The 72,089-nt window shown below is 39.6% G+C and overlaps 1 protein-coding gene across 1 annotated transcript; it reads right to left on the reverse strand.

The window, feature by feature from the left end:
* Nucleotides 1–5,124: 5,124 nt before the first annotated feature.
* Nucleotides 5,125–34,660, reverse strand: LOC101156930 (serine palmitoyltransferase 2-like). The gene is made up of 12 exons (XM_011490615.3): nt 34,267–34,660; nt 31,070–31,258; nt 26,813–26,967; nt 20,188–20,336; nt 17,757–17,881; nt 16,509–16,602; nt 15,107–15,212; nt 14,392–14,611; nt 13,983–14,109; nt 12,328–12,463; nt 12,065–12,194; nt 5,125–7,800 (listed from the first exon to the last, which is right to left on the reverse strand). The coding sequence occupies exons 1-12, from the start codon at nt 34,435–34,437 to the stop codon at nt 7,678–7,680; spliced, it is 1,725 nt and encodes a 574-aa protein (XP_011488917.2). The 5' UTR covers nt 34,438–34,660; the 3' UTR covers nt 5,125–7,677.
* Nucleotides 34,661–72,089: the final 37,429 nt, after the last annotated feature.

A 72,089-nucleotide genomic window follows, 5' to 3' on the forward strand; every position in this document is an offset into this window, starting at 1 on the left:
TTGAAACAAAGTCAAGCATTAAGGGGAATGAATATGTGATTGTTTTTTTTTTCTCTAACAGATGTATGTAAAGTATAGTAAGGGGGACATGGACATTCTCATGGATCACTGTGGTGTTGAGTTTCTAGTGTGATGGGAATAGATGTGACCCCCCAGGCATGGGCCAAGGCTTACAGGGTTATGGTTTGCCCCTGTGTATAAGAGACAATTCCTAATATACTTTTTACAGTCATTTAAACACCTGTAAACACTTTTCACAGCTTAGTGTGAATACCTTTCAATTTAAAAAAAAGTTCAAAACTTGTCTTCCAGCTTTGCTTTGCTTGGAGTAAGTAAAAGCTATGGCTAATTTTAGACTTTATTTCTTTCAGTTTGATAACAGCTAATGAAAACCCAAACTTCAAATCTGACCAAAATTTGTGCTAAAAGGATGTAAAGCACTCAGTACGTATCTGGTTACAGAGTACTCAGATACTTGTCTTTTTGCATGATTTACTGCAATAATAAAGTGTTTTCTCATCTGTGGTGTCCCCCCCCCCTTCATAGATTGTCTGTGAAGAGTTTCGTTTTACTTGGCCAACCAATCATACATACCATGGTTCTTTAGTCAGGAACCTAAACTTTTGCAAGTCAAAGGGGGTCAAGTCCTGCAGGAAAATTAAATTAACATTTCAGTTACTCTATATCTGGCCCTTTAAGGACAGCCGCTATGCTGATGTGGCCCTCGGTGAAAAAGAGTTTGATACCCCTGTTCTATAGTATACTAATGCTCAAGTATGTTGAAAGTCCCCCTCTGATAAAAATCATTTTTTTTGTTTTTGATATCTACTGGTATGTGTCATTTCTTGTAATGAAGAAGAACAAATGTACTAAATTGTTTCATTTTTGCATTTTAGTATTTGTCCTTTTAAATTGCTGTCAATTCAACTGTCGCAAAGACGCTCTGAATTATAGGGCTGTTGTGATGTCAGAACAGGACATCCTGCAGTCTCCCTGATCTGCTCCCTGATAACTTGTTCTGGGCTGACTTTGGCTCATGTGATGCTTTTAACCCTTGTGCTATCCCAGATGACCCCACCCTTACATTGACGTGTTCTCCCTACCATGACAAAGGTGGATAAAGGTGGAAAGATTTCATGTAATCCATGGACACCAGTGAAGATCATAAATCATTGAAGAAAAGGTTCAGAGCACTGTCTAGTGGGTCTAGATGACCCAACTCCCAATGTTAAAGTGCCTAGGATAGCACAAGGGTTACAGTGAATTGTCCCAGAGAAATAAAGAACATTTAAATTGAAGTTAACTTTTCAAGGCAACAATAAAATACATGACTACAGATGATGTGTAACGTCTTTACTTATGAGTTCCCTTTGTTGCATGAATGCAAATGTCTGTCTGATGTAGCAGTAAAATCAAAAATGATTACAGTGGGGCAAAAAAGTATTCATTTAGCCACCAGTTGTGCAAGTTCTCAAACATAAAAAGATGGAGAGGTCTGTAATTTTCATTATAGTTATACATCAACTCTGAGAATCAAAATGAGAAAAAAATCCAGAAAATCACATTGTCTGATTTAAAAAAAAAAAGATTGCAAATTACGGTGGAAAATAAGTATTTGGTCACCTACAAACAAGCAAGAGTTTGGTTTTCATGGACCTGTAACTTCTTCTGTAAGAGGATCCTCTTCCTAAACTCGTTACCTGTATTAATGGAACCTGTTTGAACTTGTTATCTATATGAAAGACACCGTTCCACAACCTCAAACAGTCACACTCCAAACTCCACCATGGCCAAGACCAAACAGCTGTCTAAAGACACCAAAAACACATTTGTTGACCTGCACCAGACTGGGAAGCCTGAATCTCCAATGTGTAAGTAGCTTGATGTTAAGAAATCAACTGTGGGAGCAATTACTAGTAAATGTAAGACATGCAAGACCACTGATAATCTGCCTCCATCTGGAGCTCCCTGCAACATCTCACCCTGTGTTTGTCTAGGTAGGCGCCTTGCACCCACCCCTTTCTTGTGATATTTTTATGATGATTGACAGGTGATGTCGGATCAAAAAACTAAGCAGCATACAACCCGCACCAGGCAATCTGTGCAGCGCTGCCTCCACCTGGGTCATTTAAAACACCCTCAATTGACTTAACATGCATGTAATGTTATTCTACTCCTCAAGGAAAATACACATAAGGGGTGTAACAATTCATTTTAACAACAATTTGTTTTGATATTTGTGGTTGCTGATTGGATTGACTTTCAATTTTGGTTATTTTTGAATGATCCAATTTGATTTGATTCACTGAAATTATATAGATCCAGGAAATTTTTGCCAGAAGTTTGTGGAACAAGCAGAGGTGCCTGAAACCTGAAAGAAATGGTATCAGGTACAAATAATTTTTGGAATTAACCATTATAAAAGTGTAACTTCACAAGTTATTTCCTTTTAACGTCTATTTTTGTATTTTTAAACTTTGAATTTGATGGTTTTATTACAGTAAATCATTATGAATGAAAATCCAATTCCTAACTTTTAAATCAGCCTCTGTTGTAATAAATCCACATGAGCATAATATCCACTTTTTTGACCAAAATACTGTAGTAATAACAAAAGCATTAGATCAATTTGAAACTTAACAACAAAGCCAGTAAATTACAACACATTTAAATAAGATAATTAGATTGAATCTGTTTTGGCAGCTCAACAAGACAAAATTTGCATTTGCTCCTCAATGCTTTTATAAAGACGTAATTTATTGTAATAAAGAAATGTTAAATGTTGTTAAAAGTCTGAATGATGCCTTTAAAAGTCTCTTTTCTGATGCGTTTTAGTCTAAATAAATCTTAAAATAAAATGAATTTCAAAAAAATGGCAGCCACATTCATGCACCGGCTAAAAACAGAAAGTGCTGACTCCTTCAAACTTTCTTGGACTGTGCTTATGAAGCCTTGCTTTCATCACCTTACATAATATTATTTAGAGCTTCTGGAGACAGCGCCAGCAGAGACGATGGGGACTTGGCTTTTCTTTTCCAGCAAATAAAACCCACAGACATTTATTTCAATCACTTTGAGATTTGAACTCTTTTATTACAACTTGTTTAGATGACAGCATACCAGAGCTCCTCAGGTCGGGCTTAGCCATGAGGCACCGGCTCCACTATATTTGGCCCAAAACTCAGCTGCTTGACTTGTAGCACCTTGACGCCAGAATTTATTTTCTCGCTATGAAAAAAAAGAAAAAAATTACTTGTGTTTTTGCTTTCAAGTAGATGCTAAATTAAGGTAATTTCAGTGGTTAGATGTGCATTTGCATCAATATGGGGCCACCGGGTTCACTTCTTCAAACAGCAGAAACATATTGCCCCTGTAGTTTGCCTTATTTATTGCCCCTGTAGTTTGCCTTATTTGTCAGTTTCAATGCTCTTTTTGAATTTCTGATGGTCTTAATTTCCTTTCTCCAGAGTTTCTGATGACCTCCTGCCTTCCAATTCTTTCCTGCTCTTTGAAATAAGGGGAATCAATCACCTTAAAGTTCCAAAAAAAAAGCCTTTTTAAAACCGTTGTTTTAAACAGATTTGCTATTTTTTAGCTTTTAACTTATTTATTATATATTTTCTTGTGTGATATTTAGAAATTATAATTTGATATTCTTTGTCCCTCATATCCTATCCCTGTAAAGCCCCTTACATCAAAGAATTGACAGAAAATTCTCATTTTTTGGCCCAGGAGTGAACACAATGGCGAGAAGTTGTTATCGTTTCATTTATTGATTGGTGGCTTGCAGGATCTCTGCAGCCTATTGATTAAGCCATCGGTATCCCTGCAGCTGTCTACTTCAATCCTGTCTTCCTCCACCATAGACAAGATCTCCAAGTCTGTGTGATGCTTCCATCTGAAGAGGGCCAGTTTTTGGCATTTTCAACATTCTTGTGCGAATATAACAGACTATTTTCATTTAACTTTGTTGTTTTGTATTAAAACGAGACTTTTTTATCTGAAGGAGGGGTAACACCATTTTCCTTCTGCTTTGGTGTGTCTTATATGCATGACACTTACATGACTTAATGTGACGAATGGACTTCTGGGTATGTGAATGAAAAGGAAAATAAAGTGGCTTTAATCTACACCCAAACGTGTCTCTGAGCTCCTTATTTTAAATATAAAATACAGCTTTACAGACACTGAACACCGGAAAGCCGGCTAAACTAACAATTTGATTTTGAGTCGCTAAAAGATTTGTTTTTTAAACCTAATAATAATCACAAAACCTTACACACCTTTCATCTTGAGCAAGGCTCATACTCATAAATTTACTTTCCTAAGTCGTAGATTTATTACTTTACTTCACTAAATGCTTAAATTTATAAGAGAAAAGTCCGAAACTTAACCGACTTTTAAAGTCATAAATACACGACTTGATTCTCATAATTTAACAGCTTTGACTTTTTTTCTCGAAATTCTTTTTTTCTCTCTCGAAATTCTTCATTAAAAAAAGTTTATGTACTGGCCCTAATACTCTGTAGTAATTTTACCATAAAGTTATGAAATTAGCAAAAGGTTTCCTGCCAAAGGGGTTTACGATTTTATGTAAGAAGCCATTAAAAAAAAGCACTTTTACTGCCTCTAGTGGAATGATGATGAGCCACAAGGCAGATAAAAAAATGGACCAGTTTGAAAAACAATGGGTTTTTAAGGAAACTTTGGATCATGCTGATGACCTCAGTGATCTCAGAATTTAGTTTTTTTCTTTTCAAATATACTATCGGCTCGATCTATGTCAATGCATAGCCCTTAAAACAATTGTTTTTTGTGCTTAATGAAGCAGATTTGAACCAGCATCAAAACATGATTTAAGGACAAAGCGGTGTTACGAATAAAAAAATGTTTATTAAAAATGAGTCAAATCATTTTGAAAAGCAACAAGAGTGTCGCTATGATTTGGGATGGAAGAAATAATCACAGCTTGGTTTGAATTGTCATCAAAGCTGAGATAAACAAAAAAAAACTTTAAGTGGGCTGTGATTTCTTCTACCTTGGCAGTGTTTTTTTCTTCTTTAAATCAGTTTCATTTATTTTTCAAAAAAAAAAGGTATAGCTCAACAAAATAGCAATAAACACTTTTGCTTGAATGGTTTTATTAACATGAATCCAGCTGACATTGCACAACAGTGTCTGCAAATAGTGCACTTTGTATGATGAAATGCGTGGCAACAAAACAACACAGACACTCGGCGTTAGGTATGTGTACTAATGACAAATAAATGGATCTAAATGTGGCGCTCTAGAAAATCTTTAGCTTAAAAAAGGCACTACTATGCAGACTTTTGTCTGTAACATGTCGCCCCCCCCCAATGTGGGCAGTAAAAACAAAAAAAAAAAGGAAAAACAGAAAGTACTTCATTAATTAAAAGCCACATTCTGCATCTTTTTAGGGAACAAGTGAGAATTTAATGGCTAACAAAGATTAACTTGTTTATTGTCACGCATCAAATCTGAGGATCAATTTAAAGCTTAAAAACTGAACATAAAGATTTCTTCAGATTATTTTCAGTGACACAAATAAAACTAAACAAACACGAAACAAATCTGTGGAATTCCTATATAAAAATAAACGTTAGGAGAACATATGTTTGAGACGCAGAATCTGTGGAAAGCAGCATCAGTGATGAATCCTCACAGTGTACATGGAGTATTTTCCGCCTGGAGTGTCAGAATGCACACATGCAAGTGTGCTCCTATCTTCTTCCTACAGTCATCGTCAGTGAGGAGGATCCTTCCAAAAGCTCAGCAGCACAAATTACACATAAAGCCCGATTTGAATGGACATCAACACCATGACGTGCAGCGATGTCAACATTTCCAGCAGAAAGCGTGCAGCAGAGCCCTCGCCCTCATTTGCACCACAAAATAGTAAGTCACGAATGCCGTGGCACAAAGATGGCGCTCTGTCCTACAAGGTATTAAAACAGTTATCAGATGCAGGTGACTAACGTGCTGCACGTCCCCCCCAACGTATGGTTGCATGTGCAACCGACATGGTAATGTAAGAAGGTGTTGAAGAAGAATACAGAGGAATAATGGGTTTAAAGTGACGGCAAAATACTGGTTCTCCGTTTGTGTACCCGTAAAACTCCGAGAGGCGATCTGACAAAAACGTCCGTCCAATGAGGTCGACTGAAACTTTACTAAATCCTTTTTCTTTTTTTTTTTTCTCAACGTCACTGGATTTCATTGAGCTACACTTACTGCTACTGCTGTTTCACATCTAAAAACAAACAGGAAGCAGCGCAGTGGTTACAATGTGTGCAATTAAAAGCCTCTGAGTTGAAATGACGGCGAATGTTTAACTCAAACAGCGTTTTTGTCATTTGGCTGAATGTCGGAGATCCATTTCTGCTTTGGCACTTTGTTGTACTGACCCACAAGCAGTGACAAAACCAGACAAAACAACAAGTTACACCAAACGCTTCTGCAGATCATTTTGCTTCTGGTATAACACTAAGAAAAAAAAAGACACAAGTTAAATCATAAATAAGAAAAAGTTTCAACTTTGGAAACAAAACCCCAAAAGTTGCAGTTTTATCAATTGCTTTTCTCTCTAAAATCAAGCTTAAGCTGTTGACAGTGCAAACAGACGCCATGTGCTCATAATGAGACATGAGAGGTGTGTGTGGCTGTGTGTGTGTGTGTGGCTGTGTGTGTGTGTGTGTGGGGGGTGGGGTGGGGGGGTAGGTTATCAGGTGTGATTTATCATTACCTGGAAGCAGCTGTTAAAGCGTGCGGCACTCACACCTGCCAGCTTCCTCCCCGTCTTGAGCGGAAATTCAGCTGACAGTTTGGCGGAAAGCATCCACTTCTTAAAATACCGACGTCATCGGCTCCGGGTTTTGGGAGAGCCGAGTGAATTATGTGGAACTGACATGTCAGAATGTGATTTTACACTAAATCAGTCCCGTTTTTCTAAAGAACATTTTAAAGCTCTGAAGACTCTCAAAAAAGTCAACACAGTCAAAAAAACTGGGGGGTGTATTTGTGATTAGATTCTTAAAGAACACAAATCCTAAAATCTACTGAACTGTTCTTAAAAAAGAAAAAAAGAAAAATCACCTTTACATTAGGTTTAAGCTTCATCTGGCAAACAGAAAATAGGGGAGTAACTTTATGCAGCTTAACAGTAAGTGATATATAAATATAAATCAAGAGACAGGAGTAATGTTGGTAAAAATGTGCATTAGCATCATTATGGATTTAAAGAAGAGACCTTCGGTAGTGAAAAGTGTAACGTTGACTCAGTAAATGGGACTTTACACTCGTAGCAGCTCAAACTTCCAGTAAGATTTGGGAAAGTGGTGTCCACTTCACACGTGTAACAAAGGCACACAGCATACAAATGCGTATTTAAAAAAATCAAACCATATGGTAAGACAGTTTTTTGTTCCTTTTTTGACAGATTAGTTAGAAAAGAAAAAACAGAAGACAGGACGAGCGTTCGTGCTGCTTTCTGCGGTTTACTATATAAGGCAAAGTAGAATCTGGTGATGTTTTCCGGCTGCGTTTCCAGAGGCGAGGTGCGAGCACCATTGGCTCTTCATGGAAGACGCATCATGGAGACTCACCTGCATTTTTCTGTTTGTTTTTTTTCTGTTCCAAAGCACTTGAACAAAAAGTTCTTCAGTCGTCAATGTCCTCAAACATGTTTTCTGCAAACAGATGAGCTGAAGGTGCGTTCTGTGTTAGGCGACGAGAGTACTTGAGCTGGAGAACGTCTCCTACTTCACTGATAGCACTCAGCGCCTGTGCGAAGATTCAGGAAAAGAAAGAAAAGGTTAAAAAGAAAGAGCTTCATTAGAAAATCATCAGGCCAGGATAATTTAGGATGTATTCAGACTGGAGGAATCCTTTGTTTCCGTTAGAGTCCCGAACCTTGCATTTGGTCTGTATTCAGACCGGCATCCAGCGGCCCATTCTGTAAGGGACCAAAGCTTGAAAAAGAAACCAAAAGATCTCTTCAGTCATTGGCCAGGAACTACGAGGGCGGGCCAAAACAATAAAAGAAAGACGGACGTGCTGCACTTTGCAATCCTTATTGTGACAGCCACCCTCATAGCTATGATGCTCCAAAGCAGGGGTGCTCATTACGTCGATCGTGATCGACCAGTCGATCTTCAAAGACATAAGGGTAGCAAAGATAAATAACCATAAAAATATTTTTCTGAAAAATCTGTCGGCGAATCAAAATCCTCACAGAGGAGTATGTGACTTGATTGACATGCAGAACGGCCTATCGAATATCCTCTGATACATCCGTCACTGTCTGTCATCAGAAAGTCGCTACCTGCCCCACGGCACGTCAAGTCCCTGGGAGAAGACCACTCCGGCCCACTGGAGTGTTTATTGAGGCCCGGATTGCTCCTCGAGCGCTGCCCACAGAGCCAGCAGCACTTTAGAATTGCCATGCTCCCTCCATTGCACGGTTTACAGCAGAGCATGAAATATGATGGTCACCGTTTTCTGTTTTTGTAATGAAACGCCTCATCTGTTAATACTAAAGTTTCTCCTCACCTAGATTTGTGTACTCTTACTGTGTAGTTTTTGAATTATCAGTACATTAACAATTTTATGAACTAATAGTTCATTTTTATATCAAAAGTAGCTGACATACCAAAAAAGTGTGGGCACCCCTGCTCTAAAGGGTTGAGGTCAGCCAATGAAGCAGAGGTACAGTTGCAAGAAAAAGTATGTGAAGCCTATGGGATGACTTGGATTTCTGCACGAACTTATCATAAAATCCAAATGACGTCACCAGATAAACACAGTCTGGTGAAGAAGAAGTTTCAGCTAAAGACTTGCAGAAATCTCCGGCATAGTCTAATATTTTTGTAGACAAATCTACAATAAGAAAAACATGAAGCAAGAATAGAGTTCATGGAAGGACGCCAAGGAGGAAGCCATTGCTTTCCAAAAAAAACCATTGCTGCATGATTGAAATTTGCAAAAGAATACCTGGATGTTCCTCAGCACTCCTGGCAAAATATTCTGTGGAGGGATTAAACTAAACTTGAGTTGTTTAGAGGGAACACACAACGTTACGGGGCATTGGGGGCTCTTTGCTGCCTCAGGGCCTGCAGTCATCCATGGAAAAATGTAGTCCCAAGTTTATCAAATCATTTTGCAGGGGAACTTAAGGTCATCTCTTCACCAACTGAAGCTCAACAAAGGATGGGTGATGCAACAGCACAACGACCCCAAGCATAGAAGTAAATCAACAACAGAATGGCTTAAACAGCAGAGAATACGACTTTGGGAGTCGCCCAAGCAAAGTCCTGACCTCAACCTGATTGAGATGCCGTGGCGTGACCTCAAGAGGCCAATTCACACCAGACATCCTAAAAAATATCACTGAAGTGAAACTGTTCTGTTCAGAGGAATGGTCAAAATGTCCTCCTGATTATTGTCTAGGTCTGATCTCCAACTTCTGCTGCCCGGGGGTGGGGGACCACTGATCTAGAGTGACTGTATATGACAACTGGACTGAGGGCGACGGTGTCCGTAGAAAATGGCTCCAATCGAAAGAGGGCAATTGAGTTGCCATTTTTTCACAATGTGAGCGACCTTGGGAGCATTTCAGGCAGACCACTCTAGCAGTGTTTTACTCGGTTCCTCCCCTAGGGCGGTTCAGTTATTCAACTCACCTGTTCAGCGTCCTATTTAAGTCCAGGTTTGTAAGTTGTTCATTCTCTTCCTTTACCGCAGCGCTACGTTCATCGCCCCACCCTCCTCCTCAGCTTCCACCTGTGAGCTCTGTTAGGGGTAGTTATTACCCTAAGGTTTTATGGAAAATTTGTTTTATGGAATTGTATGGAGCCTTATGCCAAACTAAAAGAATGTGAAATGCCAAGCTAAAGAATGTGAAAATAAATATCTTTTACTGCATGAGTTGTCTGACTGAAATGGATGTTTGTACAGAAAAAGTATGAAAATGATTAGAAATGGTAAGACCATATTCAAAAGAGGTAGCAGAACGGTGAATCTGACAAATTCTTATATACAGTCAATGTTGGCAACATGGCGTCAAAAAGATGACATCTGTAAAAAGAACCACGCACATTTTAACATCATTACTTCAACAAAGTGACAGAACTTAAACCTAACTTCTCCTGAACGTGGTTTAAGATTGGAGCAGCACATTGGACTGGCAGTGGAGCTTCAATGGTTCATTATTCATAGCATGAATAGCTGATAAAATATATGGTTTGGTTCACATAGAGCAGAACTTTAGAAAGCCTGAAACTGCAGACTGTGATCTGTCTCCCACTTCCGTGGACAGGATTGCTCAGTTTGCTTATGAACATCCAAAGAACAGATTTTTTTCCCCATTGCAGAACCTCATTCTTTTTAAATTCTTGCTTTTCTGACAGAGCTTGAGCGATTCATGAAGATCCTTTAAAGCTTTTTTTTTTTTTTTTTTTAAAGGTTTGGCTACTTGAAAAACGGACAAAAGAGCGCCAAAAATGAAAGGCTTAGGGTTATTGTGTTTGTGTCGATGAGAATAAGAGTCAAGCTCACAGCTGGATGAAAGAAACGACAAAGGTAAGAGGACACTTCAAAGGGGGAGCGAGCCATGCCGAGAGGAGGGCTAACACAGACGTTCCGCCGCCGTGACAGATGAAAGCGTACAGCAACGGAACACGCCACGGCGTCTTGTGAGGAAGAAAATGAAGACGAGTGGAGGACGCCTTCAGATGTTGCAGCTCTCGTCGACCCCGTCTGAGCCCACCCCCCTAGCCCGAGGTGGGGAGACCTGACAAAGCCGACGTTTTCATTTGGACGGCCGAAAGAACGGTTTCATTTACGCAGCCAGCAAGCGGGAAAGAAGTAATCAGTCCAAACATAATTAGGGTGACACGCGTTTGACTGTAAACAAAGACGCAGTTCAAAATGAGGAGCTCTTTGAAGAACTTCAAAGCCAGACGACAATAAAAGCAGGGTCTATAAACCTCTGGGTGATGGGTTTCGACAGCCCTGCCAGACAACCCAGCCGTCCTTAAACCTTAACGGCCAGTCGGGATTTACAACAATTCAATCTGAAGCTGAACTAACTCCGATGATCCTGAAGAATCAAAGTCTGAAACATAAAAACTGGAAAACCAGGAAGGTCTGCAACAAAGGAGGCGGTGGAGACTTTGTCTGAATTGATGTGTGGCCAAGCTGTCCGCCCAGCACACCCTGAGGAGATCCCAATGACACGCTCGGCTTTACTGTGGGCGCAACGCTCTTGATTTAGTGCACAGTAAGCCGCAGAGGCTTGGTTGGTTAAACATTTCCAGAACATAATGCAGGATCTGAGGCAAAGGATGTGTTCAGACTGGACACATTTGGTTCGTATTCAAGGCAACATTGGGAGTGGGGTCATCTGGACCCCACAAGACAGTGCACTGAACAAGCAGATACCTGTCCTGTGGGGCCCACATGACCCAACGTCAACGTGCCTCCAAGGCACTGAACCTTTTTTCTTCAATGATTTGTGATCTTCACTGGTGTCCATAGATTGCATGAAATCTTTCCACCTTTATCCACCTTTGTCATGGTAGGGAGAACATGTCAATGTAAGAGTGGGGTCATCTAGACCCCATAAGATAGCACAAATGTTTTTGAAGTGAACCAGAGTTCGTTTCCCCTGATAATCTGGAGGAAATTTTCAGTCTTAATACGCCCAACCAGACCCTGGTCCCAGACCAGTATCTGCTCTCTGACCCATCTTTGGAGGTGGTCTCGCTTCGTTTCCACTCGGACTGAGCTTCGGTTCGCTCTGAGATTCCTCAGTCTGAAAACGTCCTCGGAGCGGAACAAGTGGACCAAAACAGCCACTGTAGCCGAGTGTCACCCGATCTAAACATGTGTTTGTATGCTTTTCCGTGTAACGTTACGCAGCACGCGCTGCTGTGAGGGTTGAATTCAAGGGCCACATTTCATCACAGTCATCACAATAGTGGGAGTTTGATGTTCAAGTCGTCTTTCCCCCTCAGGACTCGGCCCGTCTGTGGAAGTATCTGCTCACCGTGTCCAGGATTTCTTTCGAGTGAGCAGCGGAAATGCAGAAGCGTGCCCGCGACTCGACGAGGCTGGTGGCAGGAAAGCCCACGACCACCACGCCGATGTTCTTCTTCAGCATCTCCCTGCCAAAGGCACTGATGGAGACAGCAAGGAGGAAACATGACATCAGGCTGGTTTCCAGCAAAACAAGTTGGTTTGTTGAGTTGTTAGGCTGGCCTTTGACAAACGGAGATGAAGGATCTTACAGTGGAGCACATTCAGACTCACCCTATCTTGGCGGGCATATAGAGCATCATGGGAATGACGGGAGAGTCATCGTTGCCGTAGATGATGAAGCCCATTTCTCGGAGCCTCCTGCGGAAGTAGGTGGTGTTCTCTGCCAGCTGCTGCAGACGTTTGCAGCCTGTGCAGCAAATGTTCAGTCAGATGAACTCAATTACTGCACCATTCATACGAAGAAACTGTTGTTGTTTTCTTTTAACCAATTCACATTGACCTTCTTAAGTGTCCATGTTGGTTTATCTCTGAGAATCACTGCTGGTTATAGTGAATCAAAACCAATTATGGTCGACAACATTTTTTTTCACAAAACATAGTTTCAAACAAGTGGAAGTTCCTTTTTGATTGCATGGACAAAAGAAATACTAATAAAAGAAACTCCATCAATTGATTTTTATGAGTTGATACAGAATCTTGTGATCAAATGAACTCAAAAGACTTAAAAAAACATGAGTGAAGGGGTATTCATTATCACACTGGACAACATTTTTGCATTAACTCCAAGTAATTTTGGATAAAAGTGTTGATAATTCTGTCATGTAAAGATTAAAATCCAGTATGCTTCCTATGAATGTTTTTGCATTTGTTATTTTTTGAAGGAAAAACAATTTCGAGGTCGATTTCTCAGATGAAAGAGGAAGCAGGTGAAGATTTCTGTGGGAAAATGTGTGAGGGTTTCAGCATTAAGACACCTGGGGGATCTCTAGTTTAGTTCATCTGAAATGCAATTTCCTTCTCCCACGGGAGAGCGGGAGATCGACTGCGTTTCTCTGAAAGGCGCCGTTCACATCAAACGAGGCGCAACACGCTGTGAGTGAGCTCACAAAATGCTGCTCACCGCCACAGAAAGAAACGCTGCACAAGGAGGAAAAGCCGGGCAAAAAAAGGCATTCAATTTAAAAATGTAAAATTTAATTGCATGACATTTGTTTTAAAGAGAAAAAAAATCATTAAAAAGGAAGGAAAACTGTAAATGAAGCCGTTTCAATTAACTAGAATATTTAAATTAATACTGTTTAAACTTTATAAAAGCTTTTCAATTATAGATGATATCTTTTTTATATTTATATTTGTTTAATGAAAGATCTACGGTTTAAATGGCATCTCTAGACAAGCCATGATTTTAGTAGTTTGCACTGCCCCCTGGTGTCCAATGATGACAATTACAGCATATGTAATTAAGCTGTTTAACAATTTTTTTAAATTCGTTTTTAGGTAAAAGAAAAGTTTCTCTCAAGAGATGAGGTCAGAAAAACCTATATGGCATTTTAAGAAATAGGAATGTGTTATTTCATATAAATTGTTGAATTTATACATCTATTGTTCAGACTTTCTTGATTTTTGATCAAAGGTTGTTCTATGTTTGTAATTTTATGTCTCCATAAGGAATGTGTTAAACCTTTGGGAGCTTTAAGTGCTGCGCTACCATGTTTCCATGGATACCAAGACCAGAAAACCACAAGGACTTGCGTATTTAAAAATAGGGCCACTCTGGGGGCTCCATCACTCTGGGTTTGCTAAAACAGTCGGCATCAATGCCGGTTCTTAAAAAGTGTGTTCTGGGAAAGCAGACAAGACATAGAACCAAAAAATTCCTCAAATGTTTCAACAAAGATTTGGAAGAATGCTCAATCTGAACTTGCCTATGGATGTTCCATCATCTCCCATAATGCACTTCATAGAAGTGATGATTTGCTCCACCACAGGAGGAGACATGGAGGCAGCGTAAACGGCGCTGTGGGAGTGGGACCGCAGGTACTCGATGAGCTCCTGCAGACACAACGGAGATGTGACTAAATGAAATAAAAAACAGATTTAATAACAGAAAACAGGAAAAAAAAGAAGCACTGCTGTGACAGATTCTGACGAATTGTCAATCAAAGCGGATACCCTGAGAACACAGAGCAGACCGGCCTACTTTTGATTAAATTCTGCTTTTGAGACTCCGCACGGGAGCTTTTCGGAAAAATATGAGCAACACATCTCACTCTGCTGGGAAAATCTGCACATAAATGATCTGTAAACCCATCCACTTTTTTTTTTTTTTTGTACCCTTTTCCCAGCGATGTAACCCCCAGCAGCCCCAAAGCTCTTGGTGAAGGTGCCCATCAACACATCCACATCACGGGGGTCAAGGTCAAAGTAATCCACCACGCCTCTGCCCCTGTGACCCAGGGCGCCGATGCTGTGGGCCTCGTCCAGGTAAAGGTAGGCTTTGTACCGCTTCTTCAGAGTGATGACCTCGGGCAGGCGCACTATACTGCCCTCCATGCTGCAGACAGAAGAACACAACAAAGTTCTGACTACTTAGGTTCTTCTATTATCAGACACGGTTGTGCTTTTTTACATACCTGGGGGCTCGTCCGGGATCCCGGACGAGCCCCCAGGTATGTGAAAAAGCACAACCGTGTCTGATAATAGAAGAACATAAGAAGTCAGTTAACATATACAGACACTATGAACTTTATTGAACAAAGTTCTGTTCAACCTGAAACCAGGAAACTCAATACACGCGTAAAAATTCTTCAGATATTAAGAGTCCTCATTTTCAGTTATGCGACTTTTGCAGGTCATTCATTCCTTCAATCCTAAACTGATTCAAATAAAATAAGAGTTACTTGTGTCATATTTGAATACTCAGCTAAACCTCATAGGAAGTTTATCAAATATTTCACAACTATTTTAGCTGTGAAACAAGATTGTTGAACGATTTTAAAGCAGGCAGACCTAAACAGCAAAAATCTAAGGGCAAATGTTGAAACAACACCTGTAGATGCCCTCCACCACGATCAGGATCTTCTTCCACGGCCTGTGGGTTCGGGGCTGACCATAGATGATGGCTTCACTCAGCAACTTTTCAAGGCACTGCATATCTGAGGGCAGGAACCATCACATGGAAAAGTCAGGGGTGGAGCAGATAATAAAGGCAAAATGTATGTTGTTTTTGTTTGTGCTAGAGCAACTGAATGAATACATAATCACAAAATAGTTTCATCTTTAGAAGTTTTGTAACTACACAGAAAAAGTGAACACACTAAAGTTTTATCCGTTTTTCTTTTGTCTAAATCAAAAATGCTCCTTTAACAAAAATGTTTGATGTATTTTTGGGTCATTAAATTGTTTCATTTTAGTTAAAAATGTCTGTTGGACAATTGACCTTAATGCTGGTTCTTTCATTTTGTTATTACTTTTATTTAAACCTAAATTCTAATTTTCCTAAGTTGCTTGAAGTCTGAAATTGAATTTGTTCTTCATTCAGACATTATTAGAAAAACAGCTGTTGGAGTTAGAAAGACGACTCAAACTGGAATCTTTGGAATCATTTATGACTCCTTTGATCAACACAAACCTTGAAGGACAACTAAACTGTTACATGAAGAACAACTTTAAGAACAGAGACTGTTCGATTTCACGAAGTTAAAATCCAATTAAAATTAGCGTTTTGCAACAATTCTTTATGAGTCGACTGTCTTCTGAAGATAAAAACGTTGATGGTTTGTCAAAAAAAAAAAAAAAATTTAAATACATTTTTCTGATGTTCCGACGCAATGCATTGTGGTCTATATTCGCAGATCTTGTGAGCATCGATGCACACTGGTTTTTCGCAGAGACTTCTGATAAATTTCCAGGGCACTTGATTTTGTAATTGTAGATTCAAACAGCACTACAAAATGGCGAAGGCACAATATAGTGCACTATATAGGGGTGAGGGTTGTTCCATCTTTGCGTTTGTTGTGCCTTATGACAGCAGCGCAGTAAAAGATGTGGTCACATTAACCCAATGCATCATGGGAGATGTAGTACAAAAATAATGGCACTGACTCATGTCTTTAAGTATCGATTTTTTATGCAGTTCTGACAGCGGATCCTACTGGAAGATGAATCCTTCAATAAGCCGCAGGGTTGAAAGCGTGTGACAAAAGTAGCGGCTTATAACCTGGAAATTATGGTAGGTAAGAAAACACTGCTCTAACAAAAGCAGATTGTTTTTGTCAAAATCGTGCCAAAATTGTGCATACATCCATAGAAAAATATGAAAAAAACAATATGAAATATATTTGGATTTGAACAGATGCATGATTTAAAAGCAGCATTCGTTTAAAAAAAACAACAACAAAAAAACAAAAGAACTCAGAAGTAATAGTAGGAGAGACATTTTTGTGACTCACTGTTGTGCTTAAAGACTCTGATGGTGGCCCCAGAGAGTCGGGCTCCCAGGACCAGGGAAGTATGGTTCAGTTCATCACTCAGAATGAGACATCCCTGCAAAGAACGGACCATGGAAGTGACCGACAGGATGATTGTTTCTTTTTTTTAATCCATCTCCATCCACAGATTACATGCTAAAAATGTAGTTTTGGAGAATTACTCGTCTCCTGACTTTATGGTTGAAATTGTGTCACATTTCAGAAACAAAATTCAAAAAAAACCTTTTGCTTTCAACAGCTGAACCCAAAACATACAGAAATATTGTTATCATTGCAGACTTATTGCAGCTCTTTGTTTTCTATCCCCAAACTTGTGGAAGCTGCTTCCTGCTGATATGACTTTTTCCATCTGTGGGTTTGGTGAGGCTGCAGAGTCCTGATAACAGCGGGCTCTGCTGTGTTTTTCTAACTACCTGCTTTTATGTTATCTAGATGAAAAACAAAAAGGTCTACTCCATTCTTTGTTTTATCTAATACTACATCCACACCGGATACGATTTGCGCGTCAAATTAACTGCTAGACGCTTTGACGGCCCGGCCACGGAGCAACCGCCACTGTTTTTCTGGACATCATAGAAATCATGGATGATGTTGAGCAAGTAGCTTGGGTTTATGTGCGTCGGAAAGCTCATGGAGCTGGAGCCATCGCAGCCGATATGACGGCACTGCTCTCCGTCTGCCGGGCCAGTATAGGGGTGCTTGATCCTCTTCTTCTGCTCGCTCGCTCACTTTGCTGAGTTGCCAGAGGCTGTCCAGGTTACTGTTGGCTGAAAGCGGGACAGGTCCCCAGCTTGTCAAAGAGTCCATGGAGCTGAAGCTGGCAAATGTCGCCGCCCAGAGTCTGCCCGGATCATGGGTGGCGCCATAGCGGGCTCGATTGCTGGCGACCTGTCCAGGACGCATCCCACCTTTGCCCAACAGTAGCCGGGACAGCCTCCGGCAACCCCGCATCCCCTGCGGGTTAAGAAACTGGATGGATGTTCAAGATGAAAATCCTTGCATCGAGCAGCTAATTTGGATTTACTTTTCTTCCCTTTGATCGAGTCACTGACAACGTTATCTGCCCAAAGTTCAATCCCTGATTGGTTGACACGCTCGCCGCGCCACGCCTAAATCAGATCACGACTGTACTTTGACTTAACATTTTAAGGAAGACAATATGTATCTCTCTACAACGTAAAGGAAAACACTTGATGGAAGATTCCGGACCTTTCCAACCAGTGCTGGTATGTTCATGGAGTTGGTGGCAAAGCCCATTCCGAACGCCATGGCCGACTCCACCCCCAGAAACTTGGCCACCTGTTTCTCCATCTCCTCATGCTTGTCCAGGTTTCCTAAAATCATAGAGTGCATCTCAATAACCAAGACTTTCAAAGTATAACATGGATTCCATGAAATATTAGAGGAGTTCATAAAAGGTTTTAAAGTTAAAAATATTTCTGTTCAAGTTCTTATTTTTAAATCGTACAAAACGTTTATTGATAGCTGAGCCTCAACTCAGGCACAGATTAATGGTAAAGTAACCTTTTCATTCAGACCACGCCCCTTCATGGTTCAATCAACAGCAAATAGGGGATATCTTAACCTAAAAAAAAAAGCAATTTCGAAAAAATGCATTTCATTTTTCTTTAGTTTATTTTTTTGTTTAAAACATTTTTTAAGAAGTAATTTTCTTTTAAAACAAAATTAAATTAAAGCTAAACCAAACAGCAGCCGATTTCTGCGAGAGTTTTGGGGGCTTGGATTAAAACACCTTAGGGTTATTTAATTCAATTACTTATTTCTAGTATTATAATTTACGTCACTAAAAATTATTAAAACCTCAAAGGTTTTTTTCCACAGTAAACCTAAAGGCCTGTACACTTTCTTAACTCTCATTGAATAACCAAGTCTTTTATTTTTATTAAATCCCAAAATAATACAGCAAACAGAAAAAAAATACAACATAAACACTGTTTCCATAGGGATTTACAATTTGGGCCATTAGAAAACTTTCGCAGTTCATAAAATGAAATTTAAGATTCTACTGTGCCATTTTTATTTATTTAGCAAAAATGTGTTATAATTATGAATATCATGTTTAAATGCTGTCCATTAATATTTTAATCTTAAAGCAAAAAAAAATTATTCTGCAATTCTCTAGTTCCAATTTTTAAGTAAAACTCAATTCTCAATGTTCTAATTTCAAATTATTATTACTTTTTGTTCAAACTGCATGCATTTGTGACTATGATATTGTAATAACTAGTTACTCCCTTTAAAAACAGTCTACGGTGTCTGATTTAAAGTGAAAGAACTCCATCACAAATTATTTTTGTTAGAAAAAACAACTTGTTGAATCTAAATGTGTTTTAAGCATTAGAATTCAGGTCTTTTATTTCATGCAGATAAAGCTGCTTGCAGTTGCGTAAACCATATTTATTTCCACATCTCACTAGAGGGAGCCTGTAGACCTTTAAGACCCACTCTGATGAAAGTTGTCCGTTTGGTGTTTTTAACATGTTCTTAAAGCATTTCTGAGTATTTCTTTATTCAAATTGTGGAGAATCAGAAGTAGCTTTGAAAAAGCTGTTGGAAAAAGACGCGGGAACAGCAATGGGCGGGCCAAAGTCTCCCCACTCCGCTCCGTTCTGATGCATCCGCTTGCAGGTAATTAGAGCCATGCATGTCTTTGTTTTCCTCAATGGATTCCTCCAACATTGCTCAATATTTTTGATGCACCACTAATGTTAGCGCGGGGTTTAAGGGGCTGAAAGCTAGCAGGAGAGAGTGTAAACAGATAGATGATGGGATATCAGCGGAGGCTTACTTCCGTGCACACAGTCCTGCCCACAACTCAGGAGAGTTTCTGATGAACTCCTGCTGCTCTGCAGAAACTTATTAAAACAAAGTCACATGTGCATTTTTTCAGGATAAATGCACATTTTTAAAAGGATTTGATCATTTTTAAATGATTGATGGATTGATTGGGTTTATTTTAAGCATTAACTGTGACGGTATAAGAAAAAATAAATAAATACGTAAAACATTTTTTTAAAAATCAGGGATTTATGAAACTCATTACAGAAATACTGAAATGGATTCATTAAATAAAGAAAAACAAACGGAAACAAAGACACTTAAGTCAGATTTGATTCATTCAATATAGCCATTTTTAAATAGGGTCAAGTAGAGCTTGATTTATTGCTGGAAAAGTAGTGGAAAGAAGCAAATTGATATAATCCCACCCCTACTGAGTTATTTAATTTTATAGCTTTCATAATCTGTTTCTGATCTGATAAAGTGCTGATTTTTTCCAAGTAACAAAATCGAGTGTTTGTGGATTATCCTCTGAAAGAATTTGTACATCTTTTCAGTAAGCATTAATGATTCACACTTTAGGTAACTGATATGTAATAATCTTTGATTATCCTTAGAACACAATAATCACTGTTACACATTAAGCTCAATAATACTTTACCAAAAGAAGTACTTAATGATTTTACTGGCAGAGCTACTGGGGCAGCTGTAATTAAAACTAGAAGTGTGGCCTTTTACAACACACTTGTGGTTTGTTTTAGCAGAATTCCCATTTAGAGTTGTTTAAATTCCACAGTGTCTGCACACAGACGATGCGAGTGTGTGTTTGTGCGCCTTATACCAATTTCCTGCCTGGTGCTGGCGACTCCGATGCCGTATGTCCGGACGACCTGGGCTGCAGAGTCAGCACACGGTCCAGTATTCTCAGCGAAGCCCAAGTAATTATAGGAGCCCAAGTTAATCACATCCTTCATTGTGCGACCGTTGTACCTGAGAGACATAGAGGAGGCGGTATAAAAGACATGATGACTGACAGCAAGGTGATGGGATCATTATTAGTGTTGACTGATAAATTTTCAAAAATAAACTTGGAACCCGAGGTGCACGGTTTAGTTGGGTTACCGTATTTTTCAAAGTATAAGTCGCAGGTGTATTTTGCATAGTTTGGCCGAGGTGTCAACTATACTCAGGTGTGACTTCGTGTGAGTTTTTAAAAAGTAAATATCAGGGTGGGGGCCACTGCAGGTGTGTGTATCAGTTTTTGCTCCTAACAGCAATGCAAAAGAAGAAGAAGCACCACTCAGTCTCACTCCGGGCTTGGCAGAATTGTTCAGAAGCGACAGAGACAATAAAAAATTCAGCGGTTTTTGCGATTTAAAGTGATACAAAGTTTAGTGGACTTGTCAGCATGTTCTTCCTAATAATCGTTTACACGTTGAGCTAATTACTGATTTTTTATGATTGGACTTTCAAGTTGAATTGTCCGTTCTTGTTCCAGCCTTTTGTTAAAGTTCTCCCAAAAGTGCGACTTATACATGATTATTTTTTTCTTCTTTAATTTGAACAGTAAATCCTTATTGTTTTTTGTCATTTTTCCCTGTTCACCACCTTAGTTTGATAGTTTTTAATCAGACTACTGATGCTTACGTACCAAAGACACCAAGGTGAGCTTCAGCATTCAGAGACAGTGTAAAGACATGCGGGAATTTCACCGCTGTTATTAGTCAGCTTTGTTGGAACAAAATTAAAGGAACGCCCTTCCATGCAGGCATGGTGATGATCTGCACTTAACATCTCTTTTGCTGTTTTAGCCACTCCCAGTATTTTTAGGAGAAACTGTACGTGTGACCAAATCTGTTGTCAACACCAAACTGAGAAAGGTAGGTTAAGGCCAAATCCGAATTCTTCCCCTTTTCCTCCAATTTAAGCAATTTGAATCGATACTTGAAAAAGTTAAGGACCCATTCTGATGAAAATGGGGATTCTAACTCGTTTTTTTTTGGCATTTTTCTGATGATGGAGGACATATACAAAGAAAATTAAGCTTAAAATGTCATATCTGATTAATTCTTTATTCAAGCTGTTGTGAATCAGGGGCAGACGAAAAAATGCTGCTGGAAAAACAGTCAATTTGTGACGTAGGAAATCCGCCGAGCGGGTCGCAAGCTACCTGCTCTGAACATTCAGCAACGGGGGAAGAATTACTCTGTGCCAACCATACTGCCCACAATTCTGAGCTGAATTTCTAGTGAACTAGTGCTGCTCTGCAGAAACTATGTCCATGAAAAACGACAGTTTTTTTGATTTTGACTAAAAATGGCAAAATCATAATTAAAAGACCTCTTTGAAAATAGATCAAAAGATGATCTGAGTGGGTAAGCAATCACTCAAGAAAAGCCTAAACTACCATTTAAATCAGAAAAACAAAGAATGAATAAATGGAGCTGATGTAACTGATGTGGTGGAATCCGCAGCATCCGACCTGCTCATCAGAACAGTGGAGTTTTTAGTCTTTACAGAAAGAAAACATCCAGTGAGGAGCAGTTTAGAAGAACAGCCTCTGAATCCAAGAGTGAAACTCCTGAAAGGCGTGGTGCATGGAGCCCAGCAGCACAAAGCCCCCTCTGCATTCAATATGAAGCACTCCCATTTGCAGGAATGTTGCAGAGAGTCAAATGTTTACTGCACTTTCAACTGAGCAGACGGAAGAGTTGACAGTAACTGCAGCGTGGATGTAAACACAGACCCACAGGAATTCCCAGAAAGTTCCTCATCATCTCATCTGTCACCTAAATTCTTAGATACAATTTAAATAAAAAAGCTGAAATGATCAAGTCAGGACCACCTACAGAGAACCGTTTTTTTGTTTGGGGCCTGTTAAACCGTTTAGATCTTAATCTGGGAGCAGTTCAGATGTTGAATCCCAGATGCTCTTTGTCATTACACAGTTTTTCTTAATGCTGTCACCAATGTTATCAACAAAGGATCATGAGAACCCTAAACATTTATTTTAAAGACTGCAAGTTCATCGGAACAGGAAAGGAAAGTCATTTGGATCTCTGTGGCATCCCAACTTTTAAACTATTTAGTCTTTTTTTTTTTTTTACCCAAATCGATGAGATATTTTCCATTTCAAGTGTAGGATTTGAGGAATCAGAATTCGCGTAGTGTAAACTCCATCTTTTGAACCTCTTAAATTACAGGAGCAGCTAGAAAAACTGCACTGGTCGGTGAAAAAAGATGTAATATCACTTCCGGTCACACCCAACGCGATTTGAGTGTTAAATTCACGTCTGCCACTTTTTTTTCAATGTGCGTCGAATTCCCTGCTCGACGTTTGTCCAACAATGTGATCATAAACGTGATGTTCCAGACGTGTGTGGGAGGAGCTACCATTTCAAGTGTTTAGCCTGATAGGGACATGGAAACATTGTCTTTATTATCTCGTTTACATGGAAGACACAGATGATGTAGAGCAGGGGTTCTCCAAGTTTTTGTAGCGGAGGGCCAAATTAGGAACTCCATATTAGACTGGGGGCCAATTTTGGTGAAAAAAAATGGACAAACAGAAAAAGTTGTTTTTAATAACTTTATTGACATATTGTCATTTGTACAAATAACCATCCAGATGTTTTTCCAGTTTTTGTCGGAGGTTGCTGCCCAGATCTTCTACTCATCTAGTAATTGTATCATTTGACAGACTTTCTTTTGTTGTAGACAGACAATGTCAGCTACTTTCAGCATACATTCTTTTCCAAACTCTCCGTCACTGAAGGGCTTGCTACGCCAGGCCATTTCCAAATCCACAACGTAGCTAGCTTCAGTCACAGCTTCACTGGATTTAGCCATTTTTGTAAACATCTGGTGTGCAGCATAGCCTCGTTGTAGTTGTTGGAGCTTATTTTTACGCTCCTCGCCGGTAAATTTGTCATAGTTTTTATGATTTGTAACATAGTGACGATGTATATTGAATTCTTTGAGCATTGCATTTACCTGCTTGCATATCAAGCACATGACTTTATCCAGCCCTTGAAGAACGACAAAGTAAGCATTTGTCCACTTAGCTTGAAAGCACCTTTTCTTCTCGCCAACACGTTTTTCCTCAAAGGAAGCTGCTCTGGCTCTGTTTTATTGAGGGCCATAAAAAAATCTTCCTGTGGGCCGCCATTGGCCCCCGGGCCGCACTTTGAGAACCCCTGATGTACAGAGATCAAGTCTCTTTATTTTGAAGAGCTCTACAAAAGCATCAGTAATCACGTCTCTCGATTTGGATTCATGAGATCATTCAGAAACTCTCCCGGTACGGCTCTAGAGGATCACCACAAATGACGGTGGCTTTCAGCGGTACTTCCATGTCTTTGTGACCCGGTTTGATGACTCGCTGTCCCGCATTAATCAGAGGAGGGAAAAGTAAAAATGAGACAATCTCTTCATTATTGTCTTGATCCAAATAAGACTAATGTCATAAGGTTCAGGAGAACAATTCTCCTCCATGTTGGTTCTGGAATCCACTTGCTGATCACACGTCACGGTCCAAAGCAGAGTCCCTGATTGGTTGATGTGATACGTTTTCTGTGCCAAAGTTCCTATTTTGTAACTCTGGACTCGCTACGTTGACCAAAACGCCCCGCAGGACCTCTGATCGCATCTATACATCAACTTAACATTAAAACTGGACGCCACTGACGCGCGACTCGTGTTCAGAGGAAATGCAGCTCGACTGTTTTCTTTTTTGAATATGAAAAACAAAAACTGAGCTTGCCCTTTGTGTTGTTGGTTTGCTCCTGGTGTCAGTGTCCTACCACGGCTTTAAAGTCACTAAGCAACACCTGCAGGCTGTCTCCATGTTTTTTTTACGGCTCATGGAACCTATTAGAGCGCAGCATCCCTGAGGATACAAACACCCTTTTGGAGTTTCCTAATATAACAGAGAGCAATCAGAGCCTAGAGTCCCAGCCAAAGAAAGCAAGAAGCTGATCCGCTGTACTGCCAAATTTGATATGAGAATACTGCAGCGGTTTTAGTGTAGAAGGCCAATCAATAGATGTGAGAACATTAAAAGAACAAGAAAGGCCCAGACTACCGTTCAGCTGGAAGGGTCCACAGAGCTGCTCTCACTGTGTCTGAGCATCAATACAATGAGGCGAACATTACTTCCTTTAACTGCAGTGTTTATGTTTAACTGATGCTAAATGGTAACTCTACTCAGGAGAAAACATTTTAATTTGCTGTTGAGGTGCTTTTATAGTTAATGCACCATCTTATTAATTTTAAGGCGTGCAGTGATGCAGGTTTGGACTACTTACAAGAGGATCCATTTTTTAATGGATTATATAATATAAACAGTTTTTGATCGAGACATTCTGTTTAGTTTAACGTGTATTGAATTTTTCCATTGTAATGCAGATGTACAATATACAATAGGCCTGTTGGCATAGTCAGTGATTAAAAAAAAACATCAATAAGGTTAGAAATTTCTTGCATTAAAAAAACTAATGAAAATGCAGTTTTTGTCCTTTTAACACTTGTGCTATCCATGGGAGTGGGGTCATCTGGACCCCACAAGACAGGTATCGGCTTGTTCATTGCACTGTCTTGTGGGGTCATCTAGACCAGGGGTATCAAACTCATTTTCAGTGAGGGCCACATCAGCATAGTGGCTGTCCTCAAAGGGCCAGATATAACGTATACACTAGTAATGAAAAATGAATGTATCTACTCCTTAAAGTTGAATAACTCATTATTTTTTGACTATAACTTTTTAAAGTGACAATTACAGTTGGATAGAAAACATATGTTTGCTTGTTACTTTAGCATAAATCCTTTTACATTTGATTCTGTCAGGTTAGGTTATATGGACAGTGTTTAAGTCCTAATGTATAGTTGCCCAATCCAATATTTCAAGTCCAATTCCCCCTAGATATGAATAAATACACACCAATTTTTATTTTTTATTTTAAGAAATTAAAAAATTTTATACTCTCGAGGGCCACATGAAATGAAATGGAGGGCCACATTTGTCCCGCGGGCCTTGAGTTTGAGACGTGCACTAGACAGCGCGCTGAACCTTTTTTCTTCAATGATTTGTGATCTTCACTGGTGTCCATGGATTACATGAAATATTTCCACCTTTATCATGGTAAGGAGAACACGTCAATCTAAGGGTGGGGTCATCTGGAGTCCTCAAGATTGCACAAGGGATACAACCATTTTTATTTGATGAACTACTCCACCCCACAACAGGCTGGTGACTTGTCCAGAGTGTACCCTGCCATCGCCCAACAGTAGCTGGGTCAGGCTACGCCTGTGACCCCAAAATGGTTAAGAAGAGGGAAGGATAAACTGACCATCCATTTGAAAATTCAAGGTTGATTAAAGGGCCTACATTAGGCCTGCACAATATACCGCAAATTTATCGTTATCACAATATCCAGCTCTGCAATATGCATATCGCAAATGACGGCGAATATCGCAATAAATCATAAAACCAAAATGTGTTAAAACAATTTTATGCCAGCTTGAAGTATTTAACAAATCAAATAAATCCCTTTATGCATTTGACCAATCAGATGGACGCCTTCCCATTGTTTACCAATCAGATGGAGGCCTTCCCGTTGTTTACCAATCAGATGGAGGCCTATTATGTTAAATGTTTGTCACCTATGTCGATGAGGGTCCTTTGGAGTATAAATTTTAAACTGATGCAATGAAATGGTAATGATTTTTTTTGTGGTTATTTTTCTATTTGTTTATATACCGCACATTATATCGTTATCGCAATGTTAATCTCTAATATCCCATATCACGAGTTTTCCTCATATCGTGCAGCCCTAGCCTACATCATGAAAAATCAACTGTTGGAGCGTTTTATGTTAATTCCTCAAAAAAACACTTGGATCCATTCACTGATATCTGAGTATTCCTCTAAAAATCTGTTCTCTGAGCACCAGCCCCTCCCAACCCCTGAAAACGAGCGGGTTCTCACATTAATATATGTAAGTGAGAAAAGGCCCTTCCAAGAAGAGTCTTCGCCGCCAGCAGGCTAACGCAAACACGCACTCTCTCTGAGGCACTAGCGTTGATCTGCAAAAACGCTTTCCTTTTATATGCACAATATGCACATCCAGCTTTGCAAAGCTTGAATGTTGTTTGTTTTCGTGGGTGAGACGCTGCCAAGGACGGCTCTAGGCTGACGTCATGAAATGGGCGGCACCCACAGAGAGGTCAAGTCGTCTTCCTTCCAGGTAGGAAATGAGCAATAAAAATAACCTATATTTTATGAACAAAATCCTTCTTTAGTCTGCCAAAGGTGACATATTATCAAATTTACTCTGAAAGATTTAACAAAAGACTTAAGAAAAGCATGATATAGGCCCTTTAAGTTATTGTGACTACAGTCAGAATGTCCTAAAGTAGGTTAAGTGCTGAAGAGCTAAAGGTTTGAATAACAGAGCAGTCTTTCTCACTCAAAAGTCCAGTTGTAGTCATGGGAGGTTCTGTCCATCAGGTCCATCTTGGCTCCAGGAACGCTGCATATGGGTCGGTTCCAGTTGTCTCTGATGCGCATGTAGAGGTTCCTGGTGTAAAAGTTCTGAAAGTCCCGATAAAGCGGCACAAAGTCCTGTGTGGGAATGGTAAGAGAGTTACCTCACACAAACAGGAAGGGACTTGATTCCTAGTTATCACTTTTGACACTTTTAACAAAAAGGAAGAATTTTGGATCAGCTTTAGAAAAAAAAAAAAAGTCCTAAAACGGAAACCCCATTCTTCGAGGGAAACATCCAACCATCCCTGGTGTGATTTCATGACTTCCTCTCATCTATGTAACAATGTAATCAGACATTTCACAAAAAGCTGAAAACCATGGCCAGAGGCAGCCTCTCTGCATGCGCTATGAGGACAAAACGAAAGAATCTTAGGTATGAAAGTTGCACTCACTACATACTTTGTTTTAAGCTCCGGCTGGGTGGGGATCTCATGAGTTTCTGCTGATACTCCATTAACAAACTCATGAGTTTGGAATGGAGACCAACCTGACTTTAATAAAGTTTGAAATCTTTCAGCTTTAAACAAATAAAGAACACAAATGGTTGTATTTACCTAATTACTTACTCTAAACATCCAGCCATTTTACATAAAAACTTACTGTAACGCAATAAGATTCCAGCCAGTTTGGAATAAGTATTGGAATAAAACTTTTAAATGACCTTGTAGTGTAAAAAGAAGTGCAGATCCCAGTGAAAATGTGCTAATATGATATGAAACCACAATGGAAACTGTTGATACCAATAATGTAGTTCGAAGAAAATGCCAATACATAATTTTGAATCAGGAGCAGACAAAAGAAAAGTGGTGTTTGAAAAAGAGCTTATTTGTTGCAGAGAAAATAAACTGGGCGGGCCACAGGCTCCCAGCTCCACTCCATTCAATGCCGATGAATCCTTTTACAGACAAACAGATCCATGTACGTCTTCGTTTTCCTCGTCTGAGCGGGCTTCTGGCTCAAACTGTACGGCTGGATAGCTCTAATATTGCTCGCCGTTTTAGGTGCACAGCTAACATTAGGTGGGAGAGGCTGTAAGCTAGCAAGAGAACATGTAAACAGAGAGTTCTCAGCAACGGGGAGGGGAGGGGAAAAGGGAGTGGGGTTGCTACACGCCAATGATACCGCCAACAAATCAGAGAAAAATTTCTAATGAACAATTACTGCTCTGCAGAAACTATGTCTTGTAGTGGAACCGGTTTTTAAAAATTAATTGTGCATTTTGTGGTACCAGCACCAAATTTGGCATATCTTGTATTTAAGGGTTAATGGCTGACAAAGTGTGCATTATCAGAAATTAACGCACGACCTGGAACCTTATCCACTTACAAAAGAAAGAAATATTCCATTAGTTTTTAGTACTTTATTCTTCAAATTTTTTCGGTTTGGATCACTTTTTTCACCAAAAGTGGAATATTTGTTACGTGGTGCAGCTCAGCCAGCACAGACCTTGAGTGCAGCAGCAAAGAAAAGCAATATCGACGTTCACACTGCAGGCTGAATTCCGTTTCTTTTTCCCCTATGCGACCTGTATCTGATCTTTTCCTGACAGTCTGAACGACACAGATCTGATTAGGCCTGCACAATATACCGCAAATTTATCGTTATCGCGACATCAAGCTGTGCAATATGAATACCGCAAAAGACGGCAAAAATCGCAATAAATGATTACCTTAAATGTGCTAAAACAAACTCATGGCAGCTTGAAATATTGAACAAATGAAATAAATCCCTTTATGCATTTAACCAATCGGAAGGACCCGTTTACGTTTTTGATCAATCAGATGAGCCCTTTTATGTTTGATGTTTGCCTCCTACGTCGACAAGGGTCATTTAGAGTATAATTTTTAAACTGTTGCAGTGAAATGGAAATAATGTTTTTGTTTTCTTTTTCTATTTGTTTATATACCGCAATTTATATCGTTATCGCAATATTAATTACCAATATCGCATATCGCGAGTTTTCCTCATATCGTGCAGCCCTAGATCTGATCTTTTCAAATGTGACCCAGGCCACTTGGTATGTAGTCTTGAATCCGATACGTATGTGATCTTTTGAAATGCGACCTCCGTCTGAACGACCAGGCCACATGAATCCGACCCGTACGTCATTGATACACTACAAACGTCATAATTCTGCGTTGAAGTAGGCGGGAACGAGAACATAAACATCAACCATGGCGGACGATGCTGCTGAGACCAGTCGGTGGAAGGTAAGCAAGGTCACCGATTGGATTAACATTTGGAATGACAGCTATATTCAGGCCAAACTCAAGGGCTCTTATCGCAACCGGGCCATTTTGAGAAAATTTCCAGCGAAATGGCCGAGCGTGGTGTTGAACCTTTCCCGCGATGACTTTTTTTCCTTTCCGACCGTGGTCATAAAGCGCGGGGGAGACCTTTTCCAGGGGCAAAGGCAGTTCACTTACCCCTTTGGACCCTCAAAATTCTCCAAAGTGGGTTAAAAAAAAAGAGTCAATAGCAGTTCTTCTGGGGGAAGCTTTATTTTATTATCGTTCTCCTTCCTCCGTAACACACAACATGAATGCGCGCACCCAACACACTTCCGCTGCCCCCTCTCACTCCCTCCTGCGCTGCACACGCTCTCTCCTCTCTCTAACACACACACCTCAACACATACACATCCCCATTCCACAACAGTGGGTACAGACTATCCTGACTCCAATGCCTTCTTAAAATGAGAAGATTGTAATTGTGCTGGCTCCTTCATGAAAATAAATGTAATAAAGCAAAAAGAGCTCCGCTGTTGACAACACTGTCGTTGACATCCATTGTTAACGTTAGCTTCTTCTGCAAACAACGAGTGACGACGTTCACTGTTGAGTACTTTTCTGCGCATGCGGGTCACTTCTGGGTCATTTCACGGTCATACAGGAGATCACAAAAGTTCGCATTTAATTGGAAATGTGAACGGCCTTGCAAAAAAAATCTAATTTTTTCAAAAAACCTAAATCGAGCATTAAGCCTTGCAGTGTGAACGTAGCTTAAGCTGATTGTCACGATGGGTTACATAAAGCATCAGTTCAGAGAGAAAGTTCACTTCTTACTGCTTGTTTTTGTCCAAAGGATGAAGCAAAAGTTGGTTTTAAAGAATCCATTGCAGGTATACAGAACATTTATTCTATGTGACTGGAACTTCTCTTCTGAATCGAGAATTCAACCGGACCAAGGTATATTTTACACTAGACTTCAGAATGCAACTTGATTGTTTTTCCCTCTCTGCGTTCACCGCTTCTGCTCAGTGGACGAACACACCACCCTCCTCTTCCTCAGCACGTTCGCAGACGCAGCAAGTCAATGAGCAGGATGTCGTTCATGTTCTAAATAAACCTTGGAGATGACCGCGCTGTTTGAAAAGTATTTATGCCCCTCAGAAATTTGTCGCAGTTCTCACAGACAGTTGCGGCCAAATCCAAACAACTGTAGTATGAACTAAACGCGCCATTGTGGATACGACTGGTGCGATGGCCGGGCTCTCTAAAGCGAACGACAAGAACACTTTTTTAACGGTTTCTTACTTCTTTTTCTCTTCAAGTCTCTCATCAAAACTCATTACACGCGCTGAATGGAAGAGAGCGCCGGGGGCAACAAGAAGACCAAAAACGTACAGAAATGAGCAACACTGAAAAAAGAAACAAAATCCAGAATTCACTTTAATTGTTAATACGAAAAGAGAATTCAGAGTCTGCAAAAAAACTTGCACAACTGCTGACTGGCTAAATAGTGTATAAGACGGCCACTATCTTTAAAAGAGGCCGACACTGTTGATTTTTCTTGTGGCTAATGCGTTTTTTCTGAAAGAGGGCATCCTAAAGTAATTTTATGGTAATTTTGGTGCTTCAACCACAAAATGCACGATTTGTCTGAAATACCATTCTTATCGGCTGCACTACTGGAAAAACAACACAGGTTTTTTTTTAAGGGGGAGTTAGAAATGGCTTGATTATAATTAAAAGACCACTGGCAATGCTTTTAAAATAGATCCAAAGATAATCAGATTGGGGAATTTACACATTTCAAAAAATAAATCTTAATTTAAAAATAAAGCCAACCAACACCTGCTGTTGTAAATTTCCTGATAACTATTTGGACTTAAATAAAAACCGCACTTTCACTGAAAGTTGATGACAAAAAAAAAGGTTGTTTTTTTTCACCGTACCTTCTGTTCCTCCTTCTCTCTGGCAATGTGACGCTGTTCAATCTTCCAGTGGCGGAGCAAGTCCCGAAGGTAGCCAAAGATGATGAGGATAACGTAGCCGACGTTTGTGAGGACGGCCACCAACATGGGCGTCTCCTCAAAAGACTCTGTGAAAGGACGACTGTACAAGCTGTCATGCTGGGGTGTCGTCTGTGCAGACAGAAAAACATGACATATACACTTCTAATTATCTCCTTAATGCATATTACTCACACTTTTAATTACAACCTAACTAAAATGTTATTTCACTTTCTTGTAAGAGTGGAAAAATGATCATTTGTCTTTTTATTTATAAAAAAAAAAAATGGGACAGTGAATTTAATCATGCTATAGGGAATCAAATTTAAATCTTAATTAGAGAATATCAAATACATACTAACCAAACAAATATAATTTTTGTGTTTGGATTTTTTTTTTAAAACTATTCATTCCTTTTTTTTAAAACACATCATTGTTTGCAATAGTTTGGTGATGACAGCATAAATGGAGGATGAGTCTCACACACACAGCATGAACTGCTGCACCTTTTATGCAAAGAATGGCTAGAAAGCAGCACATGTGACCAGTCACGCCACTTTCTCTGGACTACTTTACAGACTAAAAGCAGTCTTAGTCAGCTGACTCTCAGTTGGCATTCAACTTCTCCCCAAGGCTGAAAAAACACCTCATGCTCTCATCTCCAGATAGAAGGGTTTGAAGTGTTGAGGTTGATTTGATCAGTTCCTTAATTTGTTTATTTTTCTCTAATCAGTTTACTTGTTGATGCTTTTTAAACTGAGATTTCTTTTGAACAAACCGATGAATTATTGTGCTTCTTAGGGTTTGATAAATTAGTAAAACACAAACACATTTGTGACATTGGTGTGCAGAAGCGTCTAATTGCATCAGATGGGGCTTGTTAATTGGGGCAGTTGCAGTGAGTGCAGCCCACGTGTGGAAATGTCATTAGCCTCATTGGAAAACAGTATTTAGCATCTCAGAAAGCTTAGAGTGAGCAGCTGCTTTAACTCTGTCTCATTCATCTTTAGCTAGTATGCTGCTTAAAAATAGGGCTTGAAACTTTCAATGACTTTGAGATGCAGTATAGTGAGCCAATCATTGATTGTATAGGAGAACCGGTCTGAGGGAGTGTGACATCATCCTTTAAATATGGTGTACTTCTGGCTAGCTCGTGCTAGTTTGCAGCGCCGTCCATCCGTGTAACCAGGGTTCGAATCCGGGCTGCTCCCTATTCCCTTCCCTGCTTCTGTGCCGGTCCCAAGCCCGGATAAATTGAGAGGGTTGCGTCAGGAAGGGCATCCGGCGTAAAACATTGCCAAGATAACCATGCGAGTCATCCTTGAAGGAGAGGTTGTTTTGCTGTGGCGACCCCTGATGGGAAAAGCCGAAAGAGAAAGAAGACTTCTGGCTCCAAGAAAATGAAGTCGCATCAGTCGCCATTTTTCGCGATACAGAAGCCCCCATGTTGGAGCCAGACGATGTCAGTAAGCAGTGACTGATTCGAGTCAGTCTGAGTCAACGTATCCATGGCAACCAATCTCGCCAATCAGAAGTAAGCATGTTGGAAGTCCTAACCCCTCCCACTTGGAAGCAGGCTACAGGAAATCTGTTGAGCCTTATCAACGTTGTCAGTTTCTAAACTGAATAATTTGCAATAAAGAAAAAATAGGACAAAATTAGAATCAGCAAGAACATGTGACAAAAGGAGGCAAGGTAAAGATGGGTATCCTGACAAATACAATAACTGAAAAATAGCCCTTAAACTCTCAATAGAAGTCTATGGGTTCATAGATTCTTGGAGCCAATGGGCACTTCCTGCTTGGAAGGCCAGGGGTGAGGGGTCACTCAGTGTCTATGTACCAATTCGCACCCTATTCCTACATACTAAAACTATAGTGCAGGACTATCTAGCGCCCTGGAATTTAAAAGCAATTAGGAGACTATGCTCAATATATATATTTTTTAAACTGCAAATACTACAATGGATTAAATATTACTACATCATCGATTTTGTGAAGTGAAAATCTAATTGATATGAGCATTTAAATACATTTAAATAAAACTTTTTTTTGCAAAAATTGTTAAAACGCAATGCATTGTGGTCTATAATCGCCAACCTTGTGAGCATCGATGCAAACTGGTTTTTCGCAGACTTCTGGCGAATACAGACCACAATACATCCCTTTTAAACACATTTTCATGTGAAAAAAAGGTCCATACTTTTTTTATTTTTATAAACCACTCAAGTGTTTATATTCAGAACACAGTGGATTCATAAATAGTTTTTGTGAAGTGTTCACATATTTATTAGGTTTTTACTTTGGGAAACTGTGGAGCATGACTGGCACATGGGAAAACAGAGTTCAATTCCCAGGCACTGCAATGACTTTTATCCAGTGTGGGCAAGACCCTTTGCGCTACTGCCTCACTATGAAACCACAAGAGAGCTCAAGTCTCCCTGTGCAGGTCCCCAGCCCGGACGAAACACAGGGTTGTGTTAGGAAGGACATCCAGCGTCAAGATCTCTGCCAAACCACCAGTGTGAATCAGTGAAAAAGCTGATGCGCTTTTGCGACCCCAGAAAAAAATATGCCGAAAGCTGAAGAACTTCAAGAAATCAGTGGCATCATTTTTTCGCTGATCCAAAGAATTGAATAAATAAAAGTTGTGAGCAGTGTCCAAATTGCCAGACAAAACGACCACACTAAACAGTCTTTACATAGTTAGAAAAATAGAACAAGAACTCAGTCAACCACAGGCAATGACACCAAATTAATGGTTTAATTCAATCCTACAAATAGGTTCTACAAACGTCAATGCAAAGGCCAGTCACTGTCCCATTGATTAACTAAAATCATAAATTAAATAGTCTGCAGCAGTGTCTCACTCGTGGTTATTAATTTAAGTTAGTTCGTTTGATTTTATTAATGAATAGTGTTAAGGAAAGACTGAAACTCCTGGAAGTACCATTTTCTTTTTTGTTGAAAAAAAAAATGTTTGAAGAACTTAAAGCTCTCAACTCATCTTCGAGATGCACCTGAAAAGCACCATGGGAGTTCATGAGAGCGCCAGCGGCGACCGTCCGGTTGTTTCCGGGTCCCCACACTTTTTCTCCGGCCACACCAGCCTCTCCTCCCCCGTCCCATCCCGGGCCTCACCTCCTCTTCCTCCTCCTCCTCCTCATCCGCTTGGCAACGGCGATCATTCTGTCGCTTGCGGTTGCGGTGAAGGCTCCTCGCAGAGCCGTTGCGCTCCGGCTTCAGTCCATTCTTCAGCGACCGACACACTTCTTCCCCGTCGGCTTCTTTGGTGGCGGGGCTCTCGGCCATCGCTGAGCAACGGTGGCGGAGCAGCGACGGTAACTTGCATGTAGGCAAACTAGCTTGCCTGCGGTGCAAAGCAGTGACAATTATACCGGCAACGGACAATCACAAACACACAACGCGTGTGCACACACGAACACAAAACTGCCGCTTTTTAAAACATGAAAATTAAGCGGTACTACCGGAAATCAACGCCCCGTAAAGCATTATTTGTAGCCTGACAAGGAGGCGGGGTCACAACATTGAAATGTGGGCGTGGTTTAGAATGACGCCAAATCAAAATAACCTAATTAAAACAAACATTTTTTAAACTGTCAACTTTATCATAAAAAATGTCATTTTGGATTTTCATATTAATCACAAAGATTGTGTTGCTTTTTTTTCAATTTTTTATTTAAGGCAAAAATTTTAGATTTATAATAGCAAATTTAAATTTGCGAAGAAAAAAGCCAGAAATGTTCTCACTTAAAATAAAAACAAGTATGAAAGCGTATTGCTTTAAAAAAACAATTTTTTTAAATAATTTGATTATGGTGATTTTGGAATTTCGCTTTAATCTTTTTGTGAATCTGAAAAAAAGAAAAAAAATATATATATATAATAATTTCTTTTCTCAAACAACAACAACTATGGAAATTCTTTCTGTGATTTTGTTCTACTATTTTCAACTCTAAACAGGCTGAGCTCATCATGAAAACTATCGAATTAAAAGTTGAGAATGATCTGTTTTGTTTATGTGTTCATCTCGACATTACTAGAATGAAAATCACGGAAAAGATCACCCGTGTTTTTTTGTGTGTGTTTTTTTTTAATCACGAAATACATGCATTGTGTTTTCATAGAATACACTCTTCTTCTCTTCTTCTACAACATTCACAATTTTGTTCATTTCTTTGCTTTGTTTTTTTGTTCTTGGTTGTCTTTTGTGTATGTTATTCTTAAATGTCCCCTTTTTTACTATTATTACTTTTCTCATGTTTCCATCTTCCAAAGTAATTAAGAATAACTGCATCAAAAACAGATATTTAAGTTTGTAAAACAAATAAAAAATATGAAAAAAATAAAAATTATATATATATTCATTGGCTGAGTCAGTCTGGTAATTTTGTGTATAATTGTAGTATGATAACCACTTTTTTTTTCATGAACTTCAGGAAAACAACAGATCTGTAAACACAACATGAATGTAGGATAACGTTCTAGACCTAAAAAGAGGTCAATGTATTTGTGGCGCAGAATCTATGGAGAGACGCCAGAATTACAGGGCAAATTAAACAATAATAAGAGTGATCATTATAATATATTCTAGTTTGGCGGGCCAGAATGAATAGTTTAACAGGAGTCAGACGGCCTCAGTCTGTAGTTTTCCCTGCTCTAATGCCAGGATCACACCAGGCATGTGACAGATTTTACATCCCTTTTGAGGAAAAATTGAACGAAACAAACAAACTACGAACTGCATGTCTGCAATGAATGGATGTTGTGAAAGTGATGGGTACATGTGACGCTAGAAATTAATATTAGTCCGCAATCTATCGTAATTTAGGGCATTTTCCACAGAAAAAAGAGAAAAATACTAGTCAAGAACCCCTACACAAGTCTGTGAATATGAATGAAAAAGAAAAACTTTGTTATTCTACGATTTCAGAGCCTTATTGAAAAAAAGTTGAACGAAAAAAACAAACCAAGACATGTATGTCCGAAATGAATGCATATTATGAAAGTAAAGGGTATATTTCTCTCTAGAAATATTATCAAAATAAAGATAAAAAAAATGTCCACTGAATAAATAGCAAATATCCACCATGTTTTTTGTTTAAGGCATGTAGAAAATTAAAGGTAACGTGATCTGAGTAGGCTTGTATAAAAATGAATAAGAAAATCCCACAATTTAAAGCCCGCTGTTGTAAAACTGCTACTACACGTTTTGGGATGAGACTTTGTTGCATGTTTGAGAATGTGCTGAATTTTCTTGATCTCATGTCTGCCAACTACAGTTGGAAGAGGGTTTGTACAAAATGTCAAAGCAGTGCAAAATATCGCTGATCTTGCTACAGGCTTTTTCTTTCACAGCTCTATTCTGAAATATGAAAGACTTGGTCTCGAATAGTTTTGACCCCAAAAATTGATCTTTTTTCCTTCATAATCAACTTTTAAATGGTAGTCACTTAAATATAAAGGGACGCCATCTATACACCACTAACAAATCCAAGTCCCTAAATCGTTTGACATGGTTTTACTTTCAATGCACATTCCGTGTGTTTTTCACATAGAGCCCAAAAACGCTTATAGAAACTTGCATAGCAATGCATCAATATGAAAGTTTTGAACCTAGAAGCCCAAAACACAGAATTTTCATGAGAAGGGGTCACTTGAACGCCACATGTTAATGCTAAATACTCTAAAGGAAATTTTGATGCTTTTGAATGTAAGAAAAACATTGAACAGCAAGCTCAGGATGTGATAGGCTCCCAAAACATGAAATTGGTATAAAAAAGATGTGTGTTATTTCGTTAGGACTGATGAAGCTACAAGGACGGGTGGCAAAATGTTTCAAAGAAAGAAAACTTTAAGTCCAGATGCCATGATTCACCTTCAAGAGACCTGTCTTAACGGGACCCTTCATCTGCATTTTGTTGAGCTGTTTTAAAACAGGATTTTACAATGATCTACTAAATAGGCTTTAAGGTCACAGTCAGCAGAAAATGTTCACCTTTTGGGACCTTCAAGGGTCGCCACAGCAAATCAGCCTCCACTGATTTGCACAGGTGGTTTGGCAGAGATTTTTTACATTGGATGCCCTTCCTGACGCAACCCTAAATTTGATCCAGGCTGGGGACTGGCACAGGGAGACTCAGACTTAGGCCCCCTTGTAGCGACATAGTTAAGCAGTAGCTAAAAGGGGCTTGCCTAAGGACCCTAACTGGATGAAAGTCATCGTGCCTCCGAAGAAACGAACCATGATTTTCTGTGCACTAGTCCTAGAAGCAGTCAACTGATCGCCAAGCCGCCAATCAACGTTATTTGAAATATCCCCTCAAAAACGTATCAAGGTTCTGTCAAATAAATAAACAATGCCAGTTTGTCTCATGTGTGCAGAGTTGAAGGGAACTAACAGGGTCAATCATATCTAATTCTTCCTGATATGTGGGAAACACTTTTAGTGAGATAAAAAAAAATAGAAACGTTTATGTGACTGTGTATTTTCAGAGGATTTAATTTTGCTGTCAAGGAAAAACTACCAGTGACTTCATGGTGGTTTGGTGGCTCCCTCTTGTGGCAGAAAGCTTGCACATCCAAACAACCTTTCTGCCACAAGGGAACCGAGGTTTCACTGGGCTAAACATGCAATGATACAGTACAAGGCAATGATTGTTTGCTGGTGCATCTTCTCTTGCCACATTTAGCCCTTCCATTAGATTTTCCGTTGATCTGCTTGGACACAGCGCTCTGTTGAAACCCTTGTGCTATCTTAGATGACCCCACCCTTACATTGACGTGTTCTCCCTACCATGACAAAGGTGGATAAAGGTGGAAAGATTTCATGTAATCCATGGACACCAGTGAAGATCACAAATCAATGAAGAAAAAGGTTCAGCGCACTGTCAAGTGGGTCTAGATGACCCAACTCCCAACGTTAAAGTGCCTAGGATACCGCAAGGGTCACCATCCAGCCTCAATAGCTATGAACTTTGTGTCTTACCCACACTACGGAGGTGGCCAATGATAGTCTTCTGGGCTGGTTGTCAAGTCTGAACTCTTCCCCATATTGAACCAAACTGAACCAAAGTCCCCATCTGATGAGTTTTTGACATGTACGTGTGGCATTTTTCTTATGAAAGAGAACAAATGTAATAGGAAATCATCTCTTTTGTGCATTTCTGACTATTGCTTCTTTTAAATTGCTTTCAGTCAAACTGTCGCAAAGATGCTCTGTTTGAATTACTGAGCCGTGATGTCACAAAGGCTCAGGAGCGCATGCTTTTTGCGCCAACTGCCTGATCTGCCCTGTCTAGAGTGCAGAAGCTCAGGCCCGGAAGACGAGAAGATGGCACATTGCTGCATTGCCTGCACGTATTTTAAATGCGTCCAAGGCTGGATTTTGTTGTTTGCCGCACTTATTTAAAATCAAACTTAAAGTTAAAGTCCCAAATGTGTCCTCTGCATTTGTGTTCTCTCTCAGACTGAGTTTTAAGGCTCGCCGTCCCGCATTAACCAGAGAGGGTAAAAATGAAAACAAGAATAAAATTAGGGGACCTAATGAAAACAAGAAAAATATGATAAAGTTCTGGAGGCCCGAACAGCCTGGCTCCCCATCCCACAGCGAGTGTCTGTCCGGCTGCCAGCTGGCTTCCCGGGAGCTGGCATAGTGATCCTGATTGTTCCAGCTCCTGTGACAGACTGTCCAGGGTCTGCCCGCCTCGGCCAACAGGAGCTGTGACGGGTTCAAGAAAAGCCACTGCCCTGAAAGGGACACAGTGGGTGTAGGAAATGGATGAGAGTTCAGAAGGAGAATCCACCACATCGGATGTGTTTTCTACCCGCAGTCACTGAAAATGTCACAGGCCTAAAGTTCAGTCCCTGATTCCCTGAGTTCAGGTTTTTCAACCCTAGCCTCCTTCAAGCTGCACCAGTCACTCAGATTACATCTCTACCATTGACTCAACATTAAAACTGGCTGCTTCTGCACAAGGTTATTATAATTAACGAAAACGAACGAAAAAACAAAAACTAGAACTAAAAAAACATTTTCGTTAACTGAAATAAAAATAAAAAACGAAAACTAACTAAAACTGTTTGTTGTGTGTATAAAACGAACTGAAACTAACTAATATTAACCCCAAAAAATACTTCGTTTTCGTCTTTGTTAATACATAAGTCTTTTGGGTTGAAATAAAATCTATTTACTTCACGCTGCTAGTTTTACTGTGTATTTGACCCCTACGGCATCACATTGTCTGTGACGTCACATGATGTCTGTCAGACACTGCCGGCTAACGTGGTCATAGACATTTACATGAGCGTGATGGCTGCATTAAAAGTTGGGAGAAAGCGGGAGAGTCCTATTTGGGACTTTTTTGAATATCACAGCGTAGAAAACTAAAGTAAGTGCCTTGTAGTCGAAGCAGGAGACAAAATTTGTGGAACGCTCCTCAAAGGGAAAAAACCCTACGAAAAGTACATTTAAAAAGCGCACACAAAAACGCAAATCAACACTACCTACAAGCTAGCCTCTCGCCCGCCCTCCCCCGAATAAGAAGCAAGAGCAGGTAACGTAATGCTGTTATCGGCTGTTGTATTTTAATTTAAGGATGGTTGTACTTGTGTCCTCTGAATAATAAGTGTTTCAAAATGTATCTTTGATTGATTTTTTTTTAATACAATACTTATTCTGGTGATTTTGAATCATGCACCTGACAAATATCCTAATTTACAAAAAAAAATGAAAAAACTAAAACTAACACTAAAACTAATAAAAACTAAACTAAAACGAAGCAATTTCAAAAAATAAAAACTAGTAAAGCTGCCTCTAAAAACTAATTAAAACTAAATAAATTTAAAAACAAAAATTCAAAACGAAATAAAAACTAAAACTAATAAAAAATACGAAACTATTATAACCTTGCTTCTGCAGTGCAAATTGCATTCGGTGAGAATGTAGCTATCCCTAACGAGTGGTCCTAAACTTAACCCTTCCTCTTTGTCCGTGCAGCCAAGAAAGAAGTTCAGCACTGGAAGCACATATTTGGAAAATGCCGTGCGAATAGTCACTATCTTTTTGGCATTTCCTTTTATTTGCTGTGCTAGTGAATTCAACAATTTGCATGTGCTAGCATCACATCAGTTTTGAGCCAGTGCTGCTTCTTGCGCAATGTAGCCTAAGTTAAATTAAATTAAAAGCATTTTTCATGGGTTTATCAAGGTTCTTTTTCATGTGTAACATTATTAAACAGCAGGGTCTGCTACACACATTTGTTTTGTTTTTCCACACATTGTTCAAAAAGTGCCGACTTGGAACCAAAAATATGTCACTTTTCACCGTTTTATTTATCTCTAAAGAGAACCTTTTGACAATAGAGACCATGTTTGCATCGATGCTCACTAGATTAGCAAATATAAACGACAATGCAACGACAATTTGGGTGAAAAAAATGTATTTAAATGTATTTTCTTATTAAACTATTAATATTTTCATCATCAGAACACATTGGATTTTTGAATAGTCATTGTAGAACTATTATATCCACTAGACTTTCACTTAATTAATTTGGTGTCATCATATTCGCCATAAAAAAAGAAAAGAAGTGAGTATGGTGTCCGAATTGCTTTTAAAATGCAGGGCACTACATAGTCCAGCACTATATAGTTTTTTAGAGTAGGATGCGAAGTAGGAAATAGCCTAATTCAGGGGTGTCAAACATACGGTCCGTGGGCTGTTACGCTGCTATAAGAATGATCAGTAGTGACACCCTAATGACCAAAATGTCAAAAAGAAAAAAGGTTGAAGTGAAGTGCTGAGCTTTCCAGGAAAATGGAAAGAGTTGTATTTGTTCACGGAGCTGAATGCAAAACCTGCATGCTTGGTATGTCATCAACAGGTCTCAAAGAATGCTCAAAGAATATAACATTCAGAGCCACGATGAGACTCATAATAAAAAAAAGCTTTGTTCGCAGGTGCAGTTAACAAAAGTAGATTTACCAACTATTATATGGACTGAAAAACAACCGTCTGCATTTACTGCAGCCGTGACGTCAGTGATGGAGCAGTGACAGCTGCCTTATTGCAAAGAAGTTGGTGCAAACATCAGAACCATTTTCGGATGGCGAACTTATGGAATTATGCTGCAGAAGTCTTTTGCCCCAAAAACCTCTCGACCATTGCCAACATAAGTCTGTAAAAATCTGTCAAATGTTTTCAAGTGTAATTTAGTTTAATTTTTCATTAATTTGCACATTTACATTTTAGGTAGGGTGTTTCCTTTTTCCCCCGTAGCCCCTCTTGACTTTCATATCAGGATTGCTTCAGTGTCAGATGTAAAATTTTCAGTCTGTATACAATTGAATAAACCAATTTTTAAAAAATAAAAGACATTTTATTTGACAGGCATTGGTCTCTGTAAATGATAATAAGTGATTAGGCAACTATGTCGGTTGAAGTATTATTTCCAACTGAGAAAAAAACAAAACAAAAACAAAGCTGTTCTTATGCTTAAATGTTACTGGTCCGGCCCACTTGAGATCAGATGGGTTGAACCAAAATGAGGTTGACACCCCTGGCCTAATTGTTCTTTTTCTTCTTCTAATAGTTTCCGGCAGGCTGTACACTAATGTGTGTAATACTGCCCCCCACAGGTGTTCATTAGAAGTCAATCAAATCTTTTGACGTAGACAAGTTCGACGGAGGCAGTCAATGACTGCTTGTCTAACTAATAAATCAGAAACACATACTGACATGATGGACTGAAACAAAAAGGTAGAAATATTCAAATCAATGAGCTGTTCATAAAAATGTCTCCTTTCATTCCTACACTTATAGAAATTGAAAATGACATGAGTAATGGACTCCCGCTCCCCGCAATCACAAAGCCCGCTGTCATGCTTGTTGATTATGAACAAGCAGTCAGCCAGACCACAGTGTCCCAGCCTTACTCTTCTGATTACCGCCTAATCTTTACAGCAGGAGAGGGCTGCCACTCGGCTCTTTTTTCCAGACTTCTGCTCCTTGTTGCCTTCCTTCTGCCACGGACTGTCTAGATGCATAGACTAAAGCATTCATGTTTACCCAAAGGTATGAGCAGATCAACACTTTAAAAAGGGACTGCTTTGCCAAAGGATCTGAATTCTCACTCCCCTCAGTCCCAAAATGTGCCAGAACCCAGACAAACAAAACGCTGCACCCAAAAACCCTCCATTACATAAAGACACTGCAAAATTCTGAAAATTCGGTTGGGACGGGCCTTCGATTCCCTATGATGAACGGCCAACAATGCAGAAGATGAGTCAGAGCATATGATTACACATGCAAGGGGTATGGTCTTTCGTCCAGTACGAACCCCATAATATAACCAAACCTTCAACAGAGAACACAGATAGACAGTTGGTCTCTCTGACACATATACTGTCTTGCATCCTATCAAAAACTACCCCAAACCCAGAGTTTTGTGGCCTGCTCTCTTTTGACCCATCACTAAAAGTTTTTCCTTCCTCCCCTTGTTCACTAAGATATAATCCCAAATGCTGACATGCAATCCCTTTATCCATTCCAAGCAGATTCATATTCACATCCAGTTCTGGTAGGCACCACAGGGGCATTGAAGGCAACACCAACCTAATCAGAATACTCCTATAGGTTCCAATACTCACATATATTGATAAATCATGTAATAAAATGGTTATAGTATAACGGGGTGGGATTATATAAGTTCGCTTCCTTCCACTCCCTTTCAAGCAATATTTATTAATTATGTCTAATTATCCTAAGTTTGATTAGTTACCGTATGAATGTATAACTGATGATTATATTGTTTTTGTGTATTATTTCTATTTTGATTGCTTGAAATAAACCATTTCAAATCAAATCAAAATACTCACATATAGTGTGTCATAAAACTAACTCCTATGGACTGACACTGACTGCTGTGCTGCAGCTCCTTATAGGCAGGAGCCCAGGTGGCGTAAATCAGTGGATCTCACTGCTGAAATGAGCTGCCAAGGTGAAGTGGCCCGGGGTCATGACATCCCCTCAAGCTACGTTCACACTAGGTATTTGACACATGTTCTTGAATGTGCTAAACACGCATTCTTGAATGTGTATCTAGCCCATAGTGTTCACACTAGATGAGTAGGAAGGGGCTTCTTCTTCTTTTTCTACTGTCTTCTAGCATATGTCCGTCCACCACCAACAGTTATAGATGGAGGAGGCTTGGTGTGAAATGTCAAAGTGGTGCAAATCTTGATCCAGGCTTTTTTCTTTCCCAGCTCTATTCCAATATATTAAAGAGTTGATGTTACACCCCAAAGGGCGGCGTGAACGTAGTGCACGGTCAACTGGCTCATGCGCATCTCAATGTTTCTACTGTTACTCTCTTCCTGATTTTGAGATCATCCATCTGTCTACCTCAGGGATGACAATGGAACAGTTTGAATCTGCTTCTGGTAAACATTAGCATTTAAAGTTTCGGTAATGCTTTTCAGCAAAATGTAAGATAGCCCCCCCCCCCCCCCCCCCCCCCCTTGAAAAAAAAGGGTGTGTTTGACCTATTTCTCTGCCATCAAAACCTATCCCAGACCAATGGATTTTTGTCAGGTCATGCTGACACAGGGGTTAAGGCTGAAGGAAACTTGTAAAAAGCATTAAATCTTCCCAGAACATTTTGTTCAAACCTCTGGAAGGTAATGCAGTACCAGAGATGATGTAGTGTATGAGCACAACGTGTCCACAAGACATCCCCATATAAAGATACTTTGTAAACAGACAGTCAAGTTAGAATTTATTTCTAGTGAGCACCTCAAACTAAAAAAAATGTATTAGTCAAATTCTTGGCATTAAAGAAAATAATGAGTAAGAAACAGGAAGAAAGGATAATGTTTCATTATAGATTTTACTTTTTGTCATTTAGTTCATTGATTTAACGCTGTAGAAAAACTTCTCTTCATTATCTGGGATTTTGCATTGTTTGAATTGAACATTTTCCTTAAACTTCTACCCAAAAAAATCACTTTAAGTTTCTTACTGAGTGTGGTTTTTTTCATTTCCCAGTGAATTTCCACAGCTTTGCTTTGAAGCTTTACAGTCGTCCCAAAAGTTTGATTTTCCTCTGAGTAACAGTATTTCAGGAAGTTTCATTGAAGTCTCCTGTCAACCTGCTGAAAGTTTTCTGACACAAGTCCTGGCACCAAATTTGCATTAAAACGTGAAAAAAGCCATTCAAAATTGTAAAAAAAATCATTTCAAACGGAGCATTAAAGGGACATAGTGTGCACTAAACATTCTATAATGTAATATCAAGGAGAGCTTGCAGCCTGGTTGGAGCACACAAAATCAAATGTGTGGATTTGAAAAGCACCTGAGCTGCTTGTCATTTGGTGCCTCGTGGACTTTAGTCTGAAAGAGTTCAAAGGTTCCGCTTTGGCAGTTTGAAGGCTTTGATGATCAGAGCTGACATTGGTCGGTGAGCCCTCACAGCTGCAGGGAAAGAGCTCCCCTCAGCTCTCCACACAAAACCAGCAGGCATTTTTATACCAGCTCCTAAAATTCCAGCATACAGTGAATGCAAAGATAACTAAAGTCAAAAGCGGCGTTGCAGTGCCCCAAAGTTGCTACATGCCTCAGGACTAAAACTCACTTTGCTTAAAAGTACAAATCATGTTAAAAATTCTAATTATGCTTCTTCTTTCTCTTTCGGCTTTTCCCATCAGGGGTCGCCACAGAGAATCATCCTTTTCCACCTCACTCTATCATGAACATCTTCTACCCTAACATTAGCCAACTTCATGTCCTCTGTTAAGACATCCATATATCTCCTCTTTGGCCGTCCTCTTGCCCTCCGGCCAGGCAGCTCCATCTCCAACATCCTTCTACCAATATATCCACTATCCCTCCTCTGAACATGTCCAAACCATCTCAGTCTGGCTTCTCTGACTTTGTCGCTAACACAGGCAACATGAGCCGTCCCTCTGATGTACTCGTTCCTTATCCTGTCTAACCTGGTCACTCCTAAGGAGAACCTCAACATCTTCATCTCTGCTACCTCCATCTCAGCCTCTTGTCTCTGTCTCACTGCTACCGTCTCTAACCCATAGAGCAGAGCTGGTCTCACCACTGTCTTGTACACCTTTCCTTTGAGTCTTGCTGGCACTCTTCTGTCACACAACACTCCTGACACTTTCCTCCAACCGCTCCAACCTGCCTGCACTCGCCTCTTCACCTCTTTTCCACACTCCCCATCACACTGAACTGTTGACCCCAAGTACTTAAACTCCTGCACCTTCTTCACCTCAGTCCCCTGTAACCTAACGCTTCTACCTTGATCCCTCTCGTTCAGACACATGTATTCTGTCTGACCTTCATGCCTCTTCTTTCCAGAGCAAACCTCCACCTCTCTAGCTGTTCCTCCACCTGCTCTCTACTCTCACTGCAAATTACAATGTCATCCGCAAACATCATTGTCCAGGGAGATTCCTGTCTTACCTCGTCTGTCAGCCTGTCCATCAGCATAGCAAACAAAAAAGGACTCAAAGCTGATCCTTGGTGTAGTCCCACTTCCACCTTGAACTCCTCTGTCTGACCTACAGCACATCTCACCACCGTCATACTTCTCTCATACATGTCCTGAACTACTCTGACATACTTCTCTGCCACTCCAGACGACCTCATACAGTACCACAGCTCCTCCCTCGGCACCCTGTCATACGCCTTCTCTAAATCTACGAACACACAATGCAGCTCCTTCTGACCTTCTCTGTACTTTTCCATCAACATTCTCAAAGCAAAAATGGCATCAGTGGTGCTCTTACGGGGCATGAAACCATACTGCTGCTCACAAATCTCCACCTTCTTCCTAAGCCTGGCTTCCACTACTCTTTCCCACAGCTTCATTGTGTGGCTCATCAACTTTATTCCTCTATAGTTGCTGCAGTTCTGCGTGTCACCCTTGTTTTTAAAGAAAAATTCTAATTATGCTAACATTGCTAAAAGTGACCCTCTGTCTTTTCAAAAGCTGCATATAAAATTTTTATAAACAAAACATGTCTGTTGGTTTTACCCCCATAGAAACACTTGTGTTTTTTTGGTTGCCTGGGGGTGACAAACAGATTTTTGGGTTTCCATGGCAACAGAGGTTTTTTGTACTTCGTACCTTCCCCACATTCCTAATATTTGATACTGTATGTAGGGTAGTCAGTTTATCGTGTTAATCCCAGTGAATTAATTACAGGGAAATTAGTGCATTATTTTTTTTAATCGCAGTAATCTCACTTTTAGCCAATTATTCATGTAATACATTTTAATAACGTAAAAATTGTGCAAGCCACTTTTGCGAACTGGCCATGCTAACGCTGTTGAAAATCTACAAACATTTAGATTTTCTTCCCCAAGTGCTTTCCAATGATGCTTGAAGAGTTATGAGGTCATAGATCAAAATGTCTAGAAGATCAAAATTTATAGAAAGAATTTTAAGGGGAAATTTTTCGGAAAATTCAAAATGGCGGCCCCTTTAGAAGTCTGCAATGGGACGACTGTTAAAGACTTTACCTAGTGGCATGTGTGTGAAATTTTATAAATATTGCTGACACAAAAGTTTCCTTTTCTCGTATTATGCAAAAATGTGAAAATTGCCAAAATTCACACTGTTCCATAAAGTGGTCGCCAAGCCATAGGTCCTGTGGCCATCCCATAATAATTAGAAACTTCCTTTGGGTACCCCTGACATGAGGGTTTCGGCAATAGATTTTGAAATTTTTTTTTTGAGCCCCAAAAGAGATTTTAGCCCCATTCTGTTATGTCATCATCATTCTGGGGTGGGGATGGGGCGGGCTGTTGTTTACAATGCCCTAAGCTCTTTTTCACTTGGTACTGGATGTGTGCACATTTTGAGAAGTTTTGGAGTTTGTGGTAGGGGCAAGACTTTTGCTCAAAGCTGTGATGAGAAAAACAAATTGAAAAACAATATAGTCCTTGCAGTCCAGGACTGCGGGCCACAATTAGAACACAATGAAGACCTTGTCCAGGATCCTTGAACACCTGTGTTGATTTTAAGGGAAAGTTGACCCTGCAGTCAAGGCCCACTGTCAGATAAGAAGGAAAATGTATAAATGTAACATTAGTGCTGTTTTCTATTCTATCCATTAAGAAAAGTTTTTTTTTCTGGAAGCTTCATTTTAGTTGAGATCTAGGATCATTATGCTTGAGCTTCTTAACTCTGTTACCCACCATTTGTATTACCCAGACCAAGCTTTTGCCTGTGGATCGGTTTGTCTCAGTGCATTTCTATTTTTAGGCTTTGACTTTTCTCACAGGACACACCCTTACATCAACCTATCCTGTTGAAGACCAACAACACAAAATCAGGAAGGAATTTGTTTATTCAAGAATTTTCCATTACTACTCACCCTTAGACTACAGCTCTTCCTTCTTCCCCTACCACGGCTCTCCTTATTTTTCTGTGCCAGCTCGTGGAAAAAACCCGGAATAAGGCAGTCACCATTGCGACTGCTCTTTTCTCTAAATCAAAGCTAGTCACTGCGTTTTCATTTGTCAGCCCGACCTTTTTGTCCAAGTACCTTCAAGAATCCAAGTAAGACTGTTTTCTCACTAACCTATTCCCAAATACTGATCACCAGGAAGCTTTTAGTCACCTGCTTTTGATGTAACCCTAAAATCTGGTGTATCTGTTGAAAAGGTGCATCTCTCAACAATGTCCAAGCTTTCAACAAACCCTTTATCATTTCACTCCTGAGTGAGAGTCTTTCTGGGTTGTTCATCTACCATTCACTGCATAAAACATGCTCAGTCAGTCAATCAGAACCTGCCTGATCCAAATAATCAGCAGAAAGTAGGTCAGGGGAAGCTGGAAAGCAAAACAGCCTGGTAGATTGTGAGGACCAAGCTTAAGTCCTTCCATTGCAGAATCTTGAGCGTTTGGTTCTGGATTGTGACTTTGACGATTAATAGTCCTAAAACTCCATCGTCCTTTTAAAGCTTTCGGAATCATCTTCATCCTTTTGCGATATTTTTCCCTGTTCTTCTGCTTGTATTCACAGGTTGACCTTCTGCAGTTTTTTTTCCGGTTCCTCGTTGGTGTAGTTGCGTGGATAAAAACCAGCCGAAATCCAACAAAGCTGCAATGTTATAACCCTTTAAAATCAGTATTTCACCAAAGCTGGGCTTTTTATTTGCAGTCTCTGAAAAAATGTAGAAAGAAAAAGACACAACATTAGTTTTTTGAAGTTTCCTTGAACTGAGCTCCATGCTAATGTTGTAATGAGCCCGCAAGGGACTGAATCTACTTTCCAAATGCATGAAAGATCTTACTGTCTTTTTCTCTCTTTTCTGTTTTTTTTTCTCTGACTCTCTCCCCCAGTACTTTCAGATCCATTTTCCTCCACGTTTTCTCTCTGTTCTATTTGGTCTTCACATGCGTAGATGACAAAGATGTGACCATAGTGTTCCTTTTCTCCTTAGGGGCAACTTAAGGCAAAGCTGCAGTTGATACAGCCCAGAATAAAGTGAATAACATGAAAGAGGAGTCAACAGGAAGAAGAAGAAGTGGCAGTTGCTCAACTAAAAATCACCCATTACAATTAATAAAACAGAATGTATGGCTTAAAATGGATACACTAACAAAGAGTATCAGTTTACTTTCAGATATAGCCTCCAGTGTCTGTAGATGTGTTAAATCTATGAAAAGTTCAAAAGAATCTCCCTCTTTTAAAAAAAAAATATGTTCAAATAAGAGTAAAAGTGAATGATAGGGTTGCTGGGAAACTATTTGTAAATGAATTTTTGTGGCTGCACATTTAACAAATTCAGATACTTACCAAAATAAGGCAAAGTAAATCATTCATGGCTTGTCCGATGATGAAATCACATCCCGACACAAGATGGCAGTCCTGGGTTGCCGATGAAATTCAGTAAAAATCCAAATCTTTTATACAAAACTTGAAAAGGCAGGGTCTGTCAGATGTCTCAGTTGATCATTTTGTCTTTAAAAATGTCATATTTTACATGCAGTATTTTTCACCTGAGGAAAAGTAACCAAACAAAGAAGCACTTCTTAATCCCCAAAGAAAGGTTTTATTAAATTGCTGAAAAGAATAAGTAAATGTGGTATATTCCGTGTTTAAAACACACTGTTTTGACAATCTTTTCTACTAATTTGCATTGTATTAAATCAATCTTCTGATTTTTTTCGTGACATTTTCTCAAACAGACAAATGGAACGAAACCGCTTTGATTATTTATGTATTAAACCACTAAGGGTTCACTGGATTTAATGAACTGAAAGACTAACTGAATAATTTCATTTACCTTTTAAAATATGAAAAAAAAAACATTCTGCCTTTATGATTGATAAACATATTTCTTAACTCATCATTGTGGGAAAAACAATGACTTGATCAATTAAAAAGAACGTAAGAAATATTGTTTCTTTTAGCTGGAAACTGTTGATAAGAAATGATTAAGGGAATTTTCCTGAAGCTTCCAAAACGACCATAAACATTCATGAATCCTCAGTGTCCTGCAGCTACACTTTCTATTAATAAAAAAAAAAAAAACATTTTGTCTGAAAAGTAGTCAAGTGAATATTTATCTGTCAAAAATCAAGGAAATGAGAAACCCATAGTAATGGGTAAGCAACATGATAATGGTAAGCAACAAGTGATAATATCAATTCTGTGTCTCCCAACAGTCAAAAGCTGTTGCAGCCTATGAGATCCACCACTGTTTTAGCACTGCATCACTTTGGACTGCACCACTTGTGACAACTGGGACACACAAAACAACAAACATTTGGCAGAGTATGTCCCCCCAGTTTCACATTTTAACATTTGCTCCAAAAAGAAAAAAAGTCCCCTTCTCAGAATTGTCCCTGATCAGAGATCATTTACAGATTTAAAAACTGAAGCCACATCCATCTGTTCATTATCTGAACCTGCTTAATCCTTTTTAAACTCAGGAGGTTGCTGGAGCCTATCACAGCAAATTTTGGGCCGGTTGCCAGTCCTTTGGCCACACAATCACACAAACGGGGATAATTTAGACTCAACAGTTGACCTATGAAGAGTGTTTTTGGACTAATTTCATCTAGAAAACCTCTAGAAAACCTCTAGAAAACCTAGAGAAAATCATACAAACTCCACACAGAAAGATCGCAGCTGAGATTCAAACCAGGGCCTCCTTGCTCTGAGGTGACCAGACGGTGTGATCACGTCACACCAATATTGCATTCTCTGCATTGGCTGCCTGTTTCTTTTAGAATTGATTTTAAAATCTTTCTCTTGGTTTTTAAATGTTTACATGGTCTGGCACCTCCTTATTTTTCTGAGCTCCTGCAGAGCCATCGTCTATGTAGATCTAGAGCCATCTTCTTCCCCTGTCAGTGAGATCTGCCAGATCCTTAAATGATTTCAAATCTTTGCTAAAAACTTATCGTTTTACATTGGCTTTTAACACCATAGAGAATGATAGTTAGGCAGCCTTTTTTTGTGTGTGTTTTCCTTTATTGATGATTTTATTGTTATCGTTTTACTGTGCTTCTTTGAATTTTACCTATGGTTTTAGTGTATTTATACTTGTGCAGCACTTTGGATGTCTGGCAGATGGTAAAGTGCTATATAAATAAAGATTGATTGATTGATTCCACCATGCAGCCCCATGCTGAAACTCTATGAAGCCATTTTTAACCTCTTTCACAAATGTAATGTGCAGTTGTCACCAATGGTTGCAGTACAAAATCCCAACTCTCCCCACAATTCAATAACACTTTCCAGTAAACGTGTTCAGTTTTATTGCAGCCTTTTTTATATTTATGCTTATAACCTAAAAGAGAAAAAATATAAACATGATTGGGATTTTGGTGCCAGTGAGTTTCTGCTGTTTTCATAGGCTTTCCTTCAGAAGGGTTGTGGTTTTCCAGGACCTGCTGAGGTGAACACCATAGCTGTACACAGTAAATACTTGATTTTTGTCTCCATCAATGAAGATGCCGAAGATCCATGAAAGAAGACAATCCAGTTCATGTGTTAAGTCCTTTGCAGCTTCTTTCCTTCTGGAAATTCCTGTTTGTTCAGTAATAAGCCTTTGTTCTTCTCTACAGTTTTACAAGACGGATTACAGCTATTATCAAAATGAATGTCAACATTCGATCCAACACAGGTTAAATCTTAAATGATATAACAAAACAGAGAATAATAAAGCAAATATAATCCTACAATCCCACAGCAGCCTCTGATGCTTTCAGCTTGTTTACTCGCTCTCTTCACTCGCCCCTCCCCTCTGCTGCCTGTAGAGATGCTTTCATACAAATAAGGTCACGTCCACGAGGCCCCAATTTCATCAGGAAAAAAACTGCCATGACATGCCATGATTTGAAAAAGTACCAAGTCCAAACATTAGGTAAACAACTTTTAGATAACTATTTTAAATTGGTGCCAAAAAATAAAGTGAATGAATGAATTGTGTTTATCTTTTTGACTAAAATGAAGAAAAAAAATCAGTAGATGAAGGTGAATTTGTTTCTGGAACCGGCTTTATAGCATCAAAACTTACAAATGCAAACAATATTGCCAGAAAAAATTTTCACTCTTTTAAGGACAGAGAAAAACCCAGAATGTTTCCTAAAACAAAACTAATAATGATATATTTAATTAAAAAAGCACCTTTAATGTCACTTAACAGATAAAACACAGTAAAAGGACAGAAAAATAAAACTGAATTAATCTGATATGCTGGAGACAAAGCTAGGTAACGTAGGATATTTGAAACACATGAGTTTTTACAGTCTATTTTCTTTATATTTTAGGTGGGAGAAAAGTTTGTTAGCAATATAATGTAGTGAAAATAAACACTGAAATTGACATATTCTATTAAATAATATATCATATATAAATTAAACTAGACATGAATGGGATTTTTCTTTTTAAAGGTCCTACTGTAAGAAATCTGTTTAATATCTTATCAAAGTCTTCCCAGTGGTCTTTTAATTAGGATGATGCTGTTTTTAGCCAAAATGAAAAAGAAAATTTTTTTTTTTTTAAAAACTGTGTTGTTTTCTACGACAGTTTCTGCAGAGCAACAGGAGTTTATTAGAAATTAGGCTCTGAGTTGTAGTTGGGACTATTGGTGCAGAGTAAGCCTGGCTCTACTTCCCATCATCCATCTGTTTGCACTCTCTCTAGCGACTTCATAATTCCAATTTAACATTAGCGGTGCAACAAAAATGGTGAGCAATATTGGAGCTATCCAATCATACAGTTTTGAGGCAGATTCCAGCACAGACGACGAAAACGAAAACATGGATCTAGTCGGATGCATCGGATGCATCAGAATGGAGTGAAGCAGGGAGCTTGTGGCCAGTGTGTGCATTTCTACATAACAAATAAGATCTCTTTCCGACAGCATTTTTCATCTGATTCACAACAGTTTGATTAAAGAAATACTCAGAAATGCAACTTTGAGCTTAATTTTCTTACACATGTCCACCATAATCAGAAAAATGCCTCAAAAACATGATAACAATACCAAAAACACAATTTCCATCTGAGAGGCAGAGTTAAGAGCTAAGGCAACTTGCAGTTGTTATTCCATAGAAACTGAGGGAATGCACAGGAGGAAATAGGACTTAGTCCTCCATACCATCAGAGGACACAGACAACACCAATGAAGAGGACCAGACAACAACTGGAAGGAAAGATTTGTTGTGGTCTTGTTTGTTGTGGTCAGAGAGGAATTGGCAACATGAGACAACGACAAGTAACACTACTTTTAGTTGGACAAGCATCAGTGGGAGAGGAGGGGTGAATGGGAAACCGCCTCCTGAATATCTAACGCAAACGCAGAATTAAAAGTAGATTTGTTTCTTCTACAAACAAGCAAGTACTTTGTGTCACATGTATTGCACACATTTCTAAGTTTTAAAAAAGTGAACAAAGAAAGTACCAGTTCAGCTTGAATACCTTTTAACCGTCAAGCATGGCGGTGGAAGAGTGATGATGTGGGTTCAAACTTTTGCGACTATCAAATGCTTGTATACTGATTTAAAAGGGAGCCGTTATGTAAAAGCTCAAATTTGAAAATCGCAGCAAATCGAACTGCAGTGCATGTCAACCTTCAGCAAACTTCATGCACTCATGTGTACCCTCAATAAACCAAAGCAATGTAAAAGCAAATGGAAAAAAACGGATTAATCTTCAGGTAAAAAGAAGTTTATTGAGGCCAAACGTTTTTCCGAAATGCCAAATTGTGGATTGTTTTTAAAATCTCAGGTATTACTGGTACTTTCTTCTGCAAACCTTCAGTAACTTTTTCATCTCCTTTTAATTGAAGGATCTCAGGGTTTTGTGTAGGAAATAAAAAAAACAAGACTTCTTAGACCATGTGGGCAGCTTTGTGCAGCCTCTTCTTAGAGTTAATGACAGACACACTGCAGCTTCATCTCCATATGCATGTGATGTTACACAGCGATCCAAATCAGAATCATCCGTCTGGATATTACAGAAGTTTTAGTCCATCATGACCCTGGCGGATTACCTGTGGCTTTTTTGGAATTTGAAAACGATCATCTGTCAGGGGGCCTCTGGCAGTCTCTCCTCCCCCTCCAGTCTCTGCTCTGCTCTGATTATTGGAACCAGCTGTGGACACTCACCTCATCTACTCACCGCCTCCTTAAGGAGAAGCCCCAGCATTCATCGCCAGTTCGTTGCCCTACATAGTGCTTACTCTAGTCACCAAGTCTATTTTTGTCTTCAAGTCTCCATGCTACTTACCTTGTTTTGTCACCTCGCTCTCAGGTCCATATCCACGAGTGTCCACCTGGAACAATCTTCCCCAAGAGCTGCCGCTGCCACGCCATGCCTCCTGCCACGCTCTGTTCCAGCCACACCACGACTCCTGCTTCGTTTCATATCCAGCCACGAAGAAACTCCAACTACGGCAAGACAGCTGTCATTCCTTACAGTCCTCCAAGTGACCAACTCTAAAGACTCATTGACTTTTTCCAAATGGAAAAATAAACTTCTTTTGTCGTCACTACTACGTCTGAGTTCACTTCCGGGTTCCTGCATCTGGGTCTGCTATGTCATGCATATCATGACATCATCTCAGCAAAACCTAGTGGTTCAACGTGTTTGCCGACTCAAGTGATATTTATACAAATCTTGGTAACCCTTTTTTAAGATCACATTATAAAATATGGCTTGATAGCCAATCAACAACAACAAGAATCATGTTTTAAATCCCAGTTGTTTAAGTTTAGCGAAAAAATTGGGATATGCAGAATGATTGACTTTCATGAAGTTCTACATCAGCCGAGGTAATTTTGAATTTAATCTCTTTGATAGGGAAAAAAAAGAGCGATCAATTAGGGACAATAATGCCAAAAATGGACGCAAAAACAAAGAATTAGGTTTGTGTGATCTTAGCACTCTGTTTTCTGATTTATTGTTATTGAATGAATTAACAGTTTATTTATAATCACAGTTGAAACTGTGTCAAGCAGATATGGTTATTTTTAAGTCACATTGCTGCGCTTTTGCCACATTAGTGTTATCAAATCTTATCCCATTTGCCAAATCAACTAGCGTCCTCGTCTGCCCTGTTGCTGTCAGTAAAGATCCATCCTTCCTTCCATTCATCCATCAGCCAACCCAGCTTCTATTGGGTGAAGGCGGGTTACACCCTGAACATATCACCAGTCTGTAGCAGGGCCTGCAAATGTCCTTCTATTCAAATGAGCTCCATCATGCTGCATGTCTAAGGAACTCCAAGGAAAATTTGGTGAACTTGTTTTCTGTTGACCTTGATGTTTTCCATTTGGAACATACAACATATTTTTGGAAACTCAATGTTTTCTATTCATCACATCAACTGAATGGCAGAGAAATGACTTAAAAGCACATGCTCTGTTTGGTCTGGGCTTCTGCTATAAGCTTATTGATATTTACCGTGTACCCTGAACAGATCATCTCTGACCCCTAGACTCTGATTGCCGAAATTGAAACTTGAAGTGAGCCCAACAAATGGATTTGAGTTTGGTTTGCCCCACTCAAAAAAATGGCTGATTGGACAGAACAAATTGGCTTAAATTACGTGAAGTTAAACTCTAACCACATTAAAACAACAACCCCAAAGTTATATTGACCTGAATAAAGAAACAGTAAGCAAGATAATGCTTTTATACAAAAGATTTTCCTCTGTAAAATATGACTTCATAGTAGGAAAGGATTCCCTTTTGAGAAACTGCATTATTACGTACATCTGGGATTGATTGCTTCAGATTTTTGAATAGTCTGGGGGCTCTGTTTGAATATAAGTATCGCATGACCAGCTGCATGATTGGGTAGATTTTGAAACAAGTTTCTCTTTAGACAAGGGGTCCATACTAAAAAAGCCATTTGTTTGTCACCAAAACTTTTTAGGAGCTGCAAATTTCTTAGTTACGGAGCCCGTGTCCTGACATTAAGATATAAAAATATATCTTGTTCCCACAGATTGATATCTTGTTCCCACAGGTTATTATGTCGTTCGCACGAAATACTATTCTGTTCCCACAAGATACTATTCCGTTCCCACAAGATACTATTGCGTTCCCTCAAAATACTATTCCGTTCCCTCGAAATGATTAACTTGTGCGAACGCAATAATTATGTCGTTGGAACGCAATAATTAATCCGTTCGAACGCAATAATTATTCACGTCATAAGTCATTCACGCGGATATGCTCTCTGTACGCCGGCAAAACTAAGACGCTTTCAGCGGTAACTTCCGTGTCTCTGTGACCCATATTCGTTCAAAAAAGGAACATGAAAAACAAAAATGATCACTTTATTACCGTCTCAATGAATATAAGAAAAATATCAAAAGATTTATGATAACTAGGCTGCTTTGTCATACGATAGCTCCTGCTAGGCTACCACTAGCTCCGCCGCAGAGCTCTTTGATGTATGCCGGCATTTGGGCAACTGGCTGGTCTGTTGTCAGACAGCTGATATTGTAGTTTAGGGTCGAATAGGAATAATAATATTCAGGACTTGTCTTTTATTAACTTTAGCAGTCAGTCGCTTTACATTCGAAGGCTATTATTAGGCTACATGCTAACTGACTAGCCGATCATTTCCTGTTATTAATTTACGTCATAGATTTACAGCAGATAACTTCACATTTCTGTCTGTGTGTGTCTCATTACATTGCATTGAAGACACGGAGGATGTTTAGAGAACAGATTTATTTATTTCAAAAAGCACAAAAGCATCCATCGTATTCACGTTCATTCACATGATGATGATCTGGTACGCCCTCAGTCATCTTGCTGCAAAAACCGCTTCCTGCCGCTACTTCCGTGTCTCTGTGAGCATTCAATAGGGGTAAAAATAAAAGCAAGAATGGTCGATCTGTTATTGTCTTGATGAAAATCTGAAAAATATCATGTGAATCATTGGCCAATCATTGGTCTTGTTGTTAGACCTTGGTCACAGGGACACGGTGATTGGCCAATGATTTGCAGCAAAGCATGCTGGGAAACGTGACGTAGTGTTATTGTTGTTATACTACGAGCTAAAGGTAAGTGCTTTAGGCGAAGCAGCCAGCTGTCTGTCAACAGACCAGCCAGTTGCCCAAATGCCGGCATACATCAAAGAGCTCTGCGGCGGAGCTAGTAGTAGCCTAGCAGGAGCTATCGTATGACAAAGCAGCCTAGTTATCATAAATCTTTTGATATTTTTCTTATATTCATTGAGACGGTAATAAAGTGATCATTTTTGTTTTTCATGTTCCTTTTTTGAAGGAATATGGGTCACAGAGACACGGAAGTTACCGCTGAAAGCGGCTTAGTTTTGCCGGCGTACAGAGAGCATATCCGCGTGTATGACTTATGTCGTGAATAATTATTGCGTTCGAACGGATTAATTATTGCGTTCGAACGACATAATTATTGCGTTCGCACGAGTTAATCATTTCGAGGGAACGGAATAGTATTTTGAGGGAACGCAATAGTATCTTGAGGGAACGCAATAGTATCTTGTGGGAACGGAATAGTATTTCGTGCGAACGACATAATAACCTGTGGGAACAAGATATATTTTTATATCTTAATGTCAGGACACGGGCTCCGTACTTAGTTAAACCCTCAGAAAAATAAAAACCTCTGCTGTTATAATTTTAATGTAGATACATAAACTTTTTTATCCAATGAATGAAACACTGAAATGTGAAGAGTAAAAAGCTTTTTCCCCCTTAAATAAGTACATGAGTTTCTTTTCAAAATAAAAGACACCCTGTCACTAAGATCATCCTGCTGCAGTTTATGCACTTTACAGAAAACCTTTTAACCTTTGTGCTATCTTAGATGACCCCACCCTTACTTTGACGTGTTCTCACTACCATCACAAAGGTGGATAAAGGTGGAAAGATTTCACGTAATCCATGGACACCAGTGAAGATCACAAATCATTGGAGAAAAAAGGTTCAGAGCACTGTCTAGTGGGTCTAGATGACCCAACTCCCAATGTTAAAGTGCCTAGGATAGCACAAGGGTTAAATACAAGTAAAAAATGGAGGCATCTTTTCTTATGTTAATTTTGATTCAGAGGAAGAGCAGCCACTGATTTGATTGGAAGGTCACAGGATTGATTCCCACCTGATGTGTTGAAGTGTCCTTTGGCAACACACTGAACCCCATATTGTTCCTGGTGGCTATAGGTTGGCGCCAGTAAAACACATTGAAGCTGCCATGACTGTAAAGCCCTTTTGGCCTTCTAAGAAAGTAGTGAAGCGCTATATAAGTTTATAGCATTTATACATGTGGGCATTTTTTTCATATTACTGCTGCTGTTGGGACATAAAGAAGCTTTATTGGTTAATGATTTATCAGAAAAAGTTTATGAAACTATGTACAAAGGGGAATGGGAATGATAGAGTCCACACAGTAGTGTAAAAACCTCAGACATATTCACAAATTTAACTAAAAATAAACCAATGCTAACCAAGTGATCATGGGACATCAGGTTACGGAACCCCACTTGAGGCAAAAGTGTTACAAGTTTTTTTCATTTTTTTTATTTACAAAGGACTTTTTAACACTTAACAGTTCAGTTTTGAACAACAGATTTTGAAAGGCACAAACTAAACATTTTTACTTTGAATTTTTAATAAAAAATAATGAGGCAACATTTTGGATTCCAACAAATGTATCTAGGGCAAAACATGGTTTTCCACTTTGACAACCTTTTTTATGGGTTATGTTACACCCCTGTCTAGGAGTTTGTAAACGGGAGTAACATAAATGTAAAAAGAAAAACCAAATTCACCAATGACTCGAAAAACTCTCACCAGACCCAGACTGAAATTAAGCTGGGAATTTATTTACAATGACAACTCAAAATCATAAAAAAATAACCAACCCAAATTACCAGGACCAAAAAGCTCTAACAATGTTTGATCTAATGCTCTGCTGCTGCCAGCTGGAGGGGGAGGGCTTCAACAGATAAGGTGGCAGTTTTTAAAGCTGCCGCAGGGAAGTCCTCAGCCAATCAGGTGGTCCGGACACGATGGAATCTAATTGGCAGTATAGAGGAGGGAAAAGAAAAGGAAAGACAGACACTCCCAAAAGAAAACATACAGAAAAGCAGTCCAAACAAACAAACAAAACAATATTACGGCCACAGCCGTAACAGTTGAATTTATAAAGTTTTTTTAAGTCTAGAAAAAATAAAAGTCACTCAGGCCTCCATCACCATCTCTCAGAGCAATACGATTCTTAAGCTTTAAGGTTTGAAGAACATCCACCAGAACAGCCTGGCTCTTTCTGCTGCTGCTGATACTGAAGCACTTCAGTCAGACTGTCCTCTGAAAGGAAGTCCACTACCCCCCCACACACACATCTTTAAGCTTTTCTGCTGGCATGCACTGTCCCCACCCATGGGAAGACATCTACATGTTTGCCTGTGCTGGAGCAGACAGCCATCACATCCCTCAGTAATTACAGGCCCCCTGGCAGAAACACCTCCAATCCCAGAGTACCTGGACAGACAGCTTTGACAACACATCAGAGCTGTTCTGCTGCCCACCTTTCACCTCAGAGGACCAAGAGGTCGAAGGGTCATGATATTTCCATTGTGCATGCTAGTTCATCAGTAGTTCCTGAAGTGGGATGCCTTAAACAGCTCAATACCTGATGACCGTGTCACACAGCCACTATGTACATTTTGTACACGGCTGAGCTATATATATATATATATATATGAAATATATATATATATATATATATATATATATATATATATATATATATGAAATATATATATATATATATATATATATGATATATATATATATATATATATATATATATATATATATATATATATATATATATATATATATATATATATATATATATATATATATATATGAACATACATGAAAAAAGTGAGAAAAGTTGTGGTCTTTACATGAAAATTTCCCAGATGTATTATGAATGAACCACTTAAAGTGTGGATGCCATGCTTTGAACAACTTTGTCAAATAAAAAAGCCCTTTAAACGCTGATTCTATTGATACCAATAGTTCGCGTCGAAAAAAATCCGAAGCATATGAATAATAGACATCTTTCGAAGGAATCAGAGATTTGGATCTGCCGCTAGAGCGCAGGCTGGAAGTGAACCCGATATGACCTGTGACGTCATGAAAGGCGTTGATTTTCGCAGTTCCGCTTCGGACAGCATGTAAACAAAACCGGTAGTCTTCGTTTCTCTCGTGTTTAAATCTGTTAATCATCAACATGCCAAGTCGTTGTGTGGCAGCTGGATGTAGCAATACATCTACTGAAAGTGTATCTGTGTATAAAATACCCAAACAAGAAACGCTGCTGAAAAGGGGAAAGTTCAAGAAGGTGGACGGCGAAGGATTTTTCCCTCCAGATCTGCAGGAGAGAAGTCTGCGTTTTCGAAGGGACAAAAACCGGGACACAAACGAAGAATTTTGAACGGAGAGTTGGGAGGAGGATCTTGGCTTCTGAGTCGAGGAAAGGCGGGTGAGCTGGAAGCGAGCGAGCCGTTTTCTGGGTCGGAGAGGACGGCGCTGGAGTCGGGAGCGGAGGCTGCTAAGCTAGTGTGCATCACGATGGATCACATTGAGGCGAAGTAGTCGTGTTTTCTGTTGTCCTTGGATCCAACTGGAGTATTTCAACGCACTCAATGTTTTGCAAGAGAAGCAACAGGCCTGCAACGTTTTTTTTCTTTTGCTTTTGAGGTGCCGGTACCGTGAGTAAACTGAACTGTGTGTGTGTGAGCGCGCGCGCGCGCACGAGAAAAGGTTTCAAACGGGTTCAAACGGGTAAAACTGTTAATGTTCCACAGTTGTTAATGGTATACAGTGACTTTGTTAACTAAAGAGTAGTACCATCTGGGAAACTTTTATTTTGTGACATTTATTTTGTAAATTGGGTTGAAAACCAGTGTTTACCTTTGTTTAGATTAGGCCAAAAGGGGACATTTTGAGTATATTTTAGGGTAAGTGGAGTAATTTAATTTTATACATTTTTTAGACTTACTGGAGTCTAGCCGAATCTTCATGCTGGCTATCGTCATGATCGGCATGATCACTAGACCTACTACTTTCTGCTATATCCTCCTCACTTTCGCAAAAGGGTTCGAATCGATACGGTTGCAAAAGTGACTCATCATCATGATAATCTCCGCAACTTTCCTCTTCATCTTTCTGTTCATCTGATGATAAATCGCTAATAGAGACGGTAGCATCACTCTGTGCTTCGCTATCGGTGCTAGCCATGTTGTCTGCCTTGTCTTCCTTTCGTTACGTCACAAACAGGGCGGCGCGAATTCGGCGGAATGCGTGAAGCCGGCGGCCGTCCTCGTTGTTTATATTGCGTTTTTCGCTATTTATTCTTTTTCGAAAAATATTAAAAACAATCGCAACATGAAATAGAAACTATTTACTATATTTTGGCTTATTAAAATAGGCCATGTCACCCACACTTTAAAACCACAGAAGTACAAATACACCACGCAAACAACACATAAATGAACATAGAACATGAACTGTGTGTGAGATTATTGGGCTGTTTATATGCTATTCATTACTGCTTTGTGTGTCAATTATGTAATTTTAAAGTGATATTTGTGGCGTGTATGCGATATAAAAGTTATACATATGTGGTACATGCATGTAATGTCTAATAGACATATGTGGAAAAACAAGGGACTGTCGTGGAAAGCCACAAATTTGCGTGTGCATCTTGCAAAAATAACGCACATTTGTGAAAGATTTAGGTAATAACTGTGTATAATCTACATAAAATACACATAAACTGTAATTCTCAACAGACCAAACTCACATAAAGACCCATTGGCTGAAACCATCGACGGACATCTGCACACTTTAATGAATGTTGAACACCAGAAACACTTGTGAATTACGCATGAGTCACGAAAGGCCGGAACTTTATACGTAGTGTCTAGGTTATGACTTTTTCCTAACAAAGAGAAGAACCAGACAGGAGATGAGAATTTTTGTTAGACTTCTGTAGAAGGAGAATCCCATCTGTTACAGAGGAGTTCTGCCGTCCCAGTGTCCCCAGTCTGGTTTTATTGGTGGCCAGGGTTGATAACATAAAAGTGGGTCATCCAATCAAACAGTACATCATATCTTGCATAATCATAACTTTTACGTCAGTGTTTTCTTACTGAAAGATAGAACTAAGACAATCATATCACGGTGATTATAGCATTTAAAGCAAAGGATAATTACGTAACCCTAACACGTGGAAAATGCGCAAAATGCACTTAGTTGCTGTGTGTCATGGCCTTAACATAGTCTTTCTGACTTAAGCCTTAGTCACATGCTCCAACTTCGGGGTTCACTTGTATGGGTGTAGAGAGTAGAATCTTAAAAAGAGCACAGGTCTCTTCACTGGACCGACTCCCAACCCCCAACCCCCAACCCCTTTCACACCTCCCAACCCTTTAACTGATGGAGAAAAACATTGGTAAACAGGCTCAGCACCGAAAAAGTTGGTTGGTGGAAATGCTAATAGTTGGGAGCTCTTCCCCGGGGGACAGCATAGCCAGCCAGGTGGAGCTTCATAAGCGGAGACCCAGTGACAGCGCTGGGGATCAACTGAGGACGCACTGGAAATAAAAATGAAAATAAAAAGTAAACTGGTTAAAGCAATAAACAGTTAAACAAAAAAACGTAAAATAAGAAATATTACAATGAATTATTAATAATACAATGTAAAATTATGAAACAGGATACAGTAGATAAATGAATAAATAGAAAGTAAATAAAACTAAAATTAGTAAAAAACTAGATTAAAAAGATGATCCTTGTCTTAAAAACAGCTACGCTCTCTGCGGCTCTCCTGTTCCATAAAGGGCTGCCTCTCCATAGGTTTTGATTTTTGCTGTTGGAATGGTTGGTAGACGTGCCAGAGGATCTCAGGTTCCACGAGGATACATAATTTACTAAAAGATCTGTCAAATAAGAAGACCGTTAAGACATTTAACGACCATGAAAAGAGATCTGCATGGTGTTGCAGTGGTTCACGCTCTTGTCTCACAGCAAGAAGGCCCCGGCTCAAGCCCTGTCTGACAGACCTGAAACACAAACACCAACGGTGTGATGCTGATGGACGCATTAGTGTCTCTGTATTAGCAAGAGATAGTAGTAAAATGTGCTAAATTTTTAAGATGATAAAACCAGTTTTAATCAACTGCATAATATGAGGGATAAAAGTTAGCTTAGAGTAAAAGATAACACCTGGCTTTCTAACTATTCAGGAATAACTTAATGAAAGTGTTTCTCTCTTGGCTTCAGGACCAATAACTGAAATGTCAGTTTTTTCCTGGTTGAGCTGCAAAAAATGATTTGCCATCTGTGATTTCACATCAAAAATACATCTAAAAAGTGCTTGTATTGGCTCAGTGTCATCAGGACACAGCAATGTACGGCTGGGTAAAGCTGATCATTTGACTTCTGATGACATTTCCCAGAAGAAGCAAGTACCAGTAAATGTTAAAAGCAAGGGGGCCAAGGATGGAACCTTGAGGCACATCACATTTAATTTTATGGACACCAGAAAAGTGTGTGTCCATGCGTTTCTCTCCATGAGAGGCCAAGGCTTTTAAGCCTCAAGTTTTGTGAGGTAATTGTAAGCATAATGTACCATATTTTCCAGAGTATAAGTAGCTCAGAAGTATTGAAATTAGAGTAAGTCGCATGAACCAGAAAAATGCATAATACAGAAGAATAAAACATATAGAGTTACTCCGGAAAACAAGTCACTTCTGGGAGAAAAGTGTAAACATCTGAACAAATACCCCAAGCCCAGCGTAATGCTGCGTTCACAGCGAACATGGTCAAATTTGTGTCCGCTGCCTCTTTTTCGACATACATCGAATTCAATGCTTAATGCTTATCCAAAAATGTGTTCACAATCTAGACACTCCCATCACACATGGGAGAAGCCTATAGCTACCAGACCCCAGGTAGTTTTTCTTTTCTTTTCTTGTAACATGAAAGGATTGACTGTATTTCATTTACAATGCAAAAGGAGGCATGGAAGATTTTGACGGATGTTTTTTTTTTTAAATATTGAAGTGCTCTACAAAAGCATTAGTAAACACATTTCTATGTCTGGGTTCATGACATCATTTATTTATTTCTTTATTTTTTAAGGTGATCTCTGTTACTTTGCCTTGCAGTAACTGCATCTACTCCATGGCCACTTTCAGCATTACTTCAATGTCTGTGTAAATTATTTAAAGGAAGAAAAAAAAATACAAACAAGAGCAATGTCTTGATGCAAATAAGAAAAATATCATTAAGTTCAGGAAATCAGATTCTCCTCCATGTTTGTTTTGGATGGTGCTTCTTCTCTGTAGCTGTCAGTAGCAAATACTGATGCACACATACAGTCCCCTTTAGTGGTTGTCAACTAGAAACAACCTCTAAACAGTAAGTTGCATGCACTTATGACAAACAGTTGATGCTGTTGTACAGTGTCCTCACGCCAGGCTCTAGTCAATAAGATGTGAGTACTGGCTTCTTACTGACTATACGCAAATGCCTCATGCATGGAGTGTGCAGGTGATATGTAAGTGTCCATAGGATGCCTGTATGACGCACAAACACTCACCTGTTGTTTAGGAGTTCGCTATAATCTGTCGTAGAAAAGAAAAATGTATTAATACTTTTGGCCTGCAGGCTCACTGTACAGGTTTGCCAATTTATTGCCAGTAAACAACCCATATCTACTCCTAAGGGTAGTTGTGACTAAGGCTTTATAGAAGCCACATTCAGTGCTGAGGGGGCCACATCGCCCCAGGAGTCCCTCAAGTCTGCATTATGAGCCTGTTCCTTTATTTTTATTTACACTCATAACTGCGTTTTAAACAAAAGCAGCAGCACAGTCCTATTTGCAGACAATCGAATGCTGGCAGGCTGATTGCATTAAAGCTCTAAGGGCTGACAGACTGATTTGCACAAAATACTGTGACTCGAAACATCGGCAAAATAAAAGATCTGATAATTAAATATAGGATAAAGAATGATCCATCAGTGCACATAAATGAAGTGAAGGTGCAGAGGGTGTCAGACTTCAGTCCACGACTGACGTATTTCAGAAAGTCTCATGGGCCACAAGTTCAACTGCACCAGCTGAAGGCACAGAAGTAACTGTACTTCCCCATAAAACTCAGACAGGTAAATCCATCACAATACGTTCTGCACTGTTGTCATTCTGCCGCTGCTTCACAGAGAGTGGCCCCACACGGCACACTGTGGGGGAATTGCAGCGGCTCTCTTGTAGTCACATTAGGCCCTATCCTCAGAAAAGTGCTTGAATTTTTCATTTTCTTAATTCAACTCTGGAAATATACTGAAGAAGAAAATGAATGTTTTATTTGAGCTCGCTCTAGTTATCACACCACCTGCAATATTTATGTCCTGATCTGTTTAAGGTTAAGCCAGAACCTCACAAAAAAGAAACTGCAAGTCATCTTTCATGTATCAGAGAGTTTTCTGGTTAAATCAAGATAAAGGAGCTGAACACTTTTGTGTTTGTCGGCTTCTAACACATTCTAAGAAAAATTGTTGAAACTCCAATCAAACATCTTTTTCTTGGAGTATTATCTTTTACTTTTTTATGTAACTGCTTATTATCTGTCCTCTTTCACCTGTGCTCCTTTAAAAGTTAAATAATGCCCTATTTGTGATCTTGCACTAGTAGTTTTGGGTTTAAACATTTTTTTATGAAACCTAAAATCTCATTTAAACCCATGAAATGTGCTCACCTCTTCAGGTTTCATCAGAAACCAGTAGTCCAAATAATAGCACCATATTTTCCATACTTTAGGGATCATCAGATCATGAAGCACACCGTCACTGAATGTTATATTTTTTATCTTATGCCACATGTAACGTGCACTGAACTATAAGGTGCATGAAGGGAGACAAAAAAGTCAGATTGTCAGTCAGACTTTATCTGCGTTCACAGTAATTCTAAAGTTTATTTGTAACACACAACATGTTAGCCATGTTTGCATAGTCACAGTACCTGTAACTCCCAACCTTGTTGATAAAAAATAAAAATTGACCGATACAGCTAAAACAAACTTCAATGTGACTATGCTAAGTCCCAACCTTGTTAATATCATGTAAAAACATACGTGTTGACACCGCTATACACAAATAATGTGGCCGCGTTACCATATTTACACTGACCAAAAATATAAACGCAACACCTTTGTTATTGCTCCCATTTTTTATGATGTGAAACATTTTCCATATACACAAAATAACCAGTTCTCTGAAATATTGTTCACAAATCTGTCTAAATCTGTGACTGTGAGCACTTCTCCTTTGCCTAGACGATCCATCCCACCCCACAGGTGTGCCATGTCAAGATGCTGATTAGACAGCATGATTATTGCACAGGTGTGCCTTAGACTTGAGTTTTGTTTTATTGAGGGGGTCAGGGGACTCAGACAACCAGTCAGTATCTGGTGTGATCACCATTTGCCTCATTAAGTGCGACACATCTCCTTCACATAGAGTTGATCAGGTTGTCTATTGTGGCCTGTGGAATGTTGGTCCACTCTTCTTCAATGGCTGTGCGAAGTTGCTGGATATTGGCAGGAACTGGAACAAGCTGTTGTATACGGCGATCCAGAGCATCCCAAACATGCTCAATGGGTGACATGTCCGGTGAGTATGCTGGCCATGCAAGAACTGGGATGTTTTCAGCTTCCAAGAATTGTGTACAGATCCTTGCAACATGGGGCCGTACATTATCATGCTGCAACATGAGGTGATGTTTTTGGCTGTACGGCACAACAATGGGTCCCAGGATCTCGTCACGGTATCTCTGTGCATTCAAAATGCCATCAATGAAATGCACCTGTGTTCTTCGCCCATAACATATGCCTGCACATACCATAACCCCACCACCACCATGGGCTACTCGATCCACAACATTGACATCAGAAAACCGCTCATCCACACAACGCCACACACGCTGTCTGTCATCTGCCCTGAAGAGTGTAAACCGGGTTCATCCGTGAAGAGAACACCTCTCCAACGTGCCAGACGCCAAGTCGATTACGACGACGAACTTGAGTGAGGTCGAGACCTCAATGAGGACGACGAGCATGCAGATGAGCTTCCCTGAGACGGTTTCTGACAGTTTGTGCAGAAATTCTGTGGTTATGCAAACCGATTGTTTCAGCAGCTGTCTGAGTGGCTGGTCTTAGACGATCTTGGAGGTGGACATGCTGGATGTGGAGGTCTTGGGCTGGTGTGGTTACATGTGGTCTGCGGTTGTGAGGCCGGTTGGATGTGCTGCCAAATTCTCTGAAACGCCTTTGGAGACGGCTTATGGCGGAGAAATGGACATTCAATTCCCTAGCAACAGCTCTGGTGGACATTCCTGCTATCAGCATGCCAATTACACGCTCCCTCAAAACTTGCGACATCTGTGGCATTGTGCTGTGTGATACAACTGAAGATTTCAGAGTGGCCTTTTCTTGTGGCCAGTCTAAAGCACACCTGTGCAATAATCATGCTGTCTAATCAGCATCTTGATATGGCACATCTGAAAGTGGGATGGATTGTCTTGGCAAAGGAGAAGTGCTCACTATCACAGATTTAGACAGATTTGTGAACAATATTTCAGAGAACTGGTTATTTTGTGCATGTGGAAAATGTTTCACATCTTTGAGTTCATACCATAAAAAATGGGAGCAATAAAAAAAGTGTTGCGTTTATATTTTTGGTCAGTGTATTAATGTTATATAGCTAGCAGGGCTGCCAAATTTTTATAAAAGTTTGGACTGTGTCTCAGAAAAAAGAAGTCCATCTTTACAATGGCAAATGTAAAAGTGTAATTGTGAAATAAAGCACCATGAGGTTTAAAAAAAGACTTATTGAAAAGTAACAAGGAAAAAAAGACATTAAGGTGAATAATATATTTGTGTTGTTCTTTAAAATAACATGAGAAACTAAATATATACAAAGACAAGACAAGACACTGCAAGAAAATATTTAAAAAAGCTGTGGGTCTTGTGGTAATGGTATTTGGTCTTTTTTGAAGCTTTGAAAATTTCAGTGAATGGCTTCCACTTGAACCATGGCTAAAGACCTGCTAAAGCAAAGAGAAAGCAAGAATTGTGTGCCATACTTTCAAAAGTGCTGGGGGACAGACAACAGAAAAAAGAACAGAATCTGAACAAATCAGAACCCCCCCTCCCCTTCCCTCCTGCGCAGAAAGCCAGTTAGTGCTGTTTAAGGGACAGGTGGTGTTCTCTGTGTGCAATCTCGCTGCTCGAAATGAGAAAATTGGACAGTCAGAGGGTAGTTTGTGTGGGCATCACACTTACTTATCACGTGCACGTCCCATGCATAAAGCATTCGCGGGCAGTCAGGGAGTCGGTACCAAAAACCGGCAGCACCCGTTTAATCCCCGTAAGGGTGCAGGTGACTAAGGCTTCAATGACCAGTGTTTTGTGCGCTTCTCGCTCCAATAATTAGAAACAATCTGCGTCTTTACATTATGTTTACAAGATACTCAAAATGAAATAAAGAGCGACGCCGTATTGAAAAGTGCAGTAAACAAGGAGACATGGCTTAGACGCAGTAAAATAACTATAAAATGCTAAATTTTGGTTTTATTTAAATAAAAACAAAAAAACTTTGAACACAAAAATGAGACTAAGGATCTGGTATTAATGTTTTTGTACAAAGTGCAACAGTAGAAGGACTTTTTAAACATTTCTATAAATATGTCATTATATTATAAAAAAAAAGGCAAGGCATACTATAAACATGGTTGGGATTTTATTCAAATCTACACACATACTAAGATTTACACAAACTGTTATACTCCTCGGTCTGTGATTCATGATGACTCAGATGTGTAGCCGACATCGCCACAGACCCCTTATGCCCAGGGGGGCAAGACATGGTCGGAGCACATTGGTAACGGTTTGCCTTGGTTGATGGGAGCAGGGGGGCCCGTCCCTCCAGCGGACGGGGTAGAGAGCCCAGTGAGGTCTTCAGTCCACGACCCCGATGCGGCAAGGTCCAGGCGGCTCTGTGATCTTCGCTCGCGGACACTAACATGTTAGTGTCAGACTTGCTTCGAATCCTAGCTGGGACCTTTCTGTGTGGATTTTGCATGTTCTCCCTGTGCATGGGTGGGTTCTCTTCAGGCTTCCTCCTACAGTCCCAAAACAAACTTCAATGGTTAATCTAAGATTCTAAACTGTCCAAAGTAAATGTGAGTTTGTGCGGTTCTGCAACCAGGCAATAGACTGGTAACCCGTCCAGGGTAAGTCCTGCCTTCGCCCAAGAGTAACTGGGTTGGCTCCAGCAACCCCGTAACCTCAAAAGGGATTCCATGGGTTTGGAAAATGGATGTATATATGGATATAGAAAATGAAATATACTCTATATAATAAGGATGTCCTAAATATTTATTTTTCAATCCAATGATTCATGTGGAAAATTGTGCAAACAAAAACGTTTTTTTACATCGGCATTGATACAAAAAGTTAAAACACTTCCTGAACATGTTTGGAAATTTAAAATAGCTACTTTTTAAAACTATCAGTTTCCTTTGTATGGATGTTTTTCTTTTCTCTGGGTGGTTTCTTTGATGCTATGATTGTTTTGAAAAACAAAAGACATTTAAAAATAAATATATATGTAAATGTTCAAAGTTTTAATATAATTTTGTCTTTCTCACAAGAAGGACAAGCCAGAAATGTTAAAGGACTTAAAAAAAAATTTCACTCTTTTGAGAGATAGTTTCTACCTTTTTCATTTAAAAGTTCAAAATGAGCAAATAAAAAGCAGTTTCAGGAAAACATCCTGCATGAGAGTCAAAAAACCAAATGAACTATGTTTGCCAAACGTCTCGCTGACATTTTTCACATCGCCATGGTAACAGATGCAGGGCCTGTTATTGCCATTCTGTGAGCAATAAAAATTCTGAAAGTACAGAAAACTCGCAGCAAGCAGTTTTATTTATTTTCCCAGGTTTTCAAAATGTCAGTCTCTCATCCATGCGGCTGTCTGCAGGAAGTTGTGGCTTTCAAATTTCAACGAGGACATAAATGACCAGAAAAATGTATGAATCAAGATGAAAACCAGTGAAATGTCAAAAGATAATTTTAATACTTTTTTTAGGCACACAGCATGTGCTAGCAGTTTTAAGGAAAAACAAAAGAAAAAAAAAACTTTTGCACTTTACCTTACAACATTTTCCTCTTAAAAGCCTAATTCTACAACAATCCGAATGAAAATGGGGTCTCAATTTTACATTTTGAAACATCAGACATTTGAAATAAGAAAAAAATTGAAATCTTTTCAGTGTTTCCTGTTTTTAGACTCAATACTAACAGTTTATTTTTATTCTTAACTACTAGTTGCGTACTTTATGACTCAAGGCAAATTTGCATCCGCCTCTGTCTGTTTGCATTTGTTTTGATGCACATTTGCTGCTTGACACCTGTCCAAAAGTGGGTTTCTAAAGCTGACACTCCTTCCACAAGTGGGATGAGCTACCATCAATTTTCTGTCATGACTAGCTAAGCTAGGCAGACCCAGATGCTGGAACCAGGAAGGAAAACAACAGGTGAGTAGTGGTAAGTAAGGAGTTTTATTTTCTCTGATGTGGTTAGTGTTGAGGCGTATCAGGAAGGCGACAAGGTTGGAGAGTCGGCGTTGGCTCGTGACTTGGCTGGAAGTTTGGCGATGGGTCGTGACGTGGCTGGAGGTTCGGCGAAGCTTCGTGGTGAGGTAGGTAGCTTCGGACGCTGAACGGCTTGGGCAGTCAGGAATTCTGGCGTCCGCTCGTGGGTTTGAAGGTCCTGAGGACAAGGCAAAGGTTCGTGAGGTGAGAGCAAAAAGTACATAGCATGAAAACTAAGAAGACCAGACTAAGCACCATCAGGGGCAACGAACTGGCAATGAATACTGGTCCTGGAGCTCCTTAAGAGGGTCTGGCGGCGTGATGAGGTGAGTGGACGCAGCTGGGATGAATCAGTGGCCAAGCAGAGAGCGGAGAACTGACAGAGCCACCATGACATTTTCTTTATGATGTTTAAAAAACATCAGTAAACACATCTCCATCTCTGGAGTTGAGGGCCTTACATTGAAGCCTCCAAAATCTTCATATCATCTGCAGAGAAAAATGCCACAAGGTACAGCCCTTTCAAACTGATAATTGAAGAACAGCCAAAGTATTAGTCACAACTGCCCTCCTGGGTGGACACTGGTTGTCTACAAATGGGCAAATCTGCGTGGCCCGCACAAACTATCAAAGTTTTAGATAACTCTGTGAACCCTGTAGAGCAAAAATGTTCATGCACTTTCTTTACTATGGGCATACTGTGGGTGATAGGCTTTAGCGGACACTTTTAGGGTAAGCAAAAGTGGATCAGGTGAGACGCAGGTGTGTCATACAGAAATGTGGATTTTTTTCAAACCTGCGCAAGAAGCCCATTTGTGCTGTTCAATTGTCAAAGTTACAATCGTTGAGCGTAGTCTAGTTGTTACAAATTTTGAAATTAGACAGGGTGTAGTTTATGTGAATGTTCTACTGGCCACATACGGACACTTATGTTTCACCTGTACACTCAGTGTGTGCAGCATTTGCATGTGGTGAGTAAAGAGCCAGTACTGGCATCTTACTTAAGACTAGAGTGTGGCGTAAGGGCACCATAAGATGGCATCACCTGCACGTCATAAGTGTGTGTACATAACTGCGTGTAACTTAGAGTAGCCTTACCAATACTTCACAAAATGCTTACAACAAGCACAGCAATTGTACTTTTCATTTTTGTAAAATCCCTTAAAGTCCCACACATATTTTGATTTATTTCCCAGTGGTCTTTTAATTATGATTATGTCATGTCTAGGCACAAAAAAAGTGTCATTGTCTAGGACATATTTTGTGAGTTTTTTTAGAAACTCGCCTCTGCCATTATCCCTTTCTTTACACTTAAAATCCCAATCTAACATTAGCGGTGCAACAAAAAAATATCAACCAGTATTGAAGCTATCCAGCTGTACAGTTTTGATCCAGACTCCAGATGTACATGGATCTAGTCTAAAAGTCATGGGAGTGGGTCTTTAAGCTGGCCGTACTAGCCTCAAGGGAACTACAAGATACACCTCCCTTTAACCCTTGTGCTATCCTAGGCACGTTAACATTGGGCGTGGGGTCATCTGGACCCCACAAGACAGTGCGCTGAACCTTTTTTCTTTAATGATATATGATCTACACTGGTGTCCATGGATTACATGAAATCCTCTCCACCTTTATCCGCCTTAGGGATAACACTTAAATGTAAGGGTGGAGTCATTTTGACCCCACAAGATAGCACAAGGGTTAAGATGCAGAGATGTCTACGACCCATCTTGG

The sequence above is a fragment of the Oryzias latipes genome, chromosome 22 (genome assembly GCF_002234675.1).
Source record: "Oryzias latipes chromosome 22, ASM223467v1".
Lineage (NCBI taxonomy): Eukaryota > Metazoa > Chordata > Actinopteri > Beloniformes > Adrianichthyidae > Oryzias > Oryzias latipes.

Coding starts and splice junctions, on each gene's coding strand:
- LOC101156930 (XM_011490615.3), bottom strand. CDS start 34,437: ATGGCCGAGAGCCCCGCCACCAAAGAAGCCGACGGGGAAGAAGTGTGT. Junction 26,968..31,069: donor GAGAGAAGGAGGAACAGAAG/GTACGGTGAAAA, acceptor ATTCCCACACAG/GACTTTGTGCCGCTTTATCG. Junction 14,612..15,106: donor GTGGTGGAGGGCATCTACAG/GTGTTGTTTCAA, acceptor TTCTGTCTGCAG/CATGGAGGGCAGTATAGTGC.